At 45.7% G+C, this 72,089-nt stretch overlaps 1 protein-coding gene across 1 annotated transcript; it reads left to right on the top strand.

Annotated features, from left to right (window-relative positions):
• Window positions 1-19,326: 19,326 nt before the first annotated feature.
• On the top strand, window positions 19,327-54,570 carry LOC123028507 (opsin-5-like). The gene is made up of 5 exons (XM_044440381.1): window positions 19,327-19,414; window positions 29,730-29,892; window positions 31,792-31,919; window positions 48,015-48,343; window positions 53,983-54,570. Exons 1-5 carry the CDS (start codon window positions 19,327-19,329, stop codon window positions 54,568-54,570), a joined length of 1,296 nt encoding a protein of 431 aa, XP_044296316.1.
• Window positions 54,571-72,089: the final 17,519 nt, after the last annotated feature.

A 72,089-nucleotide genomic window follows, 5' to 3' on the forward strand; every position in this document is an offset into this window, starting at 1 on the left:
CCACACCACATGTACCAGTGTAGCTGGCAAAATTGAGAAGTGTGAGTAAAAGGGCAGGAATGTAACGAATGGAGACACACAAAAGGAATCAGGAGTTATTTCTCATTTATTTATTTGATAGATATGAACCACCTCCTGCCTAACAAGCATACGGGATAATATACAAATAAAATCAAAGAATAATAAAATTCAAACAGTCATAAAATCATAGAGCAAAAAGAAGAAAATTCAGCACCAATTCAGCACCTTTATACACACAAAGATCCATAATGCCACTGACCATTTAACCAATCATTAGACATCATGGAAAGCTTGATAGGGCGAACATGTCTTTGCCTCCTGTTTGAAGAACAGTGTCTGAACCTAGTCTAACCACTCTGGGGAAAGAATTCCATAACCAAGGTGCTACCACAGAAAAGACTCTGCTTCAAGTCCCCACCAACCTAGCCTCTGCAAGCAGTGGGACCTCTGATGACAGCTGCAAATTACATGTGCTGGAGGAGGCAGTTGCTTAGGTGCCCATTTAAAATTTCCAAGGACACACACAAGAATGTCCTTAAAATGGAAATGAAGACAAAGTCATGTTTGGAAACTACATGGAGCAGGCCTATCAGTTATAGAGCCTGGTCAAGGAAATTCACAGTAGCAAAACTGAGTTTGATGCAATATGATGTCTGAATGGAATAGGCTCACATCTCCATCTGAAGACGAGGACCAAGCGGCTAAGCACAGATGGGTTTCAAGGAGAGATCTGGTAGAAGGGAGCCAGCATGGTGTTGTGATTAGAGTACTGGAGTGCGACCAAGAGAACTGGAGTTCAAGTCGCTACTGAGCCATAAAGCACAATGGGAGACATTGGACTAGTCACTGCTTCTCAGCCTCATCTACCTCACAGGGTTGTTGGAGAATAAAATGGAGAGGAGGAGGGAGATCATGCATACTGTTTTGGGCACTTTGGAGGACATGTAACAAATAAAATTTAAACAAGAGACAGAGCAAGAGGCTGTTCTCCTTGAGGGAATCCCAGTTATAGGGACACTGTGTGTGTGTGTGTGTGTGTGTGTGTGTGTGTCTAGTCTTGAGAAAGAATAAGGGTTAGTTAGAGCCAGCATAACCCATACAGTCCACCCACAAGGACATATATGTAGGATTGGGGGTGTCAAGAAAAAAAGAAGAAAGGCCTCAGGAGAACTGGGAAAGAGGTGCCAGATAGAAGAAATTTGGGGTAGGTTTGTTGCACTAGAAAAATGAAAAGTTTGGGTTCTTCATGTCTGCAGTGAAAAAGATGTGATGTTCAGTTTCTCTTTTCGTAGTTCTGGCTGATTTGCAGGGAGGGAAGGGTGGCAGGCAGGAAGGACACTGCAAAAGGACCCCATAGGCCCCGTTTCAATCAAAATGGAGTGCTGGACAAGGGGAACGGAGCCAAATTGCTTTGTGAAGAAAACTTGTTGCAGAAGCAGCCGCTGCATTTGCAGTGGGCTCACGTCTCAAAGTCAATAGCTTGTCTGTGTCAAAATGAAATTTCATTTTTAAAAACAACAGAGGTAGGAGGCTGGGTTAAGTACAATGGAAACATTCCCACCTGTTGTTCAGGAACAATTTCATTCACTTCTCTGGGAGACAAATGGGGGCAACCAAGAAGAAAAATGGGCTGCTCATTGCTCAACAAGCTGCAACTATTAGACTGTTTGCTTTGCTGCAGAAACCGTGGGGGTGGGGGATGGGGCGCCACTATTCATACAGGAAACAAAATGACCGCCACTACTTATTTAGCATCCGTCTACGGCTGAAGCGCACCAAAGGGCTAGGGTGGGCGTGTGTCTACTGTTCCAGAGGACAGCCTTCCATTCGAAAATTCCCTTTATTTGAAGTGCTGTCCGGTCCAATTGCAGTTTGAAGGTCAGCAATGCTCAGATGAGAGAACAGGGGACTCCAAGTTGCTCATCAGCAGTTACCCCTGGGCAGGAGGCTGATCAGGCACCAAGGCATTTGACCGTATGGTGAGATGTACTCTAATTCAATTGAAATGATGATAATTATTTTAGAATCTGCATCTCTAGCCTAGACACATTTATATGAATTGCTGTGCTTTCTCTTTCTGTTTCTGGGGATATCTTCCCTCTTTTGTGGGGATGCTTTGAGGGGCATTCTAAGCACAAATGGAAGATCCAGGGATGCTGGACTTTGGTTACAGTGAAAGGATACGGTGTTTTAGTTCTCTGGCATACTGCTCTAGTGTTTCAAGGTTGGAGGAAAAGTTGCAGCTTTAGCATCTCCTGCCCCTTTCATCCAACAGTCCTCTTACCTAGAAGTGGGCAGGCTTCAGGCTTTCAGGATCCACTTCATGTTTGCTTAGAAGTAGAAAGCCTGGGATGGACCAACTGGATCCTGCTCAAAAAGCATTCTAAGCCTCCAACTGTGTTCTGAAGGTGTCTCCAATGCATACCTTCCCTGAACGACACTCACAAAGCTTCCACAAACCCAGAGGTGGACAATAGCAGTCCTCCAGTTGTTTAGATCTACAGTTCTCATCAGCTCTAGTTGGAATAGCCAATGACAACCCCCCACCCCCACCTTAAAGCTATTTTAAGTCAAATTATGACTAGGAAAAAGGGTTGTTGGGATGGTGCCTATGGAGTGTGCCCCAGTCTACTTACCCATCAGAACACCACACGGATCCTTTGCACATGCCAGCTTGCCTGCGTGTGTGTGCAGGAGGGGTAGGAGGTCCCTGCACCATCTTTTCCCTGCAAACATGGAGGTAGGCCAAACTGAGTTTCTGAGCTGACAGGGCCTACTGCATTTACTTTTTCCAAATTATTTAGGATCACATCCTACTATCCAGGGCAGAAGCTGAGATGGGGAGGAGGTTCTTGCCAGTCTTCCCCTCTATAGGGAATTTGTATTTTTACATATATTGTATTTGCCTTTAAATGATTTGATTAAATAATTTAATTCAGCTATACACATGCACTAGAGCATGGATATTTTATGCAAATTGGTATCCTCCTTTGTCCTCCCCCCCCCACTTTTTTTGCAGGGGGGAGGGCAACATGTATGTGAAAATGTTCTGTCCAGCTGCAGAAATGACTACAGACATGAAGGAAGAAGAACATGGCCTCTGGGCAGCACCCAGGGGTTCTGGGCAGCTCCTGGGTTCCCTAATGGCCATTTGCACTGAAGCCTGCCCGGAGTCCTTGCAACAAGCAGCTGCTTTTGCAAGCTGCTCTTTAAGTGCCCCATAATGCTCTGGAGCAACACAATATCCTGAAGAATCAACTCTTCCCAGAAATATCTGTTTGGACCTCAAGATCAGCTTCAGAGACCCTTCTCCAGGTGCATCCACCAATTGAACTTGGTGGCTAGTAAGGATAAGGACAAACTCCATTTGTGGAATACCCTCTACTGAGCTTTCCTCTAGGCACCTACATTTGGTGGGTTTTTTCATGTCAGATGGAAAACTTTTAAAAATCCCCTCTCAACTTTTGAAGACACAGTACTTCCTATAACTGGCAGCACCAATCAACCAGTTTTTCCATTCTAAATTAGGTTACTTTCTTGGGTCTTTATATTGATACTGGTTTTCACTGTGCTCTTGACTTCAGTTTTATTCTATTTTAAGCTTTTGCACTTCTTTATTTTCCCAAGTTGATTTTTGGAGTTTTTCTGAACTTCCTAAAACCTTTGACTATCATGGAGTATAGAAATATTAGAACATAAATATCAGGGCACTGTGGGAAAATTAAAGTGGTAGCTTCCAGCCAACAATGGATAACATCAGGTAAGCCACACTGATATAGGAAGAGGCTAGGGTGGCTGCTTCCATATCACCAAAAGAGAAGGAATGCACCACCAAAAGAGGAGAAGAGAGGGCCACTATTTGCATAGTATTCAGCTATCTTAATTTATGTGTCCAAATGCAAATTTGGAAAGATTTGCCACACTTCAGAGATAGCATGCTTCCCCTCACAGCTGGAAAGACGGACCAGGGGAACTGATCACGGGTCGTGTCAAAGTCTCTGAGCTCTCCTTTCTTATGGTTCTTGACCCTGGTCTTTCAAGTGGACCTGGACTGAACAGCCCTTCAAATGGAGGAGACCTTCGCAAAGAGGGCTGTCCTCATAAATAGGCAGGCTGGAGGTGCCCAGCAGTTGGTACTTTGCCAGGGGTCTCTCAAACTTGCCCCAGATTGGGAGAAACACAAACATTGAAGGGAAGTGGTAGGCATTGCCTACTGCTTTGCTAGATTGAAGTCCCAGTAACATTTACATAGCATGCACTGAATGTCAAAGGCATATTCTGCTTGAATTGAGAGATTCTGCAATGCAGATTTGCTTGTTCTAATCATTTTCCTCCATGACTTAGCAAATATCAGAGTCCAATATGCAAATGCATGTATTAGATGAGAGATTTGATCATTTTCTTTCTGGGCAAGCAACTTTTGTTACATGGGCAGAACACATGGAAATATTTTGGATCTTCTAGTATGTTTCAAGAACTGTAAGTTTCATAGAATCACAGAATAGGAGAGTTGGAAGGGACAAATAAGGGCAACGGGTCTAACCCTCTCCTTAATACAGAACTCCAAGTGAGACCATGCTTCACAGATGGCTGTCTAGCTGTGTCCTGAATGCTTCCACGGTGGGAGAGCTCACACTCTCTCTAAGTCATTGATTTAGTTGTCATACTTATCTAACAGTCAGGAAGTTTCTCCTGATGTTGAGCCGAAATCTGGCTTCTTGGAACCTGAGTCCATTATTCCACGTCTGCACTCTGGGATGATCAAGAAGAGATCCTGGCCTTCCTCGGTGTGACAGCCTTTCAAGTACTCTAGAGAGCTATCATACCTCCCTTCAGCCTTCTCTTCTCAAGGCTAATCATGTGCAATTCTTTCCATCTCTCCTCGCCAGGCTTTGTTTCCATTCTCCTAATCATCCTGCTTGTCCTCCAAACATTTTCCAATACAAGCTTATTTTATATTTAAAGATTATGCTATCTTTAGAGTTACTGAAGGACCAAGAAATTTACCCACTAGTACCAAATGTCACTGTGTGAGTAAAGGCTATCGGAGTTGCGGTATAATAAAGTAATCATATTTAAAATCCTGCACATTTAGAAAGGGATTCTGAGATGAAGAAAATACCCCCTTGTGATATGGCTATTTTCCAATGTGCTGCAGGAAATTAAAACAAAGGAAGATGAAACGGGAAAGAGTTTTAGTGAGGGCTTGTGAATTAATAACATTCTCAGAATGAGTACAGTTAAACCATCCAGTCCCAAAATAAGTATATTTAGGCTTAATGCAACAGGATAATATAGCTCTAGGACCGAAATAACCACAGCTGGACAAACCAAACAGCAGCCATAAAACCAGGCAGCATGGAAAGATCCTAGTTACATGTGCATTAGCTGTATTAACTAAGAACTGGGACCAGATGTTCCAAATATAACTCCAGTCCTGGCCCATTTGCATTAGCTGGGTGCATGCTTCTCAGAACAATCCGAAATGTGGGTCTAACCTATGGAACCCTACACAGTTTAGGACTGTAGTACTTGGCAGAATGCCTCCTGCAAATGTAACTGCCCAGGCTCTGAGATCTGCCTCCAAGGCCTCCCTCTCACTGTCAACCCCGAGGGATCTTCTCAGTGCCCCCTCCCTGCTGTAGAACAAGCTCCCCACTGAGGCCCACCTGGCACCAACCCTGCTATCTTATTGGTGCCAAGTGAGCTGCCCTCTCTGCTGAGGCATTTGGCAGCTCTAAACAGCACATGAGGGGAGGCAGTATCAGCTGCTTGAACAGGCCTGGTTGTTAACTGTGTTTTTGAAATTCAGCTTGAAATTTGGTTTTAAAATGCTGCAGTGGAATTTTATGGTGTTTTGAGTTTATCTGTGATTTATACTATATTTTATTAATTGCAAACCACCCAGAGAGCTTTGGTGGTATAGAATGTAAATTATTGTTGTTTATCAAACCAAAGAGCAAGTATGGAAGCCTGACTCAGGAAGGTTGCAGGACTTGCTTCTGCCTGTACATAGACTTGCACCTTTAAAGTGGTGGAGAGTAATTCCCCCTTGCCACGCACAGTGTCATTTGTGACACTGGTCCTTGCACAGACTTCACAGTGTGGATGCGAGCAGCCTCCAGGGTCGTCGCAATGCCTTCCTCTGAGGAAGGCACTGCAGAGCAAGGACTGGAGAGGGAAGGATCTGCAAAGCATGGCAGGAGCCGTGGTGGGGAAAGAGGACAGGGCAGTGGTGGGTCCTCTTGCTTCAGGAAGCAGCACATCTCGAAGCGGCCCTGCCTCAGCCTTTGCTGCTGCTCTTTGCCCTGCTTGTTCGTCCACAGGATGCAAGCAAGGTGGCAGGAGTGCAGCAAAGAGCAACAGTTTCCGCCTCTGCCTAGTGGTGTGGCTTGGCCCCAGGGAAAGAGGGCAAGTGACTGGGCATCAGAAGTGGCAGGGAGGAATGGGGGGGCCCTTGAGGGCATCTTACCAAAACCTCCCTGCTCCAAATCAAACCCTAGAGCCAGTACTATCTATGGGCCTGGCTTTCTCAGTGCTCATTCCACCTCTGCTCTTTTCCGCTCTCCCCACTGAAGCACTCACACTGGAGCATGGCCTTTATTGGTGGTAGCACCCTGGTGGCAAAACACCCTCCTTCGCTACCTTTGCCAGATTGCCTACAATGTTGGGGCTCAGGTGCCAATTAAACACCTTGCTTAGCAAGGTGATCGCTTCTCTTTTGACTGGCTGAGGCCGAGCAAACCATTAAATCATGCATTTCCACTGGTCGTTTTACATTATTTTTGAGCCCAATGTTTTTATAAGTTTATGTAGCAAATTCCTTCAGAGGCCCTCAGTGGGTTCAAAAGCAGAGCATAAATGTTTAAAATGGAGAGGAGAGGAGAGGAGAGGAGAGGAGAGGAGAGGGAACCTTATCCAAACTGACTGGGGAAAATTTATTCGCAATTTTGTATCTTTCATCCTACAGTTTCCGTATACTTCATCTGCCTTCATGCCTTTGTCCCAAGGAATCCAAAGAGAAATTATAAGCACTGATTTGTGACTGGATTGTCCCCTGAATATGCAAACTTGCAAATAGGTGACTGAACTCAAAGTTATCACTTTTTCATATTTCATAGCTGAAACCTACAGATGGTTACCTGCCATGTCCAGCTCCAGCCCCACCTTTTCAATCCCTAAAACCACCCAAGATGCTCCAGTTTGGCTCTTACAGTAGTTTGCAGGTGGGCGAAGACACCCAAGCAATGAATGTTGCTCCAGAGACAAAAGCCATGGCAAAATGGTGCTGAGCAGCCAAGTGGCTGATCAGGCTAATCAGCGCAGGAAGCGCACAGGAGGGCCAGTTGCACAGCAGGGAACACAAAATCTATTGGCAGGATGCACTGGCAGTTTAGCACCAATTAGCACGTTAAAATGCACTTACTCACAAAGCCAATTTGCTTGCCACTTGAAGTAATTAGCTCCATCTGTCTGAGTAGAAAGGAGGATGTGAGCTTGGCTTTATGCAGGAGAGAGGTTCAGCCAAGGGTTGAGAATGGGTTGTCACTGAACCATGCATTGATGTGGAAACATGGGTTATTGTGTTTGAGCCTAGCTTCACAAACAAACCCAGGTTTGTTCACCATGAACCATCCACTGTTCACAGCCCAGCAGTAAGCCATGAGTTCTCTTCTTGGATTGCTCATGTTGAAAAAAGCTATACTTTGTTAGAATAGTTGGGTTCAAAGAACACATACACTAGCATTTCAACAACAGTTCATAGTTCAGCAGCAACTCACACTCAACCTATATGCAAACCTTGAGTGTGGGAGAATATGTTGTCTGAATCAGAAAGATCACTGTTTGTGGTCTCTTCATTTGTGTCATCAGCACATTGTGAGAAGATGCACTTGAGGAGATCTTGGTGCCCCAGCAGTCATTAGAAGCTACATTACTACCACTTTATTACCTTTATATACCACCTTTGTTCCTCTTGAAAGCTATTTTGAATGCGTTTTGAACTTTATTTCCCCTTATCTATGCATTCTGGTATGCATTTTTCTGTTTGGAGAACTGTATTGTTCTATTTGGAGAACTGTATCTGAAATTTCAGAGAAGTGAGAATTCTGAAGAAAAACTGAATTTTGGTTTACATTGTGTTTTGGATGTATCAAATCAGGTAAGTTTGCTTTAAAATGTGAATTAATTTCTCCCCCATCAGTAGAACAGTCCAAGTTTCCCAGCTATTTGTGCACAGGTTGCATAACTGCATGTGCACAGATAGATCACCTTCCACATGTACAGAGTTGTTAAACAATGCAGCTGCATCCCGCTATAGTCTCAGTGAATAGCACCACCCTGGCTTGAGAGGCTTTACAGGAAATTTTTTACCATAAACCAGGATAGGATTTTCCAATCCAATATACCTGCCAACACCTCTTTTGGTACTTGCCAGGTTCCACGCCCCTCCTGAGCTTGCTCTTCCTGTTTCCCTGCTTTTTTTTAATGAGGGGGTTGTCATCCTGCAAAGCAAAGCGCTGTTCCCCAACACCATTTTCATTTGAGTTCACAATAGTGGTTTTGTGTTTAGGAATTCAGATCTTGCTGGTTCTTTTTAGTTTGATTCTTGGATAAGATACTTCTCTCTGAGTCTCATCAGTCATCAGTTTCCCCTCAGGAAATGGTTTTTTTTTTTTTTTTTTTTTGGTCACTAGCCATGACCACCATGGCAATTATTTTATAAATGTGTAAGCCACCCCCTGGCAACCATTTTGTGAGAATGGCTGAAACATCCTCTCAAAATGCCAAATTCACTACAGCAAATTTTTTATATGATCCTTAAACCAAGGAGTTGGGAAGAATCCCTGATCGTTTATTTGTTTATTTATTTATTGCAGTTACCAAAGTTAACAGAGCTATATGCCTATAAATGAGGATACAATAACTTCATGAGATCTGCCCACTTGAAAAGGCAAATAGGTTCCATGAGAACCACCATGATTGCAAACAGCAAGCTAGTATAATGTCTGAAACCCAGAATAATGAGTTCTGATGATCAGTGCAGTGTTTTCTCAAGGTTCCCGTGAAAGGCACTTGGCTCTTGTATTTTTTGGAGCATGAAGGATGGATTCAGATGACCACATTTAGCGAGTGTGTGAGGAAGGTTCTGTGAAAAGTGAACCCCTTTCCATTGGGAGAATTGGGAAGTATGGCGAATGAATGGTGCACATGCCAAGGGCAAAACGAACAAAGACAAGTGCTTGCAAGGTGTGGCTATACTCCAGAGATTTTTTTAGCTCTCCTATTTGTAATGCCTGCTGTTTTTATTATAGAATTAAAAAAAAAACAGTTCTAGGGACTCATGACCTGCAGAAATCATGTGCAGGCATTAAATACAGGAGATGCAAGCTTAGTTAGCAAGTGTAGGGATGTTTAGATATTGTTAAATCCATTCTGTTGGTGCTTCACAGATTGCCAAGCATCTTTTGTTCCATCATCATTAAACTGAATTTGTACAAATCTGCCCAAATGGGAAAAAAGTGAAAGACTGCACAAATATCCCCCAAATGTACACTTTCACCATTTAGCCTATGGGGAAAATGCATGTTTTAACCGTTTTAATAGTATTTTTGTACAACCAAATTTGTGTACAATTTCAAGAATTAAAACAACAACAACATTGCAACTCTGGAGAATCTGTGCAACTCACTAAAAGCCAGTCTACTGTGGAATGCATATACGTCTGAACTTTGAATCCATCGTGGATTTCGTCAACATCTTTAAGCTAGTGCAGCCATTAAAATTCATTTTGATATTACTTCCTACCCATTCTATGAACTTCTGTTTATTATCAGGCAAGCAAAATATTTCCTACCACTTACGTGTTATCAGCAACGGAAAGGGGTACATTTGGGTGGGGGGAGTGGACCTCTCCACGTTTCACTCCATTACCCCCTATTAACTTTCTAAGCACCCTGGAACCGTTGCATGAAATACCAGGAAAACTAATTAGGGCAATAAAGCATGATGATTTTTGTCAGGCATTCTGAGAACGTGAACATCACTTTCTAACTTCCACTTTATTGTTGTTTACGCATGCATATTAGCAAGTTAGTTTCTTGCCACCCTCCCTGCTAGACTCCATAATGAGAAATTACTTTGCAGTCAGAAACAGAAATGTGATGCTCAGAGACAAAATAGAGGCAGAAGGCGTGAGCAAAGGTGGGCGGGGGAACTCGGAGAGGGCAGAATAAAAACTCTCCTATGGATTTAGTGATGGGCTTTTCTAAGCTTCTTTCTAGGAGTTCATTTCCCCCTTATTTATTTTTATTAATCATATCCCACCTTTCATCCATGGCAGTGTATGAGGCTCCCAAACAGTCTCCCATCCACCACTGGTCATTGTTGTTGTTGTTAGTCGCAAAGTCGTGTCTGACCCATCGTGACCCATGGACAACATTCCTCCAGGCCCTCCTGTCCTCCACCATCCCCCGGAGTCCACTTAAGCTCTCACCAACTGCTTCAGTGACTCCATCTAGCCACCTCATTCTCTGCCATCCCCTTCTTCTTTTGCCATCTGTTGTTCCCAGCATTAGGCTCTTCTCCAGGGAGTCCTTCCTTCTCATTAGGTGGCCAAAGTATTTGAGTTTCATCTTCAGGATCTGGCCTTCTAAAGAGCAGTCAGGGTTGATCTCCTCTAGGACTGACCGGTTTGATCGCCTTGCGGTCCAAGGGACTCGCAGGAGTCTCCTCCAGCACCACAATTCAAAGGCCTCAATCCTTCAGCACTCAGCCTTCCTTATGGTCCAGCTTTCACAGCCATACATTGCAGCTGGGAAAACCATAGCCTTGACTATACATGCTTTTGTCAGCAGGGTGATGTCTCTGCTTTTAAGTATTCTGTCTAGATTTGCTATAGCTTTCCTCCCAAGGGGCAAACATCTAGTAATTTCTTGGCTGCATTCCCCGTCTGCAGTGATCTTGGGGCTCAGGAAAATAAAATCTGTCACTACCTCCATTTCTTCCCCATCTATTTGCCATACCCTGCAGAATCATGCCGCTGGGTCTTTCATTCATTTATATACACGGTGTGATGGGCATCAGAAGAGGAAAAAAACTGAAAGAATCACACAGATGGAGGAGTTATTTGAGACCATCTAGTTCACCCCTGGCTAAATGCAGGAAATTAAGCTAATCCATCCCTAAGGAATAGTTGTCCATCCAGCTTCTGCTGAAAAAGGCCCAGGAAGGGAAAGTCCATCAACTCTGTAGGTAACTGACTCCATTGCCAAACTACTTGTTCCATCAAGGAGCATCTGCTAATCTTCAACTAAAAGCTGCCTTCCTGTAACTGAAGCCCATTTGATCTAGTGCTGTTGCCCGGAGTTGCATGGAAGGAGCTTTCAGGCTCTTTGATGTGACAGCGCTTTGAATATTTGAAGACTGATATCAGCTCCCCCTCACTGTAATCTCTTCTTCAGGAAAAACATACGCAGTTCTTTCCTTGTTTTCCATACTGCCCACTCAAAAACAAACCAACCAACCCAAATCTTTGTAGCCAGTCCTAACCCTGTTCCAAACTGGTAACGTCCTTCAACTCATTCCAGGCTCTCAGAGGTAGCCTGAGAAGCACTGTGAGGCGAGTTGCCTCTAAGTTCGGGGGGGTGGGGGTTCCTGCCACTTAGAGTTAGGCCAAAGCCTGGCTCTGCTGTTAGTTATGCATTTTGTTTCTCACAGTGGCTTGAAGACAACAGACCTCCCCCACTCTAACCGGGACTGGCAACTCAGGCAGAGGTTTCTGGGTTCAGTTCAAAACCTAGAGCTAGTTGTTGCACAATGGTGGCATTTCTCTTCTGTTGTTAATGCCTTTGCTCGCTTGTAAAAAAAGCGTTCCCACTGCACAAGCCCCATTTCTGTGGAACTCCCTGCCTCTGGAGGCCAGGTTGGTACTAACACTGCATTGCATCTTGGAAGCCTCTCTATCTGAGGAGGCCTTCCTTGGTTGACCATTCTCTATATTGATATTCTGTTTAAATGTTGTATCTATTCTTTTTGCCTGTTTAAATCTTTCAGTTTTTAAATTGCTGTGCACAGTGTTGAAGGGGGAGGGGTAGCCGTGAAGGCATCTGATGATGATGATGATCATGCACATACTCCATGCAGAGGAAGTCCCCAGTCCAGTCCTGCCATCCCTGATATTTCCTGATAGCACAGGTGGATCAAGGCATTTGCCTGCTATCTTGGACAGCCAGTGCCAAGTAGGGAAGGCTGCACTGTGCTGCCTGGAGCAATAGTCCCTCCCTCAGTGCAAGGCACCTTCCCAAATAAACTGAAACTCAGTCCGGACAAGATGGAGGTCCTGTTGGTGGGTGGTTCGAGCTCTTGGGTAGGTGACTTGGACCTTGCCCTGAATGGGGTTGCACTCCCTCTGAAGAACAGGGTCCGCAGCTTGGGAGTGCTCCTCGAACCGGAGCTGTCCCTGGAAGCCCATGTGACAGCGGTGGTGAGGAGCGCTTTCCTTCAGCTTCAGTTAATCCATCAGCTGTGTCCCTACCTGGAGGATGATTGCCTAGCGACAGTGACACATGCATTGGTTACTTCCCGGTTGGATTTCTGTACCGCGCTCTACGTGGGGCTGCCCTGGAAGGCAGTCCGGATACTTCAGATGGTGCAAAATAGAGCAGCCAGGTTGCTGACGGGGACTGGGCATTATTCTCATATAGCCCCAGTCCTCTACCAGCTTCACTGGCTTCCCGTAGAAGTCCGGGCTCAATTCAAGGTGCTGGTTATGACCTATAAAGCCCTTAACGGCTTGGGACCTGGAGACCTAGGTATACCTGGATACCTTGGGACCTGGATACCTAAAGGAGGCAAAGTACCCAGAGGGGGGCTTTCTTTCTCTGTGGTGGTGCCCTGCCTATGGAATGCACTCCCCAGAGAGGTCCACCTGGCGCCGTCATTATTTGTTTTTCGGCACCAGGTTAAGACCTTTTTATTTCAGCGATATTTTGATAAATCTTAATACAGTTTTTATATGTTTTTAATTTGCAGCCAGTGTGGGCTGGGGATTTTATTAATTTCATGTTGTAAGCCATCCTGAGGCATTTTGCGATTTAGGATGGCATATAAATATTTTAAATAAATAAATAAATAAATAAATGTAATGATTATTGCCAGGGTGAATCCATAATCCACGCCCAAAGCCATCAAGGGTGCAAGTCTATGGATGCTGAGATAGAAAAGAAATCCTACAACTCCCGGCATGCCAGGCTAGGATATGTTGGGAGTTGTAGGACTTTTCTGTGGGTTGTTGATCCAAAAAGCCACAGGATTGCACCCAAAGACCTTGGCTGGAGAAAAGGGGGCAGGACCCTAGGAAGAAATGTGGCCATCCGGAGAAGCCAGATTAGCGTGAGGTTCTGCACCTGTGCATTAAGCAGTTGCACTAAAAATAGTGGCAGTTTGATACTGACTTCATTGTGCTCGTGATGATGCAGGGCCCCTGGGGGAAATGCTGTACTTGCACCTGACCTGTTCCACCATGATGCAGGGCCTCCTGGGTATCAGGGCTGAGCAGGATTTTATGTATATATTTTTCTGAAATATTTCTACATTGTCTATCTGCCACAAAGAGAGTAAGCAGCTAAGAATAACCATAAAAGAAATACAAAGCACAATAATGTACTAGAAACTTTATGATTCAATGCTTCTCCATATTAAACAAACAAATAAAATGCATTCTGCAAGTACAAAATTAAATGCTTTTCTCTAGGTGAAGTGGATTGGTTAGCTGTCTTTATTTGATTCTGGAGTTAGGAATGAAATAGAAATTGCAGTGAACTTTTGCAGAGATAGGTCCTTTTTGTTGTATATTGGAATAATTACTTTAAGTATTCTCAATTAGCAAAACATCTGTTTTCCAGCTTGGTTCCATTTATTTGCATTGGCCACTCTCCATAACAAAGCATCTGGGCTTTTTGCTTGGTTGTGCAACAGCAGCAGCTATGACTAGAATCGAATCATACAATTGTGGAAGACGAGAGTTGGAAGAGGACAACTAAATGTCGAGAATAAAGATTCATTCCAATTCCTTTTCAAAACTCACCTTTCCTGTGAAATATTTGGCAGAATCCTCTAATTCCATAAACTACTGTAATAAGAGATGGATGAATCAGCCCATTTCTGATCTGTGACATCATTACATGAATTCATCCAGAAGACCATTCCATCCCAGTTCTGCATGTATCTGCAAGTTGTTTAACTCCTCCAAAAAAGTATTAGGTTTGAACATATTTCCCCTGAAAAATGCACATTTTTGCATGTATTCACTTCATGATCCATTTTTTATGTTTTGTGCACAGATTTCAGTACAATTTTAAAATACACATTTTTATGTACAGTTCCATGTGTGTTTTTGAGCTGAGAAATGTTATCACAAAATTCAAAGAGGGTGGGCGGGGGGAGCAAAGAACACCAGTATTCTGATCTATATAAGAAGTATCAAACAACTCTGTTTACTTAAAAATTCCACTCTTAAAAGGTATCCTCAAGCCCGCATACTAAGTGCTTGCCATGGGAATAAGACATGTTCTTACCATTCTTCCTTCTCCCTCTGTTGATTTCCTTCTTTGAATGATTACAAGACCTTAAGGGCAAAGGGTTGTCCCTTTGCACTTTGTAAAGTGCCATTCACATTGATGGTGGTAACTACCTGACCAACAGCTTTGATTTCTCGCTGACATGCTCATTTTCTGTATGCCAGGAAGCATTCTGTCCTTTGGGGCCCTGCTTAGAGTCTAAGATGATATAGCCCAGATACAGTTTTACCACGTCAATGAGAACTAGGAAGTCCTCACCTTATTCGTTTAGGCTGGTGACTTATGCATGGCTGAAAAAGATGAAATACGACATCAGAAAGGTGAGCGACAGAAGACACAAATGTGTATACACGGATGCAGATTTGGATATAGCGACTCTATGTTAAACTGAAGTACAGTAGAACCCACAGATTACTGTGACAAGGTGGTGTGTATGCCTGCTGCCCAGTCCATGCCTCCATGGACCCCAATCTCCCCTTTTCTCATTCTTTAAGTTGGACAGCCCATCAAATAAAGGACATCTTCAGTTACAGGATTTTCCTTTGACCTCCCTCCAGATGGAGGACTGTCCTCTGTGCCTGAGATGGTCTGTGTATACTGTTATGAATGCAAAATATGAGAGATACTACAGAAGTTGGAAGGGACCCATGTCCTCAGTGCACCCATGACATGGATGCTCCTGGCAGAGAGGGGCTTCCCCACTTTCTCCTCCCTTCTGTGGCCCCCACTGGAGGGTGCATGGGGCAGCAGCCTCAGGGGGGCAGAGAGGAGGCATCCACTCCATGGATACAACAGGGAAGTGATCCAACCCATTGGAAACAGGTTTTCAAAAATGTGTACAGTGAATAAGAGAGGAAGCAGCAAGATTTTTCTCTAATTAACTAATTAGATAGCCCAAAGTTTTACAATGCTTCCAATGGTTACAATATTTTAGAAATACTATGCTTTCCGGATGCAGTTAAGAATATAAGGTGTTATAATACTCCATATACGTTTATAGATTTTTAAAGGTGCATTGTAAAATGCAAATTATGTTGTGTAATGAAATTAAAGTTACAGCTCCTGAGGAAGAAAATGGACTGGGGCATTCCCCCCCCCCCCCCCGCAAAAAACGGAGTTCCAGGCACTTGAGAAAATCTTTACTCCTGTTTTGCACAATTAGTAACAACCACCCCAGAACTGGGTTTATTGCTTGTCTAGATAGCATAAGACAAGAGGGATGCCATGACACAAAGCAATTGCTGCACGAACATTTAGCATCACAAGAGCTGTTTTGTTGCAGGCTGTTCAGAAGGCAAAACAAAACTGAGAAACTTTTACACTTCCATTCACTTTCTAGGATGCTTTGCCCTTGCACTGCATTGCTATATAGATTAATATCCCCATACATATCTTTGCTATTATATAGGAAGAGTTTTTATTGACTTTAGAATGCATATCCTGCCTTTAAGTCCAATTGATTTCAATGGGAGGAATTTAAACATCTTTACTTTCCCACTGCAATCAATGATACTTAACAAGGGATTAACACTGGTTAGATTGTGCCCACTAACCATGGAAGATTCACAGAATGATCATGACAACTAGAATACATCTGAACTGCTGCACTGACTGTCATTCTGCAATACTGTTTTCCCCCCTTTTGGCTACAAAATGAAATCCTTTGAATTTTAAAAGAATACTTGATTGCTTACCAAATCCATCTAGCTAATTAGCAGAGTATGTGTGGAGCTGAAGCCTTAGGCCCAACATCACTTAAGCTTCTTCATTTTGGAGATACACTTATGAAAACTAAAATATCCATCCACCCTCCTTTACAGAGGATGGTGCTTTCTTGGAAGGCATTCTCTTTTTGAAGGGCATTCTGTACTCTTTTAAAGCTGAAGAATCATAAGAAAGATCCAAGGACCTTAGGAGCCCATCAACCATCAGTGCCTGGGCACCAGACTGAGCAGGTGCACTGGTCATTGGTCATAGTCTTCCCCACTACGGTGAGACGTATTGATTTCTCTTTCCATGCCCTCTTTCCCCCTCCTTTTGGATGAAGAGGCTTAAGTTGCCATGCTGATAAAGTTACCTTATAGTGAGACCATCCATTGCTCCATCTATTCCAGTATTGTCTAGTCTGATGTACAGTGGACCACCAGAGCCACAGACAGACCCATTCTGCAATATCCTCTTGGCAGGAGAGGCCAAACCCTGAGCTTGAGACCTTCTGTATACAAGGTCTGTGCTCTACCAGTGAGTGATGCCTCTTTTCCAAAAGTGTAGGAGGCAGTTACCTGGAGGGGGTGTATGAAGAGTTGTAAGTCAGTACCATCCAGATCCCAGCACTGTGCTTTATGGGAAGGGGTTGTAGCTCAGTGATAGAGCACATGTTGTGAGCCATCCTGAGGCTATGCAAAGGATGGCATAGAAATGTTTTGAATGAATGAATGAATGAATGAATGAATGAATGAATGAATGAATGGTTCACACACAGAAGGGCCCAATGCAGATGCCCCACATCCCCATGGAGGGCTAAAAAAGAACCTTACCTGAAACTTACCAGAAACCTGCCAGGCAGTATCAAGAATACTAGGTTCATCCGATGGTCTGATCTGGTATAAAACTGATTCCTATATTTCAGTGATGTCAACCAACATTAGGTAATTTCCTTTCACTTAAGGATACTGTCCTTTAAAAAAATTGCATTGTTTCGTAATGTCAGAGGATGTGTGTGGGTGCAATCCAAAGATTAACTTTGCTGTCTTGTTGGATTTGGACATGGAGCAAAGCTTCTTTAGACCCAGTTCTAGCATGCCAACAAAATATTTGTTCACATTTTCAGCTTAATGAAAGGAAACCGGCACAAAGCCTTTCAAGTAACCTGTTTGCTCAGTGCTGGAGGAAGCAAAATAGTTCCTGCTGGTTCTCTGGAGCCTCAGATTACCTTTTACAGTAAAACAGTCATTATGTGCTTCTTCCACACAGCTGTGAAACTTATTGAGCCAAGAACTATCTTGTTGTACAAAACCAAAGTTCTACTGGGGAAGCTGGCTTTTCCCCATACAATTAAAGCTTCAGGCATGTTTACCCAGAAGGGCCTCCAACTGTGCTCAGTTGGGCTTAAGAACGAAAGAAGGATGGAAGCTCATCTACTTCTGCATCCTCTTTGCAACAGTGGTCAGCCAGATGTCTCAGGAAAACCTACACACTGGGGCTAGAATGCAGTAATCACTTTTCCTTCCTCTTCCAGTTTGTTGAATGGCTTAATTTGGAATAGTTTTATCCTCATTTCTTGGCTACCCTCTTTTCATTTCATTTCATTATTTTATCCGTTTTTAGGTATTACATGTCCATACCTTTCAATAGCTGAAGCATCCTTACTGGTCTTTATAGCAGGCTTTTAGACAGCTGGTTGAAACTGGGAATTGATTCAAAGGTTCATTTGGGTTTGATTTCAATGTGGACTCACCAAATTCACACTTTCGGGAGGAAAGGATCAAAAAAGAACTGCTAATATTGTCGTACAAATCAATGGTGTGGCCAAAATAGGCTTACCTACACAGGGTGGTGTGGAGCTGGGGTAGATGCGGTAAAATAAAGGGTGAAACGGTTGGAGCAGCATCCTTGTGATGCAACTTTAGTGACTTTTTAGCTTCGATGAAAGGAGATTAAGCAGGGGAATGACTGAAGCATATAAAATTATGCATGCTGTGAAGAAAGTGTTGCGCAGGTAAGTTGAATGGTGAGGTCTTTAGGACAGATGAATGGAAATGCTTCCTCACACAGCACATAGTTAAACTATGGAATTTTCTACCTCAGGGTGTAATGAGGGCCACCAACCTGGGTTCCAGTAAAAGATGATTGGGCAATTTAGAGAAGACAAGGCTATTGATTGCTGCTTGTCCAATGATTATGGATGAGCTCCCCCATTAGAGATAGTTTCCTTCTCAGAACCAGTAACTGGGGAGCCCAACTGGGAAGGTGCTGTTATGGTCTTGTGTGCTTTCCATAGACATCTGATGACTGCTAATATTATTATTTAATATATTTATAGCCCAGCTTTTAGGGTGTTTTTTTTTAATAAATCCTCAGCAGTTGCTCAGCATAGGAACAGAATGTTGGACTTCTGGTAAGGCATCTCTTACCGTTTTGCATGACATTGTTTGCCAAATTGCTTTGATACATCTTTTAATCTGGTCCTTATACACACTGGAATCTGACTGAAATTGAAAATGTTGCCCGTGGCTTTTCCTGTTTGGATTAAGCTGGTAGAGCTCATTGCAAGTAGCCTTGGGGATGGAGCAATCCCAAGCTGAGGTCTGCTAAATGATCTTCCCTGGCTGTAAAGTACCTAAGACAACACCTTTTTTTAAAGAAAAATAAAGTATAAGCCTGCAGCTAATTGGCATAATCTGTAATTAAATGCACAAGACTGTAATCAAGTGGGATTACCAAGAGTTTGGCAGACTATTATCAACCCACTGCCCAACCTGGTTCTAAGTGCCACTATCTATATGAGCTATCAGCTCCTTTCTCCACAGCAATGAGCTCACAGCTCCAGTAGTTGACTTGGCTTTAGCTTCAGGCTGCAAAAAAGGCGCCTGGCCAAAATCATGCCATCTTTTCCAGCAACAACTCCATTCTCAAGGGGAGAGGCTTACTAAATGCTCTGTGACTAACCACAATTTATCCTGACTTGCTTCCTGTTCTGTTTTGTTGTGTCTTTATTTTTTCCCAGATGGAAAATGCCTCCAATTCCTCAGCGTTCCTGTCAACCTTATCTGAAGGAGAAGACCTGATTTTTGGAACCCTCTACTCACTCTTCGGTAACGGGGAATGGGAAACAGTTTTGCAAGAAATAATGGGAAAGAGCAACCTCCCCACAGATCTCGCATACGATGTTCTGCAGACCTTGGAGTTTGCTTGAACAAGCGCTATTTTTATTTGCTTGAAAGCAGTTTGCTATTTGGCTCCACTGCAGAGTCACAAGATTGCAGAACCTCTTGTGTCAGGGAAATGCTGCCTGACATAGGATCCAAATTTTGAAATCACCTGGGAATTGCAGTCCTGCCATTTGATTCATTCTTGTTTATTTTAAATATTTATATCCTGCTTTCTAATCATACTGATGGGTTAGGTGGTCAGCACACAGGTTTTGCAGGCAGGTGCAAGACCTGCCACAGTTGGGAAACATTTTCCCCACAGTCAGTTCTCTAAGCAGCATCAGGCAGTTCAGTCCAGGAACTTAAAACCCACAATAATCATAGAACAATAGGGTTGGAAGGGGCCAGAGGGCCAATGGGTCCAGTCCCCTGTTCAGTGCAGGATTCCAAGTTAAACCATCCCTCTCAGATGGCTGTTCAGCTGCCTCTTGAATGCCTCTAGGATGGGAGAGCCCCAGACCTCCCTAGGTCATTGGTTCCATTGTCATGCTGCTCTAACAGTAGGAAGTTCTTTTTGATGTTCAGCTGGAACCTGCCTCCTTGTAACTTGAGTCCATTATTCCATATTCTGTACTCTGGGATGATCCAGAAGAGATTCTGTCCTTCCTTTTTATGGCAACCTTTCAAGTACTTGAAGAGTGCTACCATATCTCCCCTCGATCTTCTCTTCCTGAGGCTAAACATGCCCAGTTCTTTCCATCTCCCCTCATAGGTTTTTGTTTCCAGTCCCCCAATCATTCTTGCTGCCCTCCTTTGCACCCTTTCCAGCTGTCTTCATCATTCTTAAACTGCGGTGCCCAGAACTGGACACAGTACTCCAGATGAAGCCTAACCAGTGCTGAGGAAAGAGAAACTAGTATCATGGGAAGTGATACTTTTATTAATCCAGCCTAAAAGAGCATTTGCCCTTTGTGCAGCCACATCACATTGTTGACTCCTATTCAGCTTGGGATCTACAACAATTCCAAGATCCTTCTCACTTGCAGTACAGTTGAGCCAAGTATTCCCATCTTGTAACGATGCATTTGGTTTCTTTTTCCGAGGTGCAGAACTTGGGTTTTCTCCCTACTGAAACAACAACATTCTGTTGTTTTCAGCCCAGCACTCCAACCTACCATCTTGGATCTTCTTTCTTTCTTCCAGGGTAATAGCTGTCCCACCCAGTTTTGTGTCAACTGCAGATTTGATCATTGCTCCCTGCGCTTCTTCATCCAAGTCATTAAAGAAAACGTTGAAGAGCACTGGGTGCAGGACTAAAGCCTGTGGTTGTTACCTTTCCCAAGTTTGGGACGCAGTCATTGATGAGCACGCTGAGTCTGATCCTGTAGCCAACTGTAGATCCACCTGATTGTTGTTCCATCCAGCCCACTTTTAGCTAGTGTGCTAAACAGGATATCATGGGCCACTTCATCAAAGTCTTTGCTAAAGTCAAGACAGATTATGCCCACAGCATCCCAACAGTCTATCAGGGAGGTTACTCAATCAGAAAATGAAATCAGCTTGGTCTGGCAGTATTTGTTGCTGAGAAATCCATGTTGGTTTCTATTAATCACTGCGTTGTTTTTAAGATGTTTGGAGATCGACTACTTTATAATCTGCTCCAGATTTCTAGGGATTGATGTCAGACTGACTGGTCTGTAGTTCCCAGGTGCTTCCTTTCCTTTCTTGACGACAGGGACAACATTTGCCCTTCTCAAGTCATCTGGCACTTCCCCGTCTTCCATGAGTTCTCAAAGATAACAGGGAGGTATTGCCACTTCTTCTGTCAGCTCCTTTATGACCCTAGGATGGAGATTTGAACTCATTCAACCCAATTAGATAATCCTTGACCATTTAACTATCAACCTTGAGCTACAATCTTGCTCCTTCAGCTTGTACTTCTCTTGATTGAGAAGGCCATAGACCCTCTTTTGGGAGAAGACTGAGCCATTATGAAAGATCATTTTTGACCCAGACCCAGCTACCCAGCCCAACAATAATCCTGTGAAGTAGATTAGGTTGACAGTAAGTGACAATCCCAAAGACATCTGGTGAGTTTCATGGATGGACGGGGACTAGAACTCACCACTCCCAGGACCCCAGTCCAACACTTTAACCACCATACCACACTGGCACACCAGTTTTAGTTTCAGCATAGTCCTCAAAGGCAGCCCCAACAGTCATGCTAGCTGGGAGTTATGCGATTTGTACAAATTTGTAGTCCACTATTGTGGCCTTGGGAAGCATTCAGTCTAACCTTTTCCATAGCATTTTCTTCTCAGAGCTAAGCTGAAACTTTCTCTCACATTTTTGATGAGTCTCATTCAATCCTATAGAAAACAACTTGCTTTCAAACACTAATCTAACAGTGCAGAGAATGTCAGAGGAAGCCTCATGGTTGGAGGTTTGGGTTTCTTGCACTTCCCTTAGAGGAATGTGTGCAACCAGCCTGATTTCCATTGTACCATCTTCTCTGCAATAGTCCGCACCCTCCATAACTCCCCACACTTCAGATCCTCCCATGGGGCTTTTTCAGATCAAGAAGTATAGACAGCCGGGAAAGCTGCAGAGCAATGGAGAGATGCATAGTTGAAAGAAAACGCACACTCACACGGCATCGTCAGTTGCCTTACACTCACTATCACTATAGTTAAACACCCTGAGAATGAGGCAGAACAGTGGAAGCCCTTTCCATGAGGGAAAGAAACTCTCAAGAAGACAGACTTAGGCACACCACCAGCTCCATCGCCTCCCGGGAGCTGGAAATAATGCTGCTTCCCTCACACCTGCATTACAGTGCAGGCAAAATGAAGGCCAGCCTGCCAACACAGTTCCTGCTGTTGCTGCGTGGACGGGCAGCGCAAACCCCCAACAACCTTTAGAAGGAGAAAATAGCTGTGCGACGACACCTGCCAGTGTTGAGTCCTATACATGAGCCCCTCTCCATGAAGAAGCGTGGTGAAACTCTCTCCCTGCTCCCCAGTTTCTCAGCCCAGCGTTAGGGTGGGCAGGCCCGTTGCTCCTTTTCTGTGTGCCAGGAGCCTTACTTTGTAGAGCAGCGTTCAGCCATGCAAGCTTCCTACCCAAAGTGGCACAGTCCAGGAAGGACTTTACCAGGTTGCAGACAAACTGTTCCTTATACCTTTTTCCTTCTGAAAACCACTCATAAAGCCAAGTTTTCCCAGTTCACAAGCTTTCCCAATTACTCGTAAATAGTAAGTAAACCCAAGCCCCCTCAATGTTTCTGAAGGCCGTTGGAGAAGACACCCTCAGTGGCCTCATCCCTCAGTCAGTCTCCCTTTTCACCCTGAGTGCCACCAGTTGCTGTTGCTCCTCCTCCCTCCATCCTCTTCATCATTGCTCCCGCATCCATCTTGACAGGCAGAGCGACGGTGAGCAAGTCGGCTGTAGCATCTCCCGCTCTTCCTTTTCACCACCACCATGGCCTGTGCTTTGTCAGGAGGCAAATGAACGAACGGCTTGCAATGGTGAAGAGGAGGAGCAGCTACAGGGATCTCTTACCGGTGAGCCCCTGCTGGAATGTGGGGTGTGTTAGCTGCCTGGCCATGCTTCCCCTTGATCCAAGCCCTGGGCAAATCCACTGCAGCCACTCGGCATCACATGAAACCAGAGACTTGATGCACACAATCCCAGCCATCTGCCTTCCTGGGGACTTGTCTGTTTCAGACTTCCAGAGGCAACAAGGGAAATTAATCAGTGTCAGTCCTGTCTCCTTCCTGGAGATGCTTAATGATGCACTGAGAAAGGGATCACTGCTGTCAGAGAGAAAAGGGATTGATGGTCCCCTGGCAAAAATAACTTGCGAGATGAAGGGATCAACCTGGGTGTCTGATCAGGCAAGCACTCCACACCTCGAGATGCAGTCAATCAGGTTCCACATCCCCAGCGCCAATACCAAAAGCAGGATGCCACAAAATGGGATGCTGGAGACATTCGATAAGGTGGCCGCAAGATGAATTGAGCGTATTGTTCAAGGTGATGATGATGGTTCACACTGCAGAGGCAGGAGTAAAATTTCCTCATAAATGTCGTCAGACTCATGCACTGATACTTCACAAGCATTATTTGTTTGAAAAACAAAGCTTCTCACATTGCATGTACTTCTCACAGAAAAGGAACACACACACACACACACACACACACACACACACACTCTGCAAACTGCATAACTTATGCAAAGTGGACAAATCTGCACAGCCATTTATTTTGCATAATGCACTTGGCCATTTTTGCTTTCGTGCTATTTGGTATAATCTATTCTGGATTTCCCGGACACAGAGAGGAATTCCAAGTGGCACTGGAGCCCTATTTGCAATGGCTGGACGGTCTATTCCACCAGCCCAGTTCTTGCCCACACTCCATAAGACTAGCAATTGCTTCCTCTCAGAAAGAAACAAGCAAGTGTCCTGATCTTGGCTGCACCTGCATTTCTGTGACACAGCGCACTTTTCACCAGCATTTGCTACACATCCTGCTGCTGCTCTTTCTGCCTGAGGTATTTTCCCCCACTCTTGGAATCAAATGCCTTTCTCTTCCTTGTTCATACATCCCTTTTTATGTGTGCCCTTACAAGATAGGGCACTTTCAATGCACGCTTGTACCCAGAGAAACTTCACAACCCATACAAATTAGCATATGCAACTTTGCATTTTTTTTCTTTTCTGACAAGATCTGTGGGCCCTAACCCCAGATCTTTTCGGTAGCTAGTACCAGCCCTGTTGATGCTACTTCCTGCATCCACCTGTAAGATTGTGACATGCACCCATGTTCCTCCCACCACAAGGAGATGCCTCGCCCTGTTGATCCAACCTGTCTCTTCCTTATTATCCCGTAGCTCACCAACCTTGGTACTAGAAAACGCGCTCATTTGCTTGACGCATGCCCCGCCCCTCTGTATCACTGTGCAGAAGGCATGCCTATAACATGGCCACTCCCGTGCTTTACCGAGCTGGCAACCTGGATCGCTTGGGGGGTTAGGCAGATTAAGAACATAAGGAGAGTCACGCTGGTTCAGGCCAAAGCTCCAGCTAACAAGTGGGTCAGAAGTGCTGCCCATGGTCCACAAGTCTTGCTGCAGTTACTGCTGAGGGCAGCATGTAGCCATCAAGACTAGGAGCCATGGATAGCCTCCTCCTTCATGAATGTGTCCAAAACCCTTTCAGAACCATCCAGCTTGATGGCCATCACTCCACCTTGTGGAAGTGAATTCTATCGTTTAGCAAAGTGCTTCCCTTTCCTTTGCCATGCAAAGAAATGCTTCCTTTCATCTGTCCTCCCAGTGTCAAGAGGGAGGAAAGATTCATGGAATCCAAGGCTATCAACAGCTGCTGGTCATGATGGCTGTATACTGATGCCAGTGTCAGAAAAATGTATCTCTTTATAGCAGCTACAGGGAACCCTAAGTTGGAGGGTTCTCTAGCATTGCTATCCTGCCTGTGAGTTTTCTGCAGGCCTCTGGCTGGCAGCTGTGTGAACAGAACTCTGGACTAGAAGGGCCTAAGGCAGTGATGGCGAACCTTTTGGAGACCAAGTGCCCAAACGGCAGCCCAAAACCTACTTATTTCTCGCAAAGTGCCAACACTACAATAAAACCTGAAAACTGAGGTTTTAGTTTAGAAAAAAAAAACACCTCACAGCCAGTCCAAGCAAATATCTATCTATCTATCTATCTATCTATCTATCTATCTATCTCCTTGGCAGTGCACTGACTGGCCATGCGAAAGTTCGGATGAGTCGTGGCTAATGAGTTGTGGATTGTGACATCAACGCCTGGCACCGCTACTCCTTTCCGAGCATGCACAGGGCCCCTATGTGTGCTGTTATGCAATGCTCAGCTGCTGGGGCAATGCTGGGGTGACTTGGCTTGCATGCCGACAGAGAGGGCTCTGCATGCCTGCTGTGGTACACGTGTCATAGGTTCGCCACCACTAGCCTAACCCTAACCTGGTGCACACCTCTAACCCTAATATAGGGGTAAAGTTCTATTGAAAATAGCACAAATTTGAAAAGGCCTCCCTTGAGTAGCTTTTTCTGCACAGCTCAACAATTCTGCCCATTCGGAACACATTCCAACCACTAAAATCATACCAGGACACCTCGGTTTTCTAACCCTAATCTAGTGATGGTGAACCTTTTGGAGAACAACTGCCCAAACTGCAACCCAAAACCCACTTATTTCTCGCAAAGTGCCAACACTACAATAAAACCTGAAAACTGAGGTTTCAGTTCAGAAAAAAAAACCTCACAGCCAGTCCAAGCAAATATATATATATCCTTGGCAGTGCACTGACTGGCCATGCTAAAGCTTGGACGAGTCACAGCTAATGAGTTGCAGCTTGTGACATCATCGCCTGGCACCACTACTCTTTTCCGAGCATGCACATGGCCCCTGTGTGCGCTGTTATCCGATGCTCTGCTGCTGGGGTGACCTGGCCTGCATGCCGACAGAGAAGGCTCAGCGTGTCCGCTGTGGCACGTGTGCCATAGGTTCGCCACCACTGGCCTAAGGTCTGATTCGGCAAAGCTCTCCTTACATTCTTAGTACTGCATCTGAAGGGCATGGAGTGAGTCCCAAGACTGGTGTGTGGATCTATCTCTGTTTCTCTCTCCCACACTCACCTTTGATGTGCACTGCCAAGGGATTTATTGTGGGGGTGAAATCAGTGTTGTACCAAGACCTCCAAGCAGTTATGCTGGAGGATCCCAGGAATGAGCGAAATGCAGTTTCAGAATCCCTTCCAAAGGTGCCACACAGTGATGCTCTAAATAGCTATTGCTCTGTGGCCAAGAATTAACTCAGCATCAGTTATGCAAGTTGGCATATATATGTGTGTGAGAGAGTTTCTGGGATGGAGAAGGAAGTTGCTTGAAATGTCATTGCCATTAGCTTGCGCTCACCCTGCTCTACCCACCTTCGAACACTGCAGATCTAAATGATTGTTTTGTCCTTGACCACCAATCCAGCCCCTAGCAATCTTCCAGGTGCTCTTATCCAGACTGGCAATAATCTTTGCAGTGCCAATCCATGCTTTTTTGGTGACAGCTTATGCTGAAGTCAATCTTAACAAAAGGCAGGCTTCCTCCAGGGAATCTTTGTAGCAGAAGGCTGATATTATACTCTGTCTGCTCCAAGTTACAGGGAAAGAAGAACAGCTAACCTTGTCCTGCAAAGACACTAATGGTACAGCAGTTTGATGTCACAGATTCCGTGCTGAATTCTGCTGAGTGTTCTCACCTCTTGTGGGCTGGGCTGCTAAACTGCAGCCCATTAATTGTGTGACAAGCATGTTGATTAATATAAGCAAAGCTATTTAGATTTGCCTGCTTGCATGATGGGTCTCAACTGCAGGCAGTTTGTAATTAATGCATTTTAGTAGCTGATCCCTTTGACAGACATCTTAAAAAGGCTATATTGTGAAGCTTGTAGGGCACTGAGTGCTGGATCCCAGTCCACTCCAGTGCATTTCCATAATCCTTCAAAGGCAGACATGTTAATTGCTGAGAGATTTGTAGGTCTGACTTGTAGATCTGATTGTATCCCATCCCAATATATTTTCAGTAGCCATTCAGAGGCACATGCGCCACTGCGTTCGGAACTGCAACCCATTCCAATGCATTTCAGTGGCCATGCAGAAGGGAAGTCTGTATCGTTTGTCCATTTGAGAACAGTGTCTAAAACAACACAGCATAATCAAACAATTACCCTGATGGGTAATGCATTCTTTCTTAAGGCTGTTCGGAAGAAGCCAATGCCTTCCGATGGCCACTCTCTGTCATGTCAGGTAGCGTTTCTCGGTAATACTTGTCTACTGCTAAGGTGCAGTAGATCCTGTAGCTGCAAAATGCTGTCTAGATAGCCACAAGATAGGTTGGTGTCCCAACCCTGAATTCAGAATGTGTTTCGAGGTCAAAGCTGGGACTCTGGCCTTGAAGCATCCTCCTGCCACTCTTATCACCAGTACTGTCCTTTGGGGGTTTGTTGGAGCTCCAAAACTGCAAACGAGACTTCAGTTTCAACCTTCTATGTCTTTTTGTCCTGCTCATGGGGAGAAATGGAGGCACCACTGGAATTTCTTGTATTCTGGTACAGCTTCAGCCTCTCCTCCTCGTGCATAGGACCAAAAGGTACAGAGGGCTGAAACTGCCTGTCTATGTCTTTTGTAGGGTGGGAGCTCAGTGGGCTGCCCTAAGTGTAATGAATTCCTAAGTGCCCTCTCCCTACCTGATACTCTCCAGATGTATTTGACCACATCTCCCATCATTCCCATGCAGATAACTAATGACCACATTGACTGGAGATGATGGGAACCGTACTCTAATGGATTTGGAGGGCACCAAGCATGGGAAGGTTGTCCCATGGAATATACAAGAGAAACAAAGGAGACTCAAACAAGAAGTACTACTCTAAAACCTTCATAAAGTTTTCCAGGTGTACAACAGCCGTCATGTCAGTATTCCCACCATTGCTGGGCTTTGTGCACCTCCGTTCTTCCCGTGGTGGGCAGTTCCTAAGGCCACTCTCTATGAGGCTGGTTTCCTTTGGAAAACAAAGCAGAGGTGGCCTTTTCGTAGCACTGACTTTGGTTATCCGTATCTGAGTGAAGCATCATTAGTTGCAAAGAGGAGCTTCTGCAGATCTTTCACCACAGCAGTTCCCGGGAAAGGGATCCTGTACCCAAGGTGTGCTCTCTCTGTTCCTCAGCCCCTTCCTGGCAGCCTGTCCAGCAGCTGACTCCAGCATTCCAGTCAGTCATCCTTGACCGTTGGCCACGCGGGTTGGGGTGTTGGGAGCGGTTGCCCGAAGTGGCTGAGGGGCACTGGCCCGCGAAGGGTGCAGCACAGTCTCCCATCAAAACAAGCTTTCTGAATCCATTTGCAGCACATCCAGGATGATTGTTCAGGTCACAGTGCCTGGGAAGACCTGACTCAGCAATCTGTATGCACTGCTAATACATAGGCTATAAAGTCAGATACTCGATGGATCTGGTTTTAAAAAATAGAAGTAAGGGAATAAGACCATTTTTTGCATTAGAAATCATGAGTGGGAATGGAAATGAGAAGTCGATCCAGTTCTCTCACCAGAACTGGGTTGCACTCTGGTCTCCGATGCCAGTCCTTTGAGCATGAGCCAACGTTGCTGAGGATTTGGTGGAGGATAACATTGTGAAAGGAGCCACTCTACTTCTCTGGCATGTTACTGTTATCATAATATTTAATTTGCAAGCTAATCTATCTGGAAGTCATTCCAATTGTCCATAACCTGCCCTTGGAGTAATTGGGACCTCCTTTGTGGTTACAAAGGAAAACTCTTTTAAAATCAAATTAGCATGACTTAATAGAAAAGGAAAATCCTGGGCATTAAATTTTAATTACCATTGTTGTCTCAACTATGTTCAAACAAAGAACAGCTTGTCCCTGAAGCTTCAGTTGGATTTTGCATAATCTTCACCATGTTCCTTCTCCTATTTTGTGCACACAATCTATTATTGTATAAAACAGATCTGTTTGAGAAAAGATGCTGGGTAAAAATTAGTTTGGACATGGCCAATTTCAAATTGGTAGGATGAATTTCACTTGCAAATGCCTGCATCTCCCATCTTGCTAGCACAAAAATCTTATTCTACAATCCAGAATCACTCAGAATCATATCAGAAAGCATATTATTCTGCTCAGAATAAACGTTGCAAACATTAACAGAAAACACTACTAGATTAACATTCAACAGTTATTTAATGTTTGAAAGCCATGTGCACTTTGAAAGTGGTTTTGTTTTGTTTTAATTCCTGGCTGAAATAAGGAAAGGAATCACCAACACTGAATCCTGAGTTAAAATAGTATTACTCAGAAGGATTGGGAAATTTTATGGGAGCCATTCTAGGAAGCAGGTTTCTTTGCTGATTGTAAAGTTCACACTGTAAAGAATAGCATCTCTCTGTGCAAGGAATATTTTTGCAAATGACAGAAAAGAAACAGGAGAAGGATCATAGCGATGTTGATGACGATGACTATGATGGTGGTGGTGGTGGTGGTGATGATAATGGATGTTATGGATTGCCACCAGATCAATGTATGTATCTATAGCTATCCTGCTACCCATAAATGTTTTGGAAGATCGCATACCCTTTGTCCAGGTCTTTCTGAAGTCACTCACCGAATGCCCATATATTTCAATATAGGATCTTCCTCTGCTTTCCCTTAGGTGTTGTGTCTCTCTGTGGCAACTCTCTCCTCCTTCTGGTAGCCTATCGGAAGAGAGCCATCCTGAAACCAGCTGAATTCTTCATTGTAAATCTCGCCATCAGTGATGTGGGCATGACTTTGATTCTTTTCCCACTGGCCACCCCATCCTTCTTTGCACACAGGTAGCTTTTATTTGGATTCCATTCTTCTTTTCAAGTGGTTCCCTCCCATCCAGGCACTGGTCACCTCCTTTTTTCACTTAGGTTTAGCAATATGGTCACATCAGGGTCAAACTAGCTCCTAACTTTGTTCTTTAAAAGCAATGATGGCAGCAGGGGCAAATTGAATCAGTGCTGCAGGGCAGAGAATGGGGAGGCTAGCACTTCTCCATGATTGGTTATCCCTCTTCCAAACCTACCACTAACCATGTAGAGGGGAGATTTAAGGCCACAAGTTCTTAGGAAGGTCAGAACAGCTAGCAACAGCTTTCTGGGGTGGGGCGATTTGTATTGTGGCTGTGGTGTAGGGCAGGAATGCAGGACTGGCAGCTCAGAGATCACATCCAGCCTACCTGAGGCCTCAGACTACCCTTCTAGGGTTCCCTAATTGGTCGTGACCCTTCCCTGCAACCACCAATCATCCTGTGGTTTCCCAGCTTTGGTGCAAGTTTTTCCCCTATTCTAACAGTCTGAAGTGCTTCTCATAGGACTAACATGTGCTGAGATGCTTTGCCCCACCCACCACTTCGCACAGAGACAAAAGTTGGTACCCACCCCATGTTACTTGTCTGTTCAAGGAGAGCCCTCAACTGAGCCCTCCTTGAGTTTCTGTGTCACACACAGCTTGACCCTGTCTCGGTGCTGTATCCTGGGGCCACTCAGTTCACAACTGAGTTCTTTTCATTCCTGGATCTAGTAATTTCTGAGATTATTAGGGGTCACTGGGATCATTGAACCAACTGTCTTGAAGGGAAGATCCAGCTCAGATTCCAGCATTACTGGAATGCCAGGAATGTTCTTTTCTGCGCTTGCCACAAACAGGTGGCCAAGAGCAGCTTGAGTTTGCTTTCTGGCCGGAATGCTCCAACAGGGTAGTGCAAATCTGCCCCCGTGCAGAACAGCTGCTCCATCAGCTGCTGAATTCGGCACCCTGACAATCCCAGCTTTCTTGCCTCAGAAAGCCAACATCCATCGTCCTTTGGGGTAGAGTGGCTGGAAAGAAATTTTCCATATGGAATTTTCAAAGCCAGAGCTGGGTACATTACAGAGAGTGGGAGGGGAGGAGGGGTGCACTGCAAAACCCATGCTCCTCCCATAACTGGCAGAAGCAGCATAAGGAATGCAAACAGGAATGGATTCTATGCACATCTGTTTAATTTGCATAATATGGGCAGCATGCTTATTCTTTCCTCTGTGTTGGATAATTGTAAGTATGTTGAACATTTATTAGTTTGGGGAGTTGATATTAGGTTTGGTAGTACCCAATGCTGGCGTTCTGCTAGTAGTTACGGGGCAGTGCTAGTGGATATCCACACTCACGCAAGACTCCTGCTTCATCATCCTCTGCCACCTCCTTCGGTCTCAGTGTCCCACTCCACGGGCACCTTCCTCAGGGCAAAGCCTCGGTGGGGGGATGGCCTAGGAAACCACCTGTGCAAGGGGCCACAGACAGTCTTCAAGGCCATCCCAGACAGAAAGTGTCACTGAGGAAAGACCCCTGCAAGCCAGGCGTGTCCTCCTCACAGTGGCCACCCACTCGCCCTGCGCCCTAGTCTTTCATTGTACTAGAATCGCTTTCAGCAAACTCAGTATCATTTGCTTAGCAGGATACCAGCTATTTCACATGTTGAATACCAGCGTGTGAGAAGCATCAACACCCATACATTGAAAATCAATTTAACCAGGTTGCAGAATTACAACTTCACAGAACGGATCTCTTATGGAGGACGTACATTTCACTGGCCCGTGGGCGAACCACTACTTGGACCAAGGATGCTAAAACATCACTTGCTGGCTGGGATGCCTGGGGCACAGCGCTTTTGATGAGGTCGTTTATTTCCCCTAGTTCTCTCTCCTTTCCAGGTGGCTCTTCAACCAGGCCATGTGCACCTTCTATGCCTTTTGTGGAGTTCTCTTTGGCCTGTGTAGCCTCACCAGCCTGACAGCTCTGAGCACAGTGTGCTGCATGAAGGTCTGTTATCCGGCGTATGGTAGGTGCTGAGGCAGCCCACCCACTTTCTCTTCCTCTTGCTAAACAGCAGGCCCTATATCCTCTCCCCCGTCCCTCATCCTCTGCATCCTACATGCCCCATCCTGCCTTGGGGGTCTGGCAACAGTTTCACAGGGTTAGGAAAGTCACAAATCTCTAAGCAACGTCTCTCTTAGGAGGGATTTCCATTAGGGAGCCTATTCATCAAATGTTTCAAATTGCAGTAATTAGCTCAAAAAATAATGCAACAGCTACCCATTTTCCCTTTTTATTTGCATATGTAGATTAATCATCAGCTGTCTGCTATTTTATGTCCAACCTATAAGTCTCTGAGATATATGATTGCGGGGCAGTCAACTTATTTTTCCCTGTCACCAGTCATTGGGGTATTTTATTATTATTTTATTATTATTATGTTTGTCTCTTTCTAGCACTCAAACCATTTGCAACCTTCCACCACATCACTAAGGAAGGACATAAATGCTTGTTATGATGAAAGAGAAAGAACAAAATTGTTCACACAAATGAACATTTTGATGGCCGAATCACAGAAGCTGTGTTTAAAGAACCCTCTCCTAAGGGTCATGCAGTTCAGTACACATCAGGGATGGAAGCTGGGAATTCATCAGATTCCCCGGACTCAGCACTCTGGACTCTGGCTTACTTTCTTGTGGTTATGACTTGGACTTGCTGGTGAGCACACTGAATGGTTGGTGTGGGCACATGCCAGGAAGCAAGACCTTGTGAACCTTGTGCAAGTGGTAGCCCTCTTCCATGCATGTGACTTGCAGTATGTGTTTGTGTTGCACAAGCAGGGGAAGAAGGTTGCCTATTGCACAGCTGGAGTTTTGCAAGTGTTCGTGGATTCCTCTTGGTTCTGCTCATTTTCTAAGCTAGGGCCGAGCATGAGAAAAAGCCAACAAACAGAAGAAGACTGGATTCCAGGGACTCGAGTTACAACCTATGGCCACGAATATGTGGATCTCTACATGAGGCCTCTGAGGGATTCTGCCTGGCCCAACAATTGCCAATGCCAGGCAGAAGAGGACAGGGAGACTCTTTCAGCCTGAATTCCATTTCAGAAGGGCTCTTGGATGCCACATTCCTGTTGGTGGGAAGGCCAAAAATATAAAAGAAAGCAGCCTAGTGTGGCTTTAAGCTGTTACTGACGGTAGCATGTTTCTCCCTCTCTCATAATCCTAGAATCTGGGATCATCCCATGAAGAGGATTGGTGGGAGATTCAGGACAGATAAAAGGAAGTCCTTTTTTACACAGTGTATAGTTAAACTGTGGAATTCACTTCCACCAGATGGAATGATGATCATCCATTTGGATGGCCTTAAAAGGAGATTGGCTAGATTCACAGAGAAGAGATGTATCAGTGGCTACTCGGTCTGACCACTCAGCAGTATCAAGAGAAACTGTGTCTATCTACATATTCCTGCTGGGAAGCATGGGCGGGAGGGGGCTGGTGCATCTTGCTGATGGGATTCCTGTCCAGCTGAACAGAATGCTGGACTCGCCTGGTCCAACAGGGCTCTTATGTTCTAATAGCGCCTAAGGAGAGGTGTAGACAACTGGGCATGTGACATCAGAGAAGGTGCCAGTGGGCACAGCTCCAACCCTTCCTGCACAGGGATGTGCAGAAAGAACACGTGATGAAGGAGACCTTCTGAAAAGACTAAATTAATTGGTTTGATTTAACTGATAGCCCACTTTTCCGCTCCAAAAATGACAGTCAAGCCAACAAACAATAATAAAACCAAGAGTCGCATAAATTTAGTTAAAATCAATCTTTAAAATAAATGGATTAAAAGCACAATTAAAAACGCATTTTATTGTAATGGCCACCCAGAGAATATTATGCTAACGGATGGCTTTTATACATAATTAATTAATTAATTAACAAACACAGCCCTAAACAAAATAAAACCAGCAGCCACACCAGTGCAACCTGTTCCAGCAACAGACCGGCTTCATGCTACAGGCCTGCTTGGATAAATTGCATTTGCAAGAGGGAGCCAGCCAAGCTTCCCATGCCATGGCGTTCCAAAGGCTGGGCTCAGCCACCAAGAAGCCATTCTCTTGTGCCGCCAAGCCCCAGCAAAAGGGCCCCCACTTGGGATCACAAAACCTGGACAGGCTCCCTTGGGAGAAGGCAGCCTTTCAGGTAACCTGGTCCCAAGGCAGACAGGGCTTTATAGGTCATAACCAGCACTGTGCATTCTGCTCTGAAACATGGAGCAGGCAAGGATGCTGTTGTTTACAAGGGAGTCGTGTGCTTCCTGCGGCTGGCCCTGGACCAGCTGATGTTCCCACTCTTCCTAGGCAGGCCCTTGGAAAGCCTGTTCCAGGACACGCATCACAGGAAGCCAAGCTGTGCGTCAGGACAGGTGCAGCTAAAGCCTGTGCCTCTGGCGAGATCAGACTCCAGGAATGGGTGCTGTTGGCGCACCAGGCTCAGCTATGCAAATACACTCCTGCTGCACTGCCAAAACTGCTGTTATCAGACACTCGACTTGCTGTTTCTTTGCCAGGGGCAAATTTAAACAATTAGAGAAGCAAACACAGCGGGGATAACTAAGTAGAGGATGCATGAAAGGCACAATTGCATTTCCTTTGTCTGTCTGTTTTTCAGGGTGAGCGCAGTGCAACTCTTTCTCCACTCTGCAGCTTCAACAAAAAACCCTTCATACCTTCCCCCCTCCACCCCCCGCCCAAGAAGTGACCACTGGGGAAAATTTCTCTTTCTGTCTTTAGCAATTTGGGAGAGGGTTGGGTTTTTTTCTCTTCACCATGACATGAAGTGTAAGGATTCCTTTTAAAAGCTCTGCCTTATGTATCATACTCCCAGGCATCTCCACAGCTGCTTTTTGAAAATACACACATATATACATGAAATGAAATCATAGATTTCACATATGATCTAGTCCGATTGTTTGATTTGCACTGGCTGCCTGTTTTCTGGAAGACAAATCTTAGGTAGGCACTGCAGCCATGAAGCGGAGCATGTTCCAAGTGCAGTTGTAATCTTTCTCTCTCTCTGCCAGGCTTACTCATATCTTCCTATTTAGGCATGCAAAAAAGTGCCATGTATCTTCTTTGGCCCAAGCAGATTGGTACAGAAATATAATAGAAATAAAGGAAACTGACTTGAGCTGGGGACCAGCTCCACCAGCCATGTTGTCCAATAAATTTCTTCTGTGCTGAGCAAGAATGCATAGCCTCCATCCTAAGAATGTGACTTCCGGGTTACTGCATCCATTTGTGCACTAAATATCATCTACTGCTTGTTCATCATCCGTAACATACAGCAATGCATTTTGGATACATTGCACCTGGAAGGGAAACATTGGACAGATCTGAAGGGGCTGCATGTTCTGAACAGTGAATTTCAGTTGAAGGGATAATATGCCTTCATCATGTGAAGGTGTCCAGCGACTACTCTAATGTCCCTCCCCATGGAAAACCAGGCAGACCACAGAAGATGCAGGAGGCACAGAATTCAGGAGAATCAGCAAGCAAATGGACGCTGCGGTGGCCTAGCTGAGGAGCACGGAGCTTCCAAACCAAAGGTGGGCCTGCTGTTCCACTTGGGTGGCTAAGTTGCTCTTGCTCAGCAAGTGGAATGTAATACCTTCCAGCTCAGGGATGGCAAATAGGGTGATCATGTGCTCTATTTTGCAGAGGACAGTCTTCTATTTGAAGGCTGATCAGCGCCAGGGCCAGCCTAAACATTTTACCGCCTGAGGCCAAGGACTAAAGGGCACCTGCCCTCTCCATGCACAGAAGCCAACTGAACTAGCAGCTGACTGTCACTTCCACACGGGTGACCCAACAGCATCTCCCACTGCACCTGAGTGCACCAGAGCCGTCTGCTCCCTGTTCCTCAGCATCTACTGCCTCTCTCTGCCTAGTTGGCTCTTGGTTTGAAGGGCTGCCCAGATCACATCTAGTTTAAAGACAAAGAACTGTTTGACTGGAAAGCCAGAATCTTGCCATTGCATATTGACAGTCAACACCTGAACAGCAGGCTGAGCAGGTCACCTGGTCACAGCCTTCCCCACTGTGGGGAGATATGTTTCTGTTAAATGATAGTAATCATTTCTGACTTTGCATGCATACACACAACTGAGCTCATGCAAACCTGTGTCCTCATCCCTCCCCTATGCCTTTCCTCATTTTTTTATTTGCACAAGTCAAAACCCCAGTGGGCTACTGATGGCTCTCAACTGAATTTCATGTCGACTTCAGTTGATTGCAAATAGGGATGGGCAAATAAAGCAAGAAATGCTCTGCCAGTGATCTGTGGCTGTTTGGGTGACTGTGTTGCCTGCCTATCTGTGGGTTCAGAATTTGTGCAGATATGTTCATGCATATATATGCAATGTTGTACACACAAAAATGCACGAATTGGCCAAAATCTGCAGATGCCTCCATTTTCATGCTTTACCTGATGGAGAGAACTGCATGCTTTGATCCCTATTTTTACTTTTTAATATTTTTCTGTGGCTAAATTTTTACCAAAATATGTAACATTAAAAAATCAGTCTGCTAACCCCATGAATTCTCTGTGACCTGAGAAAGCCAGTCTGCTGTGAATTCCACAGGGTGGACTTTGAGAAATCTAGACTGCTGTGATTACATTGTGGACTTCACAGACCTCCCTAATTTCAGAATGCTTCTGCCAGCAATCAGTTCAGAGCATCCATGGGGTGATCTGTCCTTCACAAGAGAGCCCCCTGGGCAAGGAAGCAGAGAGAGGCAGGTAGAAGAAATGCAGAAAACTTTTGTCTCCAGTCCCATCTACCACCAGCTAGGAACTGTCCACTACTGGCACCTGGACTCCAATTGATTATTCACAGGAAGACTAAATGCAGGCTAAACACAGTGGCTCCTGCAGCCCTGCGCTACCTCTTAGTCCTGCATCGTAGGTGGGCAACTAAAATCAGGTGGAAGGTGAGGTGACCCACAGCCCGGCCCTCCATGAACTGAATGATGTCAAGAAGGCAAAGCCTGTCCTTCATTGGGAGGGGAGTGGCACGCGGGGAGTCCTCTTGTTCTGGCGATGACATATCGGAGATAAGGAGTGGATTCCTCTATCACCCTCCTATTGAAGGACAGGTAGCCCCCGGCCAGGGGTGAGCAGTGGAGGCAGGGCCAGCCAAGGGATCCCAGGCCTCCCCAGCCAGACTCGTCCTGCAGGAGAGGGGTTGCTGAGCGGCCTCCTGTGCAAGCAGTGCCCAGGATGGTTGGAACCTCAGAAGATCCAGAAGCAATATTCTACAACGGCAAGGCAAGAAGAAAAAAGTCTAGTCCACAAGAGATTTTTAAAAATGCAAGTTCAGAAACATGCTGGTTCTTATGGAGTCAACTTTCTGATAGAAAAGCTTAGAGGGCTTATGAGGACTTTCAGTATTGAAATCTGTATTGGAATCTGGTAATTTCAATTTCAGTACTGAAATCTGGTAAATCTGGTAAGGCCCAAATTCCTTCTGGAAAGTAATCAGGGGGCACCTTCTGGGGAAAAACTGCACCAGACTAGAACATCACCAAACAATTGATGGTTGGGGAAAGGGGCTGAAGCCAGGAGAAATGTCATGGCCTTTTGGGGTAGTTCAGAGGGCCAGACTGGGGCCCCCCAAATATCTGGAACCCTGATCTACTGCACGCAGCACTACCCAGACAGAGCATGTTCTTGTGAAAATTGCAAGCAACATTCATATAGATATTTGAATATAAAACATATGTAAACAGACATATAAACTATAAACTCTTAAATTGCCCCCATAAACTATATAGCTAAACATGAGCTATAAAGTATAATCCATGTAGTTTATGTGGAAGATATGGACTATGTGAATTATATGGATTTATGGGATATATGGACTTGACTTTCCATGGACTATAAACTGTAACTATATCAGTATAAAGTATATAACCATAAACTGTAAACTCACTCCACTTCCTCCTTCATGTTGATAACTTAGAAGCATATATAAACATAGATAAAAGTGGCATAAAAACAAAATGCACTTCATCAAAACATTCACAAGATTTTCAGAGTCAGGCGTCCTGACAGTGCAGGTACACCCCTGCTTTAGGCATTCAGCTCGGAGCAAAGAGGAGAAGCACAAGGCAGCTGTGCTTCCACCTCCCCTTGCCTGGCAGTGGCCAAAGCAGCTTGCATTCTCTCCTCCTCCTCCTCCTTCTCCTTCAGGGTGTCCTTACCACTCATCAGAGTAAGGCAGCTGCCTCAGGGGTCACTTTCTGAGGGACAGGAAGCTGAAAGGACATGTCTGAAGAGAGTGCTGTGTGCGCTGTGAAACCTAGCCTCTACTTCCTAAGCTAAGCCTGCCAGTGAACTAAGCCCATTCTGTGCTACCTAAGCAAAGCCTATCCTATGCTCCCTAAACTAAGCTGGGCCTATCCTGTGCTCCCTGACCTGCTGACAGGCAGGGCACAGGAACTAGGTGTCAGAATATAGTGCTGCATGACCTGTTCTGTACTCCCTAAGTCTGTCCCTAAACTAAGGATTTCCTGTGCTCCCTAAGCTGCTGTGGTTCAGGGATCAAGCCTGACATTTCAAAGAATGGAGCTGTGTGACCTTCACAGCCTGTCCTGCGTCCCATAAACTAATCTGCTGCCCTCAATGCAGTGAAAGGTGCTGCCCCTTCTCAAATACTACAATATGATCCACCTGCCATTCTAGTAGGTGCAGTATCTCTAAATAGAATTGGAGGGTGGGGGGCATGTACAGTAGCCAGGTGTCCCACTTTACAGAGAATGGTCCTCTATTTGAAAAACTGTCAGAAGACAGTCCTTATTGGAAGATATCCTTTATCTGAAGCCCAGTTTAAAGATAAAGGACTATTGTATGGGGGAGCCTTGAAGTTGCCCAACATCACCACCCAGAGAGCAGACTGGGGAGGCACATGGGTTCCCGGAGCAGCCCTGACCTCTGTGGTGAGATGCACTATATTCCTATTTCACTGCTTATAATACCCGCATTTCCAGCTCTACACATATAATAGCACGTGCAGATTGGAACTGTCCCTTCCCTTCCCTTCCCTTCCCTTCCCTTCCCTTCCCTTCCCTTCCCTTTTTCCTGGTGGGATGTGGAAGTGGGCACCTGGCCTCTGGATTAAATTCCTTGCTCAGCCCTGCTCACCTGCTTCCACTTTCCATCACTGACCTATCTGATGGAAGTGTTCCGAGGGCAAACTAGATCAAGATGGTAACACGTTTGAGGCATTAAACCGTCCAGATAATCGCAGTGCCTTTTCTCCACCTCCGCGCTCCAGCTCTCCAGCTCCAATAAACAAGCAATCCATCTCTATCACCCTGCTTCTCTTCCAAAAGAAAAAGTGGAAAAATCCACCCCATCTAAATTAAACACGAATGCTAAATTCTTGCATCGGCAACACCATTCACAGAGGAAATAAGGAGGCCCATAGAAAAGAGAACAAGCGTTCCTTCATACAACCAATGGCCACTGCGAGGACTTTTTTACAATGCGTTAAGGCACACCAGCTATGCTGCCAACGTGGAGCTCCAGAGACCACTCTCGACAGCTTCAGCAATGGCTGGAGAAGGTGGAAGGAAAGATAAAGACAAACTTTAGCTGTGAACCAGCAGCCAAGACATTGCCTCTTTTCCCCTTGCAATTCTGGCTTCTCTTTCCCCCGGTGATGGTAGAACACAGTTTCTTGGTCTTGCCAGCTTATCTTCTCTGTAATGCACTTCTCTGTTTCCCTCCAGGCAAGGACTAATCTCGGCATATCTTTAATTGCTTAAGTTTCAAAGAAATGTTATCCCTACATATGTAGCACACGTGTGTGTGTGTGTGTGTGTGTGTGTGTGTTTTAATTAAGCCTTTAGAAGATCAGAAAGTTTAGGATTTAAGCAGTGGAGGAAGAGGATGCAAAGAAATTCCAGTTTGTCAGATACAAACTGATCTTATGAAAGAAATTCAGATAAAAATATTGTTGTTTTACGTAAAAGTTCTGCTCTTTATGTCTCTATATGCAGAATCTACCCACTTAAAGGGAGAGGGGGAGAGAGAGATTCATCAAAGGTAGAAGTCAAATATAATTATAAAAAGAATGAATCTTTTAAAAGTGTCAGGTCTATACATAGGTTCCTTGGCTATAGTTTTCCAACCTGTAACAATTGCTTCTCTAGCTGTAACTGCTACTCTTTGCTACTAGTACTCACTATTTCCCAACCTGGGGATCAACCCAAGTTCTTGCAACCCTGACATAAAGCGTTATTTATTTATTTGCTTGTTTATTACATTTATATACCACTTTATAGCCAAATGGCTCTCTGAGCAGTTTACAATTATTAAAATCATAAATGCAATCCATAAAATACTCTTTAAAACAATAGACTCATAAAATACTATAAAACTAAGAGAATATAAGCAACAAGAGTATTTTACCACCTAAAAGACTAAGGCTGCAATTTGTATATATAATCTTCATATTAATATTTGAAAGTAAATCCTATTAAACTTAATGGGGCGTACTTCTGACTAGTTATTTCACTTCAGCCGATTTATTACTGTGTAAACTTTTGTGGCAAAGAGCTCATATACTCTAATAGATGTTTTGAAGTTAATGCTAGTCTGCAAAAGTTGAAGCTACACTTTACATGAGGCATATCTAAAAACAGAAGGAACACTGAGATGCCTTCTGGATCAGATCAAGGCCCATCCAGTCCAGCTTCCTATTCATTCAATGGCCGACCAGCCGCCCATGGGAAAATCAGCCACAAGCAGGACCGGAATGCAGCCCTGATGAATGTCATGCAGGCACACAGAAGCGAGGACCGAGGCCAGCGCCATCCCACCTGGGGTCCCAACATGGCATCCTGGGCTTGTCCAGATAATTACCCTCCTTTCCCTTTCTCCCAACCGCGCATCATTTGCTGTTTTCATAGCTTTTGTGCCATTTTCCCATTATGCAAGGTTGAAATGGCTCTCCTGTGGCTTCATTGTTGGTAGCAAGAGCTTTAAACTAAAATATGCCTGAATGTTGACCCTGCCCCTTTGCCTTCGGTCCCACCTCCCACTGGAATGTGGCCCCCAAGAGCTTTCTGGAATGAGATGAAATGGAACTCAGCCCTGGGACTGCTGTAGTGTGTAGTTCAGTGCTTTGGTGAATGTTTCAACCACATAGAGTGTGAAGAGGTAGCACAGGTGTGGAACAAAGGCCCTTGGAGGCGTGGAAGAGGTTGCCAGTGCCTCTGCAAACAGACAGACAAACCTGTTTTGACAAGCCAGCTAAGAGTGCAGTTTCGTGGAAGTGTACTCAGAAGGAGGCCCTGTTGAGTTTAATGGGCTTGACTCCCATGTTGATTTACTCAGGAATACAGAGAAGAATACTGCTATCTTTTGAGTGGCTGCTGCCAAACAATTCAGCATAGAACAGAAGGGCTGGATTAACATTCACGCACCTTATACTTTTATTTGGGAACTTGCAAGAGAGGAGCTGCTGTGGGGCTTTTTTCTTGTTCATTCCCCGAGGATTCTTTCCAAAGTACAGTTCTCAAGATATTATGAGCAGGTGTGATGGTGGGGAAACATGTTGAATAAGCTGGTCCAAATGTGCTGAGAGATTTGCGGAAGTGACATCATGGTAAATTTCCCAAGTTTTCATCATGACTGTCACCCATGCCAAGCTCCCAGGATGAATCTGTAGCTGCCAGCAGCTGTGTTGATTTGCACCAACCAGTGCTGGGATAAACCAGCTGGATACCCTGCACTAGGAGAACTTGGGTGGTCCAGGTGTAATAGCATCTGATCATAAGAAACAAAGCATCATTCTCTTCTTCATCTACTCAGTGAAAGTAGAACATTCTTGTTGAGAGCCAGTGTGGCGTAGTGGTTAAGAGCACGGGACTGGGACTCAGGCAATCTGGGTTCTAGTCCCCGCTTGGCCATGGAGCCAACTGGGTGACTTTGGGCCAGTCACAGACTCTCAGTCCAACCTACCTCACAGGGTTATTGTTGTGGGGATAAGATGGAGGAGGAGATGTAAGCTGCCCTGAGCCCTTTGTAGGAAAAAGGCAGGATATAAATCGAAAAATAAATAAACATTGCTGACATTTTAGCATTGACAAAAAGATGTTTTATAAATGTATAACCTTAATAAGCTTGCAAAAGTATGGAATTAATGATGTTCACACAGAACATGCATGGGAGAGTCATAGCTATGTTATAACATTGTATGACATACAAAGTCAGAACAATTTCTTTAGAGCTTTTTTGGATACAAACTTATTAATTATATCATTAAAATTATAGTAAACTGCAGTCTATCATTTTCTATGCAGAGAATGCTTAGATCAGACGACAAATCTTGGCACACTGTTGACCGCGGATCATTCATTATCCTTTTTAGTCTAGAAAATGATCTTTCACCTAAGTATGCCCTAGATTTTTATAATTACAAATGAAATAAAATGGATGGTAGGTAATTTTTCCTTTAAACAATTTGGCAGGAGGCTGATTCCACCCCACCACCCTCCAGCCCCTGATTATGCTGCCCTGGGCTGCAGCCCACTCAGCCCATATCTGGCCCTGGTACCAACAGACCCATTTCAGGAGCTTCATCTGATGGAAACAGGTCTTCTGCAAAGCTAACGGCTTCTAGTGGCCTGTTCAAGACCAAGTCAGCCCAGAATACTTTACAACAATTCAAGGAACAATATTGTAGCAGAGAAAATTCCTTGGCCCACCCAAGTACTATGTGGGTCACTTCCAGGCTCAGAAGGAAGCAGGGAACAGGAGAGGGTGATGACCTCAGTATTTCAGCTAAATAAAATGCCTTAGTGCTCATATCTCAGAGATCCTTGGCTCCAATGCACCCTGGTAACCAGGGGAAAGTGCTGCCTCCCAGGGCACCTCTGCCCCACAGGTGCACTGCTGCTATTCCAGTTTCTCAGGAAAAGCAGAGATGAACAATATCGACAGGCTGCTGAACTGTCCACACACACCGGCCACATTCCCAGGTGGCCGGTTTACTGCTTCTGATCATCATGCCGCCGATAAAAGTGTGTCAGGAGATGGAAGACATTTCCTTGTTAGCAGGAACAGCATCAATATGGTGCAGGGAGTTTTGTAAGGCAAGGCACTGATGCATCCATATGATCACTCATCTTGAAGCAAGTGGAAGTTCCTCTCGCATACAGAGAGGATAGCATGGCCCTTGCATCTGAAGCATTCTCTCAGTCCTGACATTAAAGGCAATGTGTTGAAAGGCCGTCTGGAAATATTTGCCAGTGCAGCTCCGTGCATGTGCGTGCGTGTGTGTGTAAATACCCAATTTCGTGCTCAGAGGGCTATTTGTCACAGTGTTTGCTTTTCCGAAAAGACATGGAAGGAGACTATGCATGCAAATAGTATGTGTCTCCAAGCCCACCTTCTTTCTTTCCAGCAGCCACTTCTTCCCCCTTTCTTACTTTCTTTTCCTTTTTCTTAAAAGGTCATTCGGAGATGACATAAATCTCAGAACTTAAAATGTAAATCTTTTTTTCTCCTCTTGGCAAAGCATTCGTTATAATTTCCTGAGATCAATTCTTAGAGAAACAAAAACTGAAAATAATACTTATTCCAAATAATGACACTAATAGAGCGTAGGAAGTAGAGAAAGCTCCTTACAGGATGGGCAGTAGCATCAAAGCAAAACAAAAACTATTGCCAACATAAAACCTCCCTCCAATAAATAAACAAGCCAGCAATCCTTAGCAAAGGAGTGTCAGCAAAACAGCTGGAGTTGCTGCTTGTGGGGATGATGTGAAAGGAGGGGGTAACTGGACTCCCTAAATAAGTATTTCCATGGAGCATAGGAACAAATGAGTTTAAAGCAGAGTACTCTTCCCCAACCTGGTACTGTGCAGATGTGCTGGACTGTAACTCCTAGCATCCCACAACCAGCCCGGAAGGGTGTCCTAGAGGAAGGTCATCTGGTGCTCACTTGGGCTGTGAGGGTGCGCTCATTCCCAAGACCACCCCTTGCCAGTCCTCTAGACCAGGGGTAGGCTACCTGCGGTTCTCCATACGCTTTCAACAACAGCCCCAGTGAGCATGGCCAGTGGTTGAGGATTATGGAATGTATAGTCCAAACATCAGGTGGGCACATCCTGCTCTAGATGTTCAGCCCGAGGGCTTGTCCTAGCCTGAGGACTGTGTCCTGCTTTATAGGTGACAGTCTGGTATCCGAAGGGCTGCCAGAGGACAGTTCTCTGCTTGAATGGCTGGCCACTCCCAGTTTGGCCAAGTACAAAGAACTGTAAGCAAGTCAAGCAGAGGCCTTGAAGTTGCCCATCAAGAATTAACACCTGGACAGCAGAAAAGGCAACAGGAAAGATGGAGACACCCGGTCACCTCCCCAAAAAACATACTGCATTGCTACTGAAGTTGTAATAGTACTTTCTAAACATCCATCTCTGCATTATGAGATGGCACATGCAAAGGTTATGCAAACTTTGCTCGTCCTTTGTCTTCTTCTTCTTCTTCTTTTTGGTTGATGTGTAAATGGCCATTCCAGCTTGTTTAAAGATGCTGTGAAAGGAGTTGGTTGAACCCTGAGCTGATACCATGAACAGGACCACTTCAGGGGTGCCATAATCAGTGCCGCTGCCCCCCCACACACACACACACATTCATAAGCACCAAAAGAGATTTCAAACTAATAAAACAATATAAGGAAAGAGCTTTTAGCTGTGGGGGCTATTATTTATTTATTATTTAACATTTTAATAGACCATTCTATCAGCACTTGCTCTCAGAACGGTTTGCAATTATTGTAAACAGCATAACACTTTACGCGTATAAAATCCATATCCAAATAATCACAAAAATACAGGGGGAATAAATGGGGGTAGGTAGAGAGAAAGTGGAAAAGTTCGTGCATGTGCAAGTAGAAAATACTAGAATTTTGTCCTCCTTTGTCATGGTTTGGGAGAAAAAGTACAGGGTATGCTTTTACTGAATTGCAATATGAAACTATGCCTTGTCCTATAGCCTGATCTTACATAAGTCTATGTGTTTACCTGCGACATGCTGCATGACAAGAATGGTAGTATAGAAACTCTGTGCAATGCTTCTGCAGACAACGCCTTTCTTCTGAACATCGGACTCCTGCTTTGCAGGCCAAATGTGACCTCCAAGTCTACAAGCCAGAGAAAGTGTCCTGAGCGTCCCATGGTTTCGTGAGCCTTGGGCTGGTATTCTTTCTCCCACACTGGCTCAGCCTGCACAGAAAGCTGTGCCAGGCTTTTGTGTAACACGGAGAACCATTTAAAAATGCAATCCTGCCCACCCAACAGCAGCAGTCTGACCTGGGGCTGTCTGCTCTAGCGGCTCAGGGTCCTTACCACCTCTTTCTGCTGCGTGTGTGGATCAGGCATGCAGCAAGCAATGGCCTCCAGGGCTGTGTGCACCTTTGCTCGATTCCCCTCCTGTTGCAACACTCACCTGTTTGCTCCCATATACAAACAATGGGCATGTTGTGCATGAGCCGAGGAAGCGCATCATGCCAAGCGTCTGCCAAAGGCTCTGGCGGCTCAGCAGGACAGGCATTAAAGGGGCTCCTTGCTGTTTGTGGCTGCGTCACAGGGCCAGCATGGCTGGCTGCTGATCCAACGGGCCTTTGCTAAAAACAGGTGGGCCATCCTCTTTGTAGAGAAATCACCCAAGATGGACTCAGGCATGTCACTGGAAACTAATTTCTGTTAAAGTTGTGATCTTATGCACAGCTCCTTCAGAGCAGGGGTGGACACCCTCCAGATGTTTTTGCCCACAAATCCCAGAGATGAGACATAGTATCAGCTAAAAACATTCGGAAAGCTCCAAGATGCCCATTCTAGCTTTAAAGCAAAGCCCACTTGAGTTAAGCCAATTCCATAGGTCATAAATGGATGAAGGGGCCATGTGAACAGCTGCTCAACTAGATTCCTGCACAGAGCCTTTGTTCACACGAGCTCAGGTACGTGGGATTCCCTGCGCAGTCCTTTCCCTGCAAAAATAGGGGTTGGAGAGATTAAGCCTCTGGACCAACAGCGACTGCAGCTTTCACCTCCTCCCGCTCCAGAAATATTTAGTATGAAATCCTGCTTTATAGACCCTGCTCAAGGGCAAAAGGTGCGATGTTGTCCTTGGTGCATTTGTTATCTTCAGTTTTGGTTGACTGGGCAGGGCACGCCTTTCACTGAAACCAGGTGGACTCTCCATTCTCAGCAAGCAAACGTGCATCAAACTGGGGAGTAGAGCATTTTAGGATCAGATTTTAAGGGCTGATTCAAATCTAACAAAGAAGCAAGGATGCTAAAGCAGTCTTTCAAAATTATACTTTACCTATTGCAGAATTACTGAGAGATTCATTAATAAAACAAACACAGAAGTAATATTAACTAATCCGGACTTTTGCTCAGTGATAAGAATATATGAGAAGTCCTGCTGGATCAGAACAAAGGCAATCAAGTCCAGCATTCTATTTGCACAGCAGCCAGTGCCTCACATCTCACACTCTGAGATGCTATATGTGAACCTGCTCGTAACTGTTTCCACACTGTCAGCATCAGTAATTAAAATGGAAAGGCACTGGACCTTAATATCTTGTTCTTTATGTACCTTCAAGGTATTCTGCTAATGAAAGCAATGACCTTCTTTCATAATATTCACTCAAAGGCAAACCCTGAATCATCCTGGAGTAAATTAATTGAAAAGGAGAACTGAGAATCAGCTGCAAATTAATTTAAGGATTTGGGATGGGGTGAGTTGGATGAGAAATTAATTAGTGCTTCAGCTTCTAATTGTTGTTGTTGTGTGCTGTCAAGTCATCTCTGACTTATGAGAACGCTATGAACGAAAGCCCTCCAGAATGTCCTACCCGTGACATCCCAGCTAAGCTGCGCTAAATTCAAGACCGGGGCTTCCTTCATGGAGTCAACCCGTCTCTCGTTTGGTCTTCCTTTTCCTCTTGTGCCTGTTACTTTCCCTAGCATGGCTGTCTTCTCCAGTCAGTCTTGCCATCTCGTGATGTGGCCAAAATAGGACAGCATCAGTTCTGTCATTTTTGCTTTTCGGGTAAGTTTTGGCTTGATTTGATCTAAGACCCACTGGTCCATATTTCACAGAGCTCTCCTCCAACTGTGTTGCAAATGCCTCAATTTTCTTCCTGTGAGTGTTCCCATGCATACACAGAGATCAGGAATACAATGGTGTGAAGGATCTTGGCCTTGGTCTTCAGTGCAGCATCGCTGCATGTGATGATCTTTCCTAGTTCCCTCACTGCTGCTCTTCCCAGCCTGAAGTCTCAGTCTTCTTCTGACTTTTTGGCTACAAACTCCCCTTGAAATTCCCTTTAAATCCTTCCATATTCTAATAATTATCTCCAAATTTGTGTGTGTGTGTGGGGGGGTGCAGTATCCAGTGGGGCTACAGTGCTCACACAATAGTGCTAGTATAAATAATTTCTAGCAAATCACAAATTGTGTAAGCTGGCAGGACAGATTTCTTTGGAAACCTCTTCACATTAACTTACACTATCAGCATTGCACTAGTGCTTGGCTCCACTAGCACAGTGTCACCTGCCTAAGTTCATTAGCCTCATTAGATACTGTCCCAAGATATATTAGCATATGCAAAGTCTATGCAAAGTGGCCTTTGGTCCCCTTTTCCATTGGTGCATGCACTTTTGGGGCATCGCTTAAGTGGCCACTCCATCCCTATTTTTCTAACACTGGGCATCCTGTGCCTTCAGTGGAAGCCAGCTCATCTCAGCCAGTACTGCTGTCTTTGTCCTGGTACTGCTGGGGTCTAAAAAACTTCCCTTAAGGAAACTCTCGTGACTGTTAATGGAACAAGAGGCCTGGAGAATTCTTCATGTTCATGATCCAGCTGGTCTCCTTACCCATCAAAATTCTATGAACAAGTCTATGTGATTGCTGAATAAAAGCTTTGCCTGTTGAACTTCCATGTCAATGCAAATTGTCCATCCATATTTTAGATGTGCAGGTGGAAAAATACACTGGGAAAAGTTCTGACCAGGCATAATCTCTCTCTCTCTCTCTCTCAACACCGTATAGGCAATAGGTTCTCTCCTACATATGCTGGTGCACTGCTAGCATGTGTCTGGGTATATGCACTCATCTTTGCATCGGCTCCTTTGGCTGACTGGGGCAGTTACGGACCAGAGCCCTACGGGACGGCTTGCTGCATTAAGTGGAAAGCTTCCACGAGAGAAGCCAAGTTCTACATCGTGGCCCTCTTCGTCTTCTGCTACATCATCCCATGCCTCTTGATCCTCATCTCTTATTCACTCATCCTTTGGACTGTGAAAGTGTCCAGAAGAGCAGTGAAGCAGCACATGTCACCGCGGAGCAAGACCAACCATGTCCACAGTCTGATTGTCAAGGTAAGGACCAAACAATTGGGCTGAGGGAATGCGGGCAGAGATGGGCATGTTAGCACCAGTGCCAGCAGCCCAAGATTTCAGACCAGCCGGGTGGGATTTGCCTGGGGTGCCCTTGCGGAACGTGGCTTACGGGGCTACCACCCATGGCAGGAGGCTTTGGTGGAATTCCACCCCAGCTGTGGAATTCTCTTCTTTGAGAGGTTTGGCTGTCACCCGAGCTGTTGTCACCAAGGCACCGTGACCTATTTATTTCTGCAAGCTTTTAGAAGCAAAATGCTCAGTTTGTTTCCTGATGGAATGATAGTTGTATTATATTTTATAACATATTTCTAATTTTAGAGTGGTGTTTTAATTTTGCTTATGTGGATATGTGTTTTATGTAGGTTGTTAGCTGCTCTGGGCACTATATGTTGAATGGCAGGATAAAAAATAAATAAGTTGTAGAAGTAGCTTGTTAACCTCTTTTCTTTAAGACTCTTTTCTTTATATGCATAGCAGTAAAAACACATTCAGTCCAAGTTACACAGTCTTAATTGGCTGGTAAGAATAATAGTTGTAATCAAGCAACTTTAGCAGTCGCATTTTTAAAAACGTAACATGGCCGTATCCTGAACACTATTATTATTAAGTTAATGTATGCTTGTATCATAAAGAATACGCTTAAAGAAGAAAGAGAAAGAAGTGCCTCTATAATGTGATGTAGCAAAGTGATGTGAGTGCTGGACTTGAACTCCAGACACTGAGCCAATTTTCCACTCGGTCATGAAATTTGTTGGATGACTTTCTTGGGCCAGTCACTCAATCTCAGCCACCTCACAGGGTTGTTGTCATGAGGCTAAAATGGGTAAGTCACCTTGGGTTCTTCCAAGAAGGAAGAAGCAGGACCTAAGTGTAATACGAATTTTGTACACCTCACACTAGGCCTAGCTCAGAGGGAGGGTGGCTGGGCTCCTGCAGAGGGTCTTGGTCCAACAAGGGTCACTGCCAAGAGAGGGCTGCAGTTTTCCTCCTCTTCCCCAGTGCTACTTGCCTGTTTGGCTGCTTCTCGGTGTGGCCCAGTGATTGGTGGTGCTCCGGGGGGAGGAGCAGGAGATGCTCCTGCCTGCTTGGTCCCTGGCCTCGGCCCCCAAGCAAGCAAGTGGGAGCAATGGCTGAAGAGAGGATGCAAAGCCAGAGCTGCCATGAGAAGGCAAACTTACTGGAGAAGTGGCGCATCGAGGGCGCCTTGCCCAGGGCCCTCCAGAACCAGGGACCAGGACGGCTAAATCCAGTCCCTTTCTTTGCGGCATGGCAAGGGTCGGCATGTGGCTACAACTACAGCAACAAATGCATCACTCAAGGTGTCCAGGATGTCCCTGGGTCTCCTGGGCAGTCCTGGGGTCAGAGTGAAGTGGTGGGGGCATGTCACCCTTCCCTCATGATTCTATGGCTATTCATAGTTTATATTTATTGTATATTGTGAATGGTTATGCAGGCCCAGAGAGCCATTAATTGGGATAATAAATAAATAAATGGATGGATGGATGGATCAAGATCATACCTCAATCCTGACAGGTTTTGGGGTCAATTTAGGAATAGACAAGCCTACACAGCTTGATTTTACTCATGTGCACATTTTTCCAAAGGTTTATTCTTTTCATCCCATTTGGGCATGAGTTTTCATTTTTTAAATTTTAAACCTGCATGGAAATTGTATACATTTTTCAAAATGTACACATTTTGTATGTATTTTATGGATATATTACAAATTATAGATGCATCTTCTACAGGCCATCTTCTGTAAGGCAAAGCATTCTCTGCTGCCTTCTCTGTAATATACATATTTTTGTGTATATTTTTTTTCTGAGCTAGTAACAGTTTTGTACACATTTTATTTTAATCTGTAAAATTTGGCCACAGGGAAGATACCGATGTTTAACTGTGTCAGTCAGTATATATTTAGTGAGTTCACTTAAAAATGTTCGCATAAACATGTGAGCTGAGTAAATTTCTTCCACATCCCTAGATCAATTAGAGCTTGGCAAGTTACAAATGATTTCCTCCAGAGCTGAGTAACCACACCTCTGATGCCTGGAGAAGAGAAGATTAAGGGGAGACATGATAGCAGTCTTCAAATATCTGAAAGGTTCTCATGCAGAAGAGGAAGCAGAATTGTTTTCTTTTACTCCTGAGGCAGAACTAAGACTAATGGATGGAAACTGCGTGGAAGCAGTTTTTGACTAACCATTCGATTAAAAGTAAGACCTGTTCCGTTGTGAGGTGGTGGGTTCTCTATTGCTGGAGGCATTGAAGCAGAGACTGTGTGGCCATCTGGCAGGGACACTGAAGCCGAGCCCAGAAATGCAGAGCCTTCATTGAGCAGGGGGTGGAATAGATGATCTCTGAGACCCTTCTAACACTACCAAAATCCAATAGAAGCTGATTCACTTTTGAACTGGGAATCTTGGAAGAACAGGCAGGATACATAAATGCTTCACAGATGGAGCAGGCCCCTCAATCTGTATGACAAAGCTTATTACCTCTAGGTGATGCAAAGGAGTATTACCAAGGTGTAGAGTTTCTGGTGTCAGACTAGGACCAAGGAGACCCAAGTTCAGATCTTCAGAATGCAAACTGCATTACCATGGACCACTCCCCATCTCTTAGCCTAACCTATCTCAGAGGCCTTGCACCGGCAAATATACTGTCAGTATATTATGTATCATGGGCACAGCAGGCATAAATGCACGGTTAGTTTTTTTAAAGTAAATGCAGTCTAAGCTGGCTTTGAAAGCTTTGCTGGCTCCCCAAATGGTCTTTGGAAACCGCAGAACAGCAGTAGCCATTTCAAAGAAACTCGAATTCCTCTCAGTAGGGAGAGAGGTGGAACATGTGCTGTCTAGTGATGCTCCCATTTTTCTTTCCATCCTGCCTCTTCATTCTCTAGGTTGCCACCCAGTACAGTTGCACCAGAATATTGATAGAGCTGTCCTGTAACCTCTTCAAGAATCATCTGAAGAAAAGACTAGCAAATGGGACGTTCTAGAGATAAATAGGAAATCAGAGCAACAGCCCTTAATGCAATATTGAAGCAGCACTCATATACATCACTGTTGAAAAACTGCTTGACTATCTGGAGAAGCATAAAATAGCTCTAAGATGAAGCTTTCTTGCACCCACTTTTCTGTAATGTGCTCATTTCTGCTATGTGAACTTTGATCACAGACACTGGGAAACTGCATGTATCCATGTTTGCCCGAAATTTAGTTCAGAGAGTGTGACTGTGTAAACTCACACACAAATATGGGCTGAATGAGTTCCTCACCCCAGGTCAATTTGAATTTGGCAAGCTGTGAATGACGCTGGCCAGCACCAGAGCTGAGTAACCACAGCTTGGCTCCATAAGTAAGTAGTTAACTTTTGAGAACCTGAATGTATGAAAAAGCAAACGTTGTTGAAGCAGTCACAGTCAGAACGGAAGTAAAACTATTCTCAAAAGTTTGTTTGTTTGCTTATTTAAGAGCTTGATCTTGATCAGAAAAACAGCAGGAGCTGCAGAAAAGTTCTGTGTGTGATGTTGCACCGCTGTGCATAAACAGTGCCTACGGTACAAGGTCGCACACAGACTTCCATCTGGGGACGTGAGTGGGATAATGTGTGATGGAATCTACCTGCTTGATCTACCATTCTGACTGTTACAGCAGGCAAAGGGTGGCTGATGTCGGAGATATTCCTGTGGCAAGTATAAATGCACCCATTGGTTCTTACTTGTGCTGACAATTTGTTCCTCCAGAACCCCTGGGGAACTGAGTTTGAAGAATCTTCGGCACTGGGCATTTTTTAAAATTGCTTCCCCATACATATTTCCTGTATGCCATGTAGAGGGGGAAATATGATCCGTGCATTGCAGTGGGCAAAGGTAAAATGTAACGGAGTTCTATTACAACAGGGCGAGTTGCTCACTTCCATTGCATGACTGTCTGTCATGACTTGACAATTTAATTTAACTGCATTTGCCTCAGCCTCCTGATTCACGAGGATTTTTGTCACTGGTAGATCGAGGGCTGCTTATCTAAAGAGAAGAGGAACTCCAGGGCATGTTTATAATCTGGCTGGGTGCACTAACCAATTCACCGGTTCAGTTAATTAACTCATTAATTACAGACTAATGCAATTAATACATGCATGCACAGAATATTATCCTGAACTGCAGTATACCGTTTCGCTTCAAAAGCGAGGTAAATATTTATGGATTTTTCTTGGCAGCTGGATCTCCTGACTGCAGAAAGATGGTGCAGTGACGGGATTTGGTCACCTGGTCCTCCTTAGCCTGATGGTCTCCTGGTTTCTAGGATAAGACTATTAAAGAGCAGCCTGTTTTCCATCCATGGGACCCATCATGAGGCTCCTGAGTTCAGGAAGTTCATTTGTCTCCATTTGGTACATTTCTGCAGAAAGGAGACCCCTCTCCCTCCCTCCCCCCCCCCCCCCCATGTGTGTGTGTGTGTGTGTGTGTGTGTGGTGAGAGAGAGAGAGAGAGAGAGAGAGAGAGAGAGAGAGAGAGAGAGAGAGACCGACTGTGCATGAAAACAAAAATATTGGATGGAATCCTTTGAGAAAGGAAGGTGCATTCTCTCCCTTCCTGCATTGCACAACCTCAGAATAGATCAGGCTGACCTTGGAAGGGTCCCCCTTTCCTTGGGGCTGCTGCAAATGAGTGTGGGATTAGCATCTCTTCCATTGTGACTGCAAGGCAAACCTAAAGTTGGGCTCATAGGTTTCTCTTTTTCCCTAAGGAACCCTGGGAAATGGAGTTCAGGGAAGAGGTGGTACAGCTCCATGGATTCTTCAGGGAAGCCTTGAAATTTCAGTTCATGCAAAACAGACACAAGTCGGTGATGTAGGTCTAGTCCTGAGTTCTGTGCTGACGTGCCACTAAGGGCCATACCCCGCCAGAGGCTACGTGTGCACGGTGCTTAGCCAAAGAACAAACCTGAGTCAAATCTGATAGTAGCTACACATCGAGTCTTAGCAAAGGCCAAAGTGTTGGCAGACCCCACCTGCTCTGTGTTCCAGAAGAAGATGTACAAGATGTATCTGTATTCCCCATAAAACCTTTATTAAGCCAGCTCAGAGGTCACAAAATATTGTACAAGTTCTTGAGTTCTCTATCTCTCTTAATTAGGTAAAAAGATAAAAACAAAGACAAAAGAGGAGAGGAGCTGAGGAGGAAAGTGGTAGATGTCCAAGCCATGAGGTCTGCTTTTGGTTGAAGTCTTAGGAGGGAAAGTAGGAGGCTGTTCAAATTAGGCTTTGCCAAGGGCTGACATAGCTTCAGGTTGCACCTGGGGCCTTTCCGTGGGTTGCTGAGAATGGAAACGGTGATGGATCTCCCTCCCTCCATTTTTTTAAATATAAAGACCAGTTTTATCTCAGAACTGTCTCCATCCTCAAGCATAACACACCAGGTTCTTTGGAAAGAAGTTCCCTGGAGAGAAACTAGGCCTTTTTTAAAATGAGCAAAGCTAGAGATAGTATACTAGCTTTTAAACACTGGGTAGTTAACAATCTGGGTAGCTCTGTGTAACAGCTGGAGAATGTACCCCGGAGTATAATATCCTCATACTGGTTCTCTCTTTCTCTCTCTGTCTTTCTCCCAGCTCAGTGTTTCTGTATGCATTGGGTTTCTGGCTGCCTGGACCCCTTATGCCATCGTTGCCATGTGGGCAGCGTTTGGTGATGCCAGCGAGGTGCCGGTCCTGGCCTTTGCCCTCTCTGCTGTGTTTGCCAAGTCCTCGGCAACCTACAATCCTCTGGTGTATCTGCTCTTCAAGCCCAACTTCCAGAAGTTCCTCTCCAAAGATCTGTCCCTGTTGCAGGCCGTCTGCGCAGTCTTCTGTTGCAGCCAGCCCAGGGTCATCACGCTCCGGTCGTTCCACACCCGGGATGGCAGGGCTTCCATGCGATTCTCCACTGCTTTCACCGACCACCGTGGATCCTGCAGGAACTGCACCGACACTTTTGAATGTTTCAGCAATTATCCCCGGTGCTACAGGCTCACCCAGAAGCCTGACACAACCGCCAAGAGCAGGCCCCTGGCAATTCTGGGGAGCGGAAGGGCTTGCCGGCCAAGCCTGAAGAGGACCGTGCAGGTCATGGTGCTCGTAACGAGGAAGAAGACCAGCATGGGGACTGTGAACGTGGCAGGAGACGTCCTGCCTTCAAACATTGTGCGAGACCTTATATAAGCATGGCAAGAGGTGAGGGTTCAAAGGCAGGGGTTCTGCCTTGGTCAGACAGGACCATTTGATTGCAATCTAAAAGTCCATCTTTTTTCCATATGTAAAATGGTTCCCAAAGTGTGTTTTGCATACTGCAAATCTTACACCAGCATTTTCTCCATACCAGTCTCCATCTATATATATATACACAGTTGCAAGTTTGTGCCAACAATCTTGCACCTGTTTAAAAACTAAAACTAATAATGCCAAACAACAACATTCCCCGCCCCACCCCACCCCCCAAATCTGTCTCATAGGTCCTTGGAGCATTTACAGCACGACAGTGCCACAACTGATGTGTTGTGGCAGAAGTGTTAAGATTGCCTCCTGCCTGTGCAGGCTGCACTGCGCCGTGGTGAGCTTGCAGAGCTAATGTGCAGTTCATCCGTGCACTTGACATGAGAGGCAGGTACAATAAACGGCTCACATAATTAGAGTATACATTGTTAATCCAGTCAAGCTGGGTGACCAAGAGCTTAGGTGCTCAGGGCCAGTTGCTCATCGGATGTGCAAGGCAGACTGCACTGCGATGTGGAGTGGTTGCACATCTGATGTTCAGCTGACCCATGGGGTGACCCAGAGGGGTGCAGTGGCGCTCATGCACCCAGGGTGCAGCCCTCTGCAGTAGCCTCACTGCTGTGTTCTCCTCGGTCCCCTGATGCTCCTTTCAGAGCTCATCCTGTGCCAACACAAACCAACCACCAGTACAGACACTGCCTATACACACATAATGTCCTGCCATTTCCTCAGATCCATCCCTTACACTCCTCCTTCATTCTCAGTTAGTTTATTGTTTTAATGGAGAAAGAACACAACTCTCTCAAAAGGCATCCAGGGTGGAAAACTAGCAAATCTGAGAAGCTACTCCAACCAATTTCCAACCCTGACCTCTTTAGCCTTAAGTCAGCTGTGGAACCATACAATGAAAAGGCATGGTTCCGCATCTGTATCTGAGGAGTAATGACACCTGCTACCTCACAGAAAAGGCTTGAGTAAATGGAACATCCTAATATCTACAGTGCTTGGAACGCGACAGCATTCAGTGTTACAGCATCTGAAACTTAAATCCATCCCTCTTTAAGAGAGCAACTACCGCTCATGGCCTAGAAATGTAGGCCTGTTCTACAGGGAAGAATTTCACCCAACAGTCACTCCATGCCAGAACAAGGCATAGAACATCCTGGACTCCAAGGACACAGCATCCTTTCTGGTTGGACTGTAATTAGGAAGTCTGGGTTTTAGGACAAGCTTTGTCTGTCATCATGAGAACAATAATAGAAGGCAGGACATTCTATAAAATGGTGGGGCCGAAACTGAAGAAGCTGTTGGTGGAGTCTGAAGGCAAGACCCCCCCTCTGCACGTCAAGAAGAATAAGCCTGTCTCTTTCCATCTGGTACCAATGAGCTGATCCAGCTTCAATGAAAAAGCATGCCATCAGAACTACTCTAGGCTGGCTAGAGCCATTTTTGAGACAGCCAGTACTGCAACGTTGTGCAGAAGCGACAAAAGCAAAATGCAACTGAGAACCTAGAATGCTCTTTCTGGGTCATGCTCTGCATTGCCCTGTTTCTCAAAGACCGCCATCAAAAAGGTACAGGTGAACCAACATTGAAGTATTATGAGAACTTTTTTCACATTTTCAAAGCTTCTTTCTTTCTTTCTTTCTTTCTTTCTTTCTTTCTTTCTTTCTTTCTTTCTTTCTTTCTTTCTTTCTTTAAAAAATGTATGCTAAACATAAGGAAGTCCTTATAATATAGAGTGTGAGAGTTTTGGAATAGAAGGATGTGTGGTGTTTCCTGACACCATTAGCAGCAAAGAATTGCCTTCTTCAGGGTTTCTGGGGAGGCTGAAATCTCCTTCTTCCAGGGACCACAGTTGGGACTGTGGTTTCCCTGCTGCCGTTAGCTTCAGGAAGCAGCAAGCCTGTTTGCTTTGGTGCTAACAGGAGAGGCTAAAGGCCATAATGACCATGATCAGGATTACTCCAATGACCCAACTGGGATGGAGGAAGGATACGAGTGGTGTGGGGATCACTGTGCACCTCATAAAAGGCCTCGGGAGCTGCGTGTGGCCTGCAGGTCATGGCTTGTGCGCTCTTGTTATAGGAGGAAATGGACTGCAGACATTTTGGGGATTGAAGGAAGAGTGGGGTGAAGGCTGCTTATTTCTGACAACAAATTGGAAGGGAAATGTGACTGTGCACTCTACCTGAGCCATTCCGTGAATTGCTACAATTGGGTTGTCCAAACCAGGGAATGGAAGGGAGAGCCAGAAAAGAAATTGGATTCAATGCCCTGTGGGATGGGGGGAGTATGAACTAGAATAGCATATTCTACAAATGAGACTAAGCTGCAGACTACCGAAACGGATGGAGAGTGACACTCCCATTATGCCCGAAAGATATAATGCAGGGTGTAGAAGAAATAAGAAGTGAATCACTGCTCAACATATTGCAGAATCACAACATTTTATGCATTTTATCTCACCTCTTGCCTTTACCCAAACTCATAATATGGCCATGATGGTTAAGCTGGAGTTAGAGAGAGTCCTTTCCAAACTTGATGTTCAGCAACCTTGGTCCCCTGGCCATAGAAATTAATCCTCAGTGCAGCAGCTGAATTAAACAAGAACCATTTCCCCTCCCCTGATATTGCCCAGTGTCCATGCAGAGTTGTTCTCCATCAGTGATATGCACAAACAAAACATGTGAAGGGCAAGCAGATGTCGCAGATACCAAGCCTGGCATCAGTGCTTGGTATGACTGAGCAAATGCCGGTTCCCAAGAGCCCACGCAGACCGACTCCAGGATTTTTCACAGGCCTGTTCCTGGCAAGATGCTGGGCCAGAAGTTGCCCTGGTGGAGTTACATCCCCCAGGCACCTCTCAGGCCTGTTGTAGCAATGCCGCCGGGTGGGCCAGAGGCATCTGGGGTAAAAAACATGGCCGCCATTGAAGACAGCTTAGTGGGCCTATTTCGCCCCTGGGCCAGTGAAGGAGACAGGGAAGGTAACAATGGCCTGGGCAGATAAGCAAGCTTGGCAAACACGCTTGGGGACCCAGGGTCATGCATGGGAGTGGGGCATTTGATGATCCCATCTGTCATTATGACCCCTCCCCCCCCCCCATTTCAAAAGCCCAGTGCTGAAAGGAGAATCATTCTTGGGGTAGCTGTCTTTGTCGGATGAATGGTTCAATGGCTACTGTTCACCCAATTTCATGGGGCCATAGGACTCTGCCACCTACGAGAGAAGAGCATTTGTCCATCAAACCCCAGAGAGACAGTTGCTCTCTAGTCATAAGGGCCTAGATGTCTCGCCCCAAAGAGTAACCCTGCCCCCTGCCCAGGTAGATTTACCAGGCACAGAGGAGATGGCCCTGATCAGGGTGTTATTACTCCTCTTCCTCACCACCACTTTCAGTGGCCCAGTGCTGAAGAGGACACACCATGCTGGGCATCCACAGTGGCAGCCATCTTTTTCTTACCCCCAGCACCTCCAACAGGAATCTTTCCCTAATTCCTGCTCCTTCTAAATCCAAGGTGCAGAATCTCAGACCCAAAGCCCAGATGCATCCCTCTAGAGCCTCAGTCTGGTCCTCTGCAGTTCCTCAGGTGGCCACGTCCCCTTCTCCTGGCCTCGCCCCCTTTGTGGGTCTTCTGATGGTCTCCTGGCTTTCGTCCCAATTTCACTCCTGTTCTAAAAGGTAGAAATGCCTTGCCTATTGCCAGGCTTACTTGCTGGCAGTAACACTTGCAGCGCTCCCTTTGGTCCATCCCATGATTAGAATGCAGCCTCCCAGAAGCTTTTTTGACATGGATCTTAACCCGCAGAACAAAAGAGATCCCAGACCCTTGTTTCAAACAAGGTGTAAGAGACCGAGCCTGGATCCTCTCAGCTCAGGAGCCTTCCCTCCTCAGAAAGACTCTGTCCTTCACCTTGGGACAAGGATGCACATTCGATCCAGCTTGAGACCAGTTCTTAGGACCTGGTGCATATGTCAAACCCAACCCATAATACCGCCCCCTAACTTTATAGTTAAATCACCTTTGTTTTTTCTAGCCCTCACCCCAGAATAATCATGGTCATAACAACCTTGCTGTAAAGCTTTACACATCTCATTTCATCCTCGGGACCAACTCAAAATTGCTTTGCAGTCAGCAATCCATCACATTTTCTGACATCTTTGCCGCAAGGTGGGCGGGCTTATTGCTTTCCTGCCCCATTTGGATAAGGTGGATGAGCCGAGTGGCTGAGAGATCTAAGAGCTTGCTTGGTACTTGCAAAGGAGTCCAGGCCAAAGAGGGGAAAGCCAATACTGTTCCTTCCAGGGGTCCTTGCTTTGCCTCCTCCCCCATGGCAATGAATGGGATGTGTAATCCCAAGAAAAGGTTAGGGGCCCAGATACAAATTTACATAACATTTACTTATTCTTGTATATGTATGTATATGTAAATTTAGACAGGATAGCTAAGATTTATTTAAATGTTATAGAAGGCAAAGCCAACATTGTATTTCTCTTTCAACTGCTGTTGTCCATGTCAGTTGTCCAGTATCATTGGCAGCCGGGCCCATCCAAGAGCCCTGGAGGGAAACAGGAAGGTGAAACATACTTTAAGAAATGGTACACGAGTTTGCTCTGCAGTGAGCCAAAAGAAGAAACAAGTCTCTCCCACCATCTAGACTGCTGTATGGTTTTGTTGTATGTTCTTTCCATAGAATAGGATAAATTACCTGTCTTTCTTCATTCTACAATCTGATTCTCACCTCCTTTTCCAGTATCCTTTCCCTTCAAGCACAGATATTGCTATTCTCTGTATGAACTCTCATACAAGCAAAATGTTGGCGCTGTACCTTTTTTGAAGACCACCAAATAGAATTGCAGTGGTGAAGGGCAATAGGAATACCTAGCCACAAACCCCACTGCTTTGTCCTCAAAGAGTGTCCTTGGTTATTGACACATTTACGGAGGACCAGCTGGTCTCACAGGGACACAGCGGAGATCATGCAACGTGCACAACGGTTTGTGTCAAGAATGATGACGACCTCCAGAAGAGAAGCCAGTCGTGCGGCGTCGGGTGCTATAGTAAATACACAGACCCCTCTTCTACTGTGTCAGACCATTGGTCCATGAAACCCAGCACTGTCCATGTGCACCAGTGGCGGCTCTCCAAGGTCTTGGGCAAAGACCCTTCCCAGCCCCGCCACCCAAGATCCTTGGAACCAGAGATACCAGGAGTTGCATCTGGGACTTTCTGCATGCAAGGGATGGTGCGGCTGAGCGGCAGCCCCTCAAAATAAGCCGCCTTTGTTCCACTTGATGACGTTCATCGTATTCGTGTGGAGGCAACAAGGTCTTTTTAATAATAATAATAATCTACCAAGTGGGAGTCAGTCCAGAGAAGAAGGAGAAAGACCAAATGCCAGACAATATCTGAAGTGCTTTCCTCTTGTTTAACTGGGGCACAGAGCAAGAAATCTGTAAGCACGTCACTGTTGGCACGTAATCTCCTCTGCTTCACTGAAGCATCTCTCTACGCAGGGGAGCTAATGTCAGAGGAATAGCTACATCCAAGGAAGACAAGATGAAGGGATACAGAAGAAACACACAGACACCAATGGCTTCTACTACCAAGAACACGTTGACCAGACAAAGCAGTCCGTGTAAACCTAAGATGACTCCCTTGCCCAGTAGGGAAGGAGCCATCATTTAAGATCAACACTGCACCTGTGGTTCTTTTAGCTCAATACTGTCCGCGTTCCAGGACAGGGCCAACTGAGGGCCAGCCACTTGTGTGCAATATTCATTATTGGGTATTTGCTAGCCATTTCAGTTCTTAGCTAGGTGAATGTGTTACTGCGCCCTCTTTGCAGAAGTACTATTTATGCAAACACGCAACACAAAGGAGGAAAAGGCCTCATGCAATAACAGTAGTGAGGCTGGAAATGTTTCAGAGTTCATGTCTTGGACCCTTTGCAGGAGTCCAGGGTGAGCTAATGTGGTTGTGGCTTAGGCAGAAAATGGATGAGGCCCTACTGACCCTGTACCATGTTGGCAGCAATAGTGGAAGCAGGAATTCCTTATCTGTGTGCCAGCCCACCTGCACCACATATCCCAGTGGTATGTGGAGATGGATATGCATTTCCATCACTTGGATCCAAGCTTAGACATCAGCTGGCATTGGTCTGTCTGGTTGCAGCCTAAAAGACAATGAAGTTTTGCCTGTGGGACTGCAATCTAGGGATCAATTCTGGTTTGATGCTGTGGCTATATTGTTAATTATAGCTGCAGTCTAAGGGTCAACCGGGCCTATACGTATGTGCTTCAAACAAGGCTGGTGGCTAAGGTTGCCGATTTCTCAACCGACCAATGTATGATCTCTGTGTCCTTAACTGCACCTTGATCTGCAGGTGTTGGCAAGTGAGATAAAGCTCCCGATTTCTGCTTCACCTGCTGATTTCTGCAGATCCTGTTTGCTGTGTTAGAGACACGGGAGCAAACCACCAGGCTGTTGTTGCCAGGTCGTTTGGCAACCCTAGCAGTGATCCAGTTCAAATTCAGACCTGGAAATGATCACCCTACTTGGGCAATAATCCAGGCTAAGCCACCCCTGAAGGTTATGGATCAAAGAAGAACTTTTTAAAACCTAGCTATGGTTGCTTGTTATCTTCCCCCCTTCTGAGCTGTTCTTCACATGGTATTTCTCGCGTGCTTTAGTCTCATTTAGGCTGAAAGAGGAAGACAAATAACGCAGACACTTCATGTATTTATGCTGGCGTCTTCATCGAATCCCAAGCAGCCATTTAGATGCTTTCTACCTGAAATTCCCTTGTGCAGTTCCCATTGGGTAGCGTGTTCTTCCTTGCTTGCTGTCCTTAAAACTAGCATGTAGCTTTGATCTGAGTTGTCGGATAGTTGCTGCACTGTACTCCAGAAGTGTCCACACTTCTGCAGTGCTTGCAAAGCGATTGCTGTAGTTTAATTAACAGCCAGTCGCTCCGAGGCTGGTAAAGCACTTTGGGATCCATCAAGATGGAAGGAGCTTTCTTATATGTAATAATCTGCATTATCCTAAAAGCCAAGACAAAATAATGGTCATACCTCTACCTAGCATGGCAACGCATGAGTCATGCGAAACGTGGCAGCCGCCTTGGTCCACTGGTGGTCGCAGCTATGCTGCTGTTGTAACTAGCATACGATCTACGATGTGAGTGGGACAATGAACAAGCATGGGATGGGACGTCTGATTGTCCCAGATTTCCAGATTTACAATGCAAATGGGTGCACCCAGATTCTGTGACACCATGCGCAGAACAAGCATGAGCATGTGCAAATAAGCAAACAAGCCCAGATTCTGCAAAGTTGCACGCACATTGCCAACTATACTACCATCATGTGTCTTACTGGGGATTCACGGAATGATCCATCAAGGGCCTTATTAACCATCAGCCAAAGTGAGCTGAAGAACAGAGTTCTGGGTACCATTCATCTATATGGGAGTGGCCACCCAAACAGCCTGATGCATGGAAGTTGGCCAGGTTATGAGAATCCTGGCAGGGGGAACAGCTTCACATGCAAAATGTCTGCACATCAGGCTGGAGCAGAAGGCCAGTGAAGGAGGTAGCAAACTTAGTGGGCTGCAACCCAGAGATAGCTGCTGCTGAGTCAAAAGGCTGAGAAGACATGATGCTTCCTGAGCATTTTTTCTCAATCCAGCTTTCTGCCACTTGGCACCCTCCAGATGGGCCAGACTGCAACCGTACTCTAGCACGTTTGAAGGGCGCCAGGTGGAAGGAGGTGGCCCCACTCCTTGTGTTGCTCATCTCCTCTGCCTACTATTGGAAGTAGGACTTCAGAGGAGTTGCACTACAAGCAGGGTAGCAGTGGGCAAAAATAATGTGGCAGCAGGGAGGGGGGAAGACGCTAGCATCTGGCATCTTTGATTCAGCAGCAGATCTGAAAGCGTACTGGCAACCTGTGGGTTGCATGGCCCAATCACCCTGTGTGGGCGGAACATCATTCTCTCTGCATGTGGTTCCTTGCAATTTGCCCACCATCCGTGAGCGCTACCTCCAGATCACATGCCAGGAAAAGAATGGCCTGATAACAGGGAGGATCAATGTGGAACCCCAGATTATGGTTTCGCTCAGGACCCCTGTATTTCTTCACCTGGTGCTGGGTCCATATGAAACGCACACGCAGATCTTTGCACAACTGGGACTGTAGACATCTAAGCAGTCCACCCTGTTTCTGAGATTTCCCCGAATCAGGGAGCTAAATTAGACCAGAAGTTCTGGGCTTCAAATCTTATTGGTGCTATGCAAAGACAAAACTGTGACATCAGGGTAGCAAGCAAACACACAAGACCGTATTCCAACTGTTTGCGAGCATTTTCTTCTGTTTACACCCTTCTCTAAGCTGGAAATCCCAACCCAAAACCTGAATACCTCACTCCAGACTATCCTGTGGGCCACCGCTGAAATACCAAGGGCTACAGCTGTGAAACCCACAGCACAACCCACCCCTGCCACATGAAGGAACAACGCCCCTGACCCAAACCCTCTATTTCTCTGCTTAAGAACTCAATTGTCATGCAGAAATGGTACGTTCTCCAAATAAATCTGCTCGTGCAAAACTCCTGTGAAGCGCTGGTTCAATTAAGTGTGAGTCTGTTCGTCCTACTCACTCCACCTTCTGCCAAACTAATAGAACTGCTAATGCACGTCCCTTCGGGGCACGGGAATATGGAAAGGTTTCAATCTTGGCAGTTAATGACACCGCCGTATCAAGGAGAGGGGAGGACAGCTCGTTTGTCACTGGTGCTGGGGACCAGCACTGTGCTGTAAGCCGGGAAGAAGCTTGCTTCTTTCAAATCACCCCCTTCATCCCCAGCGGGAGCCAAACTCTCATTCTGGCTGAATTGGGAATCAGTTTGGGATCTCTGGCTGCATACTGATGGCCAGTCGAGGGAAGCGCTAGGGATCTGGGGTTGCCCACTTTGCAAGTAGCCTTTGTAGGCGTGCCTTTAAAAGACACCTGAGGCAGCCAGGAAAAGAGGAGAATGTTTATCCCCTGCAGTACTGAGTTCCCCTTTCTGATGACTGTAGATCAAGGTGCTCATGAAGGCATCCGAGTAGGTTCGAAGCAGTTTCTTTGGTGACCAAACTTGGATCAAGCAAGCTAGCAAGCTTTGCTACCTTTCAGCCCTGGGAAGGGGGGAAGGCTGGGCAGGAGACGCTATGGGACCTTGCCTCCTGCTTTAGTAGGGGAATTAAAGGGTATACACTGTGGCTGAGATAGGTGAGCCATTCCAGCTCCATCTGTCGAGCTTGTTTTGTTTTTTGTTGTGCTTTGTTGTGTTTTGTGTTTTGTTTTGTTTTGTTTTACTTGTACACGTGTGCCTCTGACTCACCTGGCCAACAGAGAAAACTGCAACTCTGTGGACAGACCCTGCTCAGCAACAAATTTATACATCCCAAATAAGGTTACAACATTTAGGGATTCATAAATTAGGAAAAATTAGGCTGGTAATGGGAAGGGAAGGAAAGAAATATATGAAATTATATAGTATAGTGCAGAAAAAGCATGCAGAAGTTTTTCTCCCTTTCCCATAAACCTAGAATATAATTGAGTTGTCCCATAAAGGCCATTGATGGGAGATTTAGCATGTGCAAAAGGAAAGGCTTCTTCACAAAGGTTACTGTCAAACTATGGATTTTGCTACCACATGATATCATGATGACTACCAACTCAGATAGCGGAAATTAAACAACGGAACCACCAACGGAAATTAAACAAATTCTGAGGATAAGGCTGTCCATGCTTGGCGACCAGCAGCAGCAGGGGGTTGGACCTGATGGCCTGCATGGCCCCTTCCAACTCTACTATTCTATGACTTGAGGATTCATGCTGCCTCACAGATGAGAAGCACTGGATAATTTGCATGCTACGACAGCTTAATGTACCTGCAAGGGGCTAAGGTGTGTGCCATCCACCATTATGAAGCTGCAACCCCAGCAGGGGATTTGGTGGCTTGTCCTATCAAACAGACTTGGCTGGCAGGAGTTATCTGAAAGTTAAACAAGCCTGACATAGCCCTCCAAGAGGCCATGGGTTCAGCAAGTTGTTTAGCCTACAAATAACTCCCCCTGGCTGGCATTCAATGGCATGACAAGTCATGGAAATGCCTGGTTGGGGCTTGTGTATTCATAATGGGGGACGGCACAGCCTGCGGTGCCCTAAGGATGGGCTGTCATGGCATCTGAACCAGGTCAGTGTGTGTATGAATGTAAGTTGCTGGTCAAAGGGAGCAACTGGGGCTTGTAGCTTCCCATCCCACTTGTGGGCTTCCCAGAAGCATCCGACTGCTTCATATGCAGGCAGCAAGGTGGGGAGGGGGCAAAGAACAGGATCCTTTGGCCTGATCCAGCAGAGATGCTCCATTGCGCTTATTTATTTATTTATTTATTTAAAACATTTCTATGCCACCCCCATCGCAACAAAGCCTCGGGGCGGCTCACAACAAAACAAAACAAAACAAAACAAAATCATACAAAAATTATACACTAAAAATATTAAAACCCGGTGCATCTCGGATTAAAAATTTTAAAAATCCTACATAATGAATTAACATTTAAAATAAGTTTTAAATAAAAAGGTCTTAGCCTGGCACCGAAAAACAAATAACGACGGCGCCAGGCGGACCTCTCTGGGGAGCGCATTCCATAGGTGGGGCGCCACCGCAGAGAAAGCCCTCCTCCGGGTGCTCACCCTCCTAATATCATTCACGGAGGGTTCCCGGAGAAGGGCATCAGCTGCCGATCGTAGGGGGTAGGAGGGCATATATGGACGCAGACGTTCCTTTAGATAACCAGGTACCAAGCCATTAAAGGCTTTATAGGTCATAACCAACACCTTGAATTGGGCCCGGACTTCAATCGGGAGCCAGTGGAGCTGATGGAGAACTGGGGTTATATGAGAACAACGCCCAGTCCCCGTCAGCGGCCTGGCAGCTCTATTCTGCACCAACTGAAGTATCAGGACTGCCTTCAAGGGTAGCCCCATGTAGAGCATGTTACAGAAATCTAATCGGGAGTTACCAATGTGTGTGTCACTGTCACCAGGCAATCGTTCTCCAGGAAGGGATGCAGCTGATGGATCAGCCGAAGCTGAAGGAAAGCGCTCCTCGCCACCACCGTCACCTGGGCTTCTAAAGACAGCTCAGGGTCGAGGAGCACTCCTAAGCTGCGAACCCTGTCCCTCAGAGGGAGTGCAACCCCATTTAGGACAAGGCCCAAGTCCCCCATCCCGAGCCCCAAACCACCCACCAACAGGACCTCCATCTTGTCTGGATTGAGCTTCAGTTTATTGGCCCTCATCCAGCCCATTACCTCGGCCAGGCACCTGTTCAACACAGCCACTGCCTCACCTGGATTGGTAGAAAGCAAGAGGTAGAGCTGGGTATCATCAGCGTACTGATGATTCCGCAGCCCATACCTCCTGATGACCTCTCCCAGTGGTATCATATAGATGTTAAACAGCAAAGGGGACAAAATGGACCCCTGCGGTACTCCATGGCATAGCTGCCATGGTGCAGAGCCATAGTCCCCCAGCACCACCTTCTGGAATCGGCTGTTGAGATAGGAGCGGAACCACCGCCACGCGGTGCCTCCAACTCCCAATCCCGCTAGCCTATTCAGAAGGATACCATGGTCAATGGTATCGAAAGCTGCTGAGAGGTCCAGGAGAACTAACAGGGATGCACTCCCCCTGTCTCTCTCCCTGCACAGGTCATCGTACAGGGCGACCAAGGCAGATTCAGTGCCGTACCCGGGTCTGAAGCCGGACTGAAATGGGTCCAGATAATCAGTTTCATCCAAGAGTGCTTGGAGTTGTCCCGCCACCACCCGCTCTAGCAACTTGCCCAGAAACGCAATGTTGGCCACCGGTCTATAATTGGCGGCCACCTCTGGATCCAGGGATGCCTTCTTTAGGACTGGTCAGACTACTGCCTCTTTTAAAGAGGACAGTACCCGACCGTCTCTTAAAGAGGCGTTGACCACCTCCAGGATCCAGGTGCCAATCCCGTCCTTGGCTTTCTTAAGTAGCCAGGATGGGCATGGGTCTAGTAAGCAGGTGGTAGGGCGTACTTGTCCAAGCACCTTGTCCACATCATCAGGCCGCAACAACTGAAATTCATCCATTAATTGTGGACTCAACGGCGGCGTTGGCATCTCCTCAGTGGAATCTGGTTCAATAGTAGAGTCAAGCTCATGACGAATCTGAACGATTTTCTCCCTGAAATGCTTGGCAAAGTCATCACAGCGGGCCTTTGAGGGTGGCACGAGATCTTTCTTTGGGCCTGGATGTATCAGCCCTTGCACCACCTGAAAGAGCTCTGCCGGATGGCATTGTGAGGAGGCAATGGAAGCGGAGAAGAATTTCTTCTTCGCCGTCCTCACCACCACAGCATAGGCCCGATAATGGGCTCTTAAGTGTGTTCGGTCAGATTCACCCTGTGATCTCTTCCACCTACACTCTAGATGTCTCCCGACCTTCTTCATCGCCCGTAATTCAGGTATATACCAAGGAGATGAACGGGCTCTCTCAGGTGGGAGAGGATGCTTGGGAGCGATCGTGTCAATAGCCCTGGTCATCTCCCCATTCCACAGTTCAACCAGGGCATCGACAGGATCACCAGCCTTGTCAACCGGAAAATCCCCCAGAGCTTTCAGGAATCCATCAGGATCCATCCGGCTCCGGGGGCGGACCAATACAATCTGGTCTGCACCCTTACAGAGGGAAAGGCTGCTCTCGAGCTCAAACCTCACGAGGAAGTGATCTGACCATGACAAGGGCATCAAACTTAAATTCCTCACCCTCAGATCACCCTCTTCCTGCCCCGTCAAGAAAACCAGGTCCAGAGTGTGTCCACATTCATGGGTCGGGCCAATGACGTGTTGAGACAGCCCCATGGCCGCCATGGAGGTCATGAAGTCCTGAGCCGCCCCGGTTAGAACCGTCTCGGCGTGGAGATTGAAGTCCCCCAGGACCAACATCCTGGGAGTCCTCAACACCAGGTCCAAGACAATCTCCGTGCAAGTTCGCACACTAATAAAAATGCAGCACACAAGGAAAGGTTTGGAAAGATGAAACCAATGTGGAAGGGGTGGGCAAAGAGAAAATGCATTAAGTACACAATCCTGTACTTAATGTGTGATTAAATAGGGAAAAGGGGTAATACTGGGAGTTGCAGGTGTTTCTTCTGTCCAAATAGACATAGGATTGTACCTTAACAGTTCTATCATATGTATGGGTGGTTGGAATTGAATCCTACTGAATATGACTTCAGTATGACTTAATCCCATATCAAGACTGCCTAAAAGCTCCCTAAAAACTACAGATAGTCCAAGGTGGCATGATTCCAGGGATAAGTGGACAGTTATGGGAAAAGTGAGAGATAAGAGGCAGAAATGACTGGATTTGCAAAATAAGATTGGTAGTGGATGAGGTGACAGAGAATGCAAAGCAAGAAAAGGTAGGTTTAAGGAGCAAGAGGCTGGAATCTCTTCAAGCAGAAAAGGATTTAGAAACATAGAAACAGAGAAACAGAGCGAGTCAGAAGGGGTCTCCCGGGCCATCTAGTCTGACCCCCAGCTCCAGCCAGCTCCGTTCACGACATGCGCATGTCCAGCCTATCGTTGAAGGGCTAGAAGAAGCCAGTCCGAAGAATGTTGGAGAAGAGGAATTCATCATCAAAGTGATATACAAAATCTAAAAAACAAAATGGGTAACTATGAAAGGAGTTTGGAAGTAGGTTTGCATCTTTAATATTTATTTTCTGAAAAACGGAGTGGAGGAGAGCAATGTAAGCTGCTCTGGGTTCCTTGCAAGAGGAGAAAAGGTGGGATATGAATGTAATGCAACAATGATGATTATGGTATTTCCACCCATCCTTCCTTATCTATTGATCCATCTGTCTGTCCATCCATCTGTCCATCCAGCCATCATTCCATCCATCTTCCGGGAAGGTCTGCTCCCCATTTCCAATGCTAGACAATTTAAAAACAGACTTCCTGTGTGGTGAGAATACCCAAGGAAAGGGTGAGAAAGTATACTTGAAATCCACTGTGAGTACAGACGGAGCTTTTGTGCCTTCATATTTGTTCTGATGAAAACATTTCAGCACATGCTGGTTTTCTGAACCACTTCCTACTTGACTCCTGTTGATTTCTGAGCCATCAGCCTCCATGCTTGGCTTTTCCCCATGATCAGTAGAACTGGAATTGTGGTGCTTGTGTGCATGTGTGTGTTAATGAAAGCCACTGTTGGCCAGAAGCTCAATTGGAGTTGCCAACTTATGAATGGGTCCCCATAGCTGGGGTTAAGAGGAGTTTAATTCCAAAGCAGTTAACAAGTAATTGCCAATTAGTAGTTGTTTTACTAATGATGATGTCTGTATCTCAAATTCCTCTGCAAAGGCACAGGATGGTGGGCAGGGAGTTGGAGATGGCTTTGGCCAGTGGGCAACCTGCTCACACGCCCCTTCAGGACTTGAGGACAACATAGCCAGCTCATTGCCATATTTGGGTAAATGTTCTGACTGGTATAAGAATCACCACCTCCCCTGTCAGAGCAGTCATAAGATGTGCCCAATGCAGCGACGCAGGTTTGACACGGCAGTGGGATCTGCCCAGATGTTCAGCTGTTGGTGCACATCAGCCCCATGGTGTAAATCTTTCCTTTGTCGCATGCACTAAAGCTCATCCCACACACAGCTCCGATTTCTCCTCTGCTGTCTCTTTAGTTCCTTTAACGGCGGCAAGCCAGAGTCTACGGACCCTTCTGCAGCTGCCGGGCTGTCGTAATTACCCTTGGTCAATGAGCCTTGATAAAATGAACCTGCTTGAATATCAGGCAGGGGAGCAAACTTCTGAGCTGACAACTCCTGTTTGCTTTTGGGCAAGAGGCGAGCGCTTTGCTGCTTTCTCCAGAATCAGCAAGCAGAACAGGCCATCTGCTCTAACAGACCTTAATAGGTGATCATCTGCTGCTCTCGCCCCCCAGAGCCTCTGCAGTGCGCACACTTGGCTGGGCTTCGGAATACTTTGGTGCACGTACACCTTTCCCAAACACCAGGAGAAGGAGGCAGGGCAGTGATACCATTCCATGACCCTGAGCTGAGGAGAGGCAGAAAGAAGCCCAGCTCTGCCAGCCTGAGTCACACACGGAACAGGTGCTGTGCTGAGAGCCACTTGCCCTTTCGTGGCTTCTTCATTACCCTGTGAAAGCGGCAGTCATTTTTCTGCCTCCCATACAAGATTGCTGAGGATTGCAGAGACGCTTCTCAGGGTGCAAGACTGCAGGGCATCCTTTGCTGCAAGGAGGTGGGAGGGCATGGTGGGGCAAAGGCGCCTCAGGTTACCATTTTTCTCTCCTTCTGTCCTTGCAGCCCAGCCCCTGCAGCTGCTTGGGTTTTCGAAACCCAAGGGCTCTTAACCATCTAGAGGACTTGGCCAAGACTTCCTCCCTTGGGTTTGCTAGTATTGCTGCCCCCAGAATGCCTGAAAGCTGTGTGTGGTCATCTCCTTCCACCCCTTGAGACAACAAGAAAGCATCATCCTCAACTGTCAGGCACTTCTCAGGGTGCATAACGCAGTGAGATATGACGCCGTGTGATGCCAAAACTGAAGCTGCGCACTTGGATAGTTCACATGCACAGAAACCCATATACACAGAATGGGATGCTGTATTAAAAGGGAACCTTTCTCTGAGCTCAGGTGGACAACTCTGTCACTGTCCAAATAAATGATGAATTCCCTCAGGGTGAATTCACTCATCACTTCCTAAGAATTGACCCATTTCTTTAAGAGGCTTCATCCTAAATTTTGGGTCCAGTGTGAGTGTGACAAGAAGTAAGAAGCTGAGTTTATTAATCTGTTCATTTCTTTTTAAAGTAGAGGCACGCTAACCATATGAACGCACAACATTGAAGGAAGAAAGCAATTGAATTCAGAGACCAATCCTGCCTGCAGGGTTGGGCTCTTGGTTTTGGCTTTTTTCTGCTTGTGACCCAGGCTTCACTTCTTGGGTACAAATGCCATTCTGGGATAAGCCTGTATTTCCTTGAACCCTGTTTATCTCAAGGGCTACCCCTTGAGATATAGAAATGAAGAAAAAGAGGTGACCACACGAACTTTTACCTCTGGTCCCACCCCATGCTCATCATGGGAATGCCACCTTTTCTTTGACAGATACCCTGCTCTTTTAACAGTTGCACAACAGCCAGAATTTTGACAGATCCAACTTTCCCTGAGGGTGATGCATTAAGAAGGGTGCTGCAGCTATTGCAGATAATAACCAGATTAACCACATGGCTAAAGGTGCTGTAGCCCACAGCTCAGCATCTGGGGGCAGGGGGAGCTAATCAAGATACCCCGCTTTCAAGCAGGAAAAACACATCTGGAAGCAGTGTGATAGTGGCAGAAGCCATGAGTGTGATTTACACCCACCCTGCCCTGTGGAAAACTGCCTGCAAACACCTCTGTGTGTGTGTGTGTGCGTGTGCGCATGCGTGCGCGTGTTCTGCTTGGCTGTTGAATCTGAACAAGGCAAGGAGTCTGCATATGACCTTCTTGCATGTGTGTTTGATCAAGAAAGAGAGAAGGAGGGAGGGAGACATTGTGCTTTAGAGGAAACAAGTGTTTGCATTTGCTCTCTACCATGGAAGACAAATTAGAAAAGCAAGGCATATTTTTTCTACTGAAATATGTAATGAAAAATGCTTATACATCATGATGGCACATTGCTGATTCTGTATGTATAATGGAGCAGTGCAGGATGCCCTCTAAGGCAGTGGTATCCAACCACTGGCCCATGGACTGGAGCTGGTCCATGAGAGATGTCCTGCTGGTCTGGGGTGGGGGGGTGCATTTCGCTCCCCACCAACCAGAGCAGGGGCTGGTTGAGCTCCAGCACCTCTTCCTCAGTTGGCATCACATTTGCAGGGGATGGGAGGGGAGAAACAGCCTGGTGAAAGCCACCTGGAAGCCACATTGCACCAATTTCAGTATTTTGTTCTTTTCTTGACATTTTTTGTTGCTCAGTTTCTGGTTTTTTTTGGATAATTTTCCTTTTTTTGATATTGTGTTTGGAAACTAATACACACAATACTGTTTTATGTGTGTGGTGCTTTTTGTTTCTGCCTCAGCCGTCCCTGGGATAGTTTTCCTGTTTTCATGGGTCCCCAGCTGTGGAAAGGTTGAAAACCATGGCTCTAAGGGGACTCCTCCAGGAGCAAGCCTTCGCGATCCAGTCTCAGCCCCTGGAGGGCCCCCCGGAGGGTCCATGGGCTGCATTCCAGAGCTTGGTGGGCTGAATCCAGCCTGCAGGCAGAACGTTCTGCACCTCTGGTGCATATGTGCAAATGTTGTGTGTGAACTCAACACTGGGGGCACTGCAGGAGCCCACCACGACTGGCTATCCTCTT

The sequence above is a fragment of the Varanus komodoensis genome, unplaced genomic scaffold (genome assembly GCF_004798865.1).
Source record: "Varanus komodoensis strain SLA01 unplaced genomic scaffold, ASM479886v1 scaffold37, whole genome shotgun sequence".
In the NCBI taxonomy this organism is placed as follows: Eukaryota; Metazoa; Chordata; class Lepidosauria; order Squamata; family Varanidae; genus Varanus; species Varanus komodoensis.

What these genes read in the sequence shown, in the direction of transcription:
- LOC123028507 (XM_044440381.1), top strand. Translation starts at nt 19,327, where the DNA reads ATGGAAAATGCCTCCAATTCCTCAGCGTTCCTGTCAACCTTATCTGAA. An exon ending in AACCCTCTACTCACTCTTCG is followed by an intron (nt 19,415 to 29,729) that starts GTAACGGGGAAT and finishes GCTTTCCCTTAG; the next exon opens with GTGTTGTGTCTCTCTGTGGC. An exon ending in CCATCCTTCTTTGCACACAG is followed by an intron (nt 29,893 to 31,791) that starts GTAGCTTTTATT and finishes TCTCCTTTCCAG; the next exon opens with GTGGCTCTTCAACCAGGCCA.